This window comes from Ictidomys tridecemlineatus, chromosome 3, assembly GCF_052094955.1.
Source record: "Ictidomys tridecemlineatus isolate mIctTri1 chromosome 3, mIctTri1.hap1, whole genome shotgun sequence".
Taxonomy (NCBI): domain Eukaryota; kingdom Metazoa; phylum Chordata; class Mammalia; order Rodentia; family Sciuridae; genus Ictidomys; species Ictidomys tridecemlineatus.
The window spans coordinates 208,491,976-208,552,923 of record NC_135479.1 but is presented as its reverse complement, the minus strand read 5'-3'; the positions used below and the strand labels follow the sequence as shown (position 1 = coordinate 208,552,923).

Below are 60,948 nucleotides of genomic sequence, written 5' to 3'. Positions count from 1 at the left end.
AGTTCTCTCCTTTATAACCTTTACAAGAAAATAGCTTTGAAACAACCCATCTGTTTCTCATCTGTCCTTGCCTTTCTTAGTTCTTTCTCATCCTGGGCTCAGCTCATTAGAACACTCACTATTTTATGGGATGAGATGTTGCCTCACTCGAGAATTATAAATAAAAGTCAATTTAGATCTTCAAATTTGTTGTAATTTTGCCTTTTGACAGAACCAATAAAAATAGACTCAAATACAGCAAGACAGAATAAAATACAAAAGGAAGTTTGCAGAGCTAGGGAAACAGGATAAATTATGACCCTTCAGAATCAACAAACTAGAAACAGCAAGGAATGGCTTGGAAAATGGCCAAGATGGACTCCTCAGCTCTTAAGACCATTATACCATGGTTTTCAACCTGCTGACCCAAGACAGCTGCAGCAGCAGCATTACTAGGAACTTGTTAGAAATGCAAATTTGGGGCCTACCCTAGGCCTACTGGATCAGAAACTATAGGGTGGGAACAGTGATATGCCTACCAGTTCCCCATGTAATCACGATGCCTGCTAAAATCTGATATGTCCTTTTCTTTCAGGTTACAGATGGCAAAATGGCTCTGCTTCAGGGTCTGGAACGAGACATCTTTCTCCCAGGGAGATTCTAGTGGACATTTCTCCTCAACCACAGAAATAGAATCCGACCACATCTGAATTCACTTGTTCCTTCCACCAACATTTATTAAACATCAAGCCATGAAGCAGACGTTCACCAGTTCTGCACGACTTTGTCACGGACTAGCTGGCCTTGTGGCTCAGTGGCATCTGGAGGCAGGAGGGCCAAATAGACAGGGGTCTCTGCTCCCTCCTCCACCGTCCTGGAGCCTTGGTCTCCGGCCATGTCTGTCTTCACCCATCCAGGACAGCAGGCATTAAGTAGAATCTGGTCGGCTTTTCTCTTTTCATCCAGCCGCCGGGCCAGGATTCTCGATAAGACTGTGACCCCCAACTTGGACACCCCATAAGCCGAATTGGGCCAGCCTTCCCTCTCGTGTACCTCATTTCTTGTATCCTCCACAAACTTTTTCATGAGGTCCACCAGATCCCCCTCGGTAAGTGTGTCACATCGGAACTTTTCCTGCAGATCCTCACTGCAGTTTTCAAGAGCTTTCGAACCCTGTAAACTGCTGATATTCACCACTCTCCCTGGAACAGAGGAATAGAAATGGAAGCCCATCACAAAGCAGCACTGGTCAGCTGAAGACACCCAGCAACAACCGAGGCATGGTGGAGGTTTAATGGCTGAAAAATATCAAAAAGCAACTCTAGAAGGCATAAAATCTGTGTGGGGGCGGGGCAGTGTGTGTGTGTGTGTGTGTGTGGGGGGGGGGGGGGGTTATACATTTATTTGGGCTCCTGTTCTCCCAAAGGGAAGAAAGAACACAGCTCCGTCAAGAATAGGTTTTCCCTTCTGCAGCAATTCTCCATGAAATGGTGGAACTGTCATCTGTAGCAGACTCACTGGACAATTTTATAAAACAGCTTCCTTCGACACATATGCTGCAAGAGCCTGCTTTCTGAGGGATTGTACCTTCATTATGCATCTCAGCTCCCAGTGCCCTCGGCTGGCACATTTCTAGGGCCATGGGCAGTCACTTCTACCCTGGGTACCTAAATCAGGATCAAGTGATGGCAGGGAATACCACTGTCCTTAGTGCCAGGCATGTCCACAAGTGGAGCAGGTTGATTCTTCATCCTGGTCCTGATTTCTGATTAATTGTTAGTCTCTAGTTAATAATAATATGGTATGAGTCATTAAACTAATATGAATTAATATTCATGTTGATTATAATTCACAACTGCTAAAGAGACAGTTGTGTCCATGAAAGCAGATATACAGGCCAGCACCCGTACAATAATCTGAAGCATTGCTGGAAACCCGAAAACCAGCCAACACGAATTTGCACATCTTATCTACCATCCAAATCCACCTATCTTGGAGTGTTCTTTTCTTTATTTATTTTTTATTTTTATTTCTTGGTACCAGGGATTGAACCCAAGGGTGTTTTACCACTGAGCTACTCTCCAGTCCTTTTTATTTTTTGTTTTGAGACAGGGTCTTGCTAAGTTGCTGAAGGTTTCCCTAAATTGCTGAGGCTATTTGTGATCCTCCTGTTTCAGCCTCCCAAATGGCTGGGGATACAGGTATATGTGACCATGCCCAGCTTGGGAGTTATTTTCTTACATGCTCTTCTGAATTCACATTCTCTACATCAGTGGCATCCACCCCAGGTGCACATTTGGGGCGGGGTGGACCCCTTTTTAAGGCCCTGTTTATGGAGATACCCTCAGTCTCTCCTTGAACACCAACATCACACTCATCCTACAGGTATGTGTGATTCTTCAGTCTGTCTTTCATTCTTTCTCTCTCTCATTTTTTATGGTGATACATACTTCTTTCCTAAATTTTGAAAACTAATGAGAAGTTGCAAAATGTTTAGCAAAGCCCATACATACATTTTCACCTAAGTTCACTGATGATTAACATTTTGCTCCATTTTTCTTTCTCCCTCCCTCTTTTTCTCCATGTTGCAGATATTTAAACCCTCTCCTCAAATATTTTAGTGTTTAAGTGAGTCTTATGTTGGTGTGGGATTGGTTCCAGGGCCCGGCAGATACCAAATATACATATGCCCAAGTCCCATCTATAAAATGCATAGTATTTGCAGATAACTTAAGAGATTCTACCATAGGCTTTAAGTGGTCTCTAGCTTATTAATAACCCCCAATACTATGTAAATGCTATGTAAATCATTGTATTATTTGGGAATAATGACAAGGAAAAAAGGTCTGAACAGTTTCAATACGGATACTGTTTTACAAATTGCAAATATTCTCAGTCCATAGTTGTTGAATCCCCACCTATAGAACCAGAGGTACAGAGGCTGACTGTGTGGTAACAGGCCTTTCCCACCAGAAGCACAGCATGATTGTGTTCATACTGTTGTTCAACCCTGTTATCTCCAGTGGATGTTCAAATGTCCCCAGCCATTCCATATAATGCTGCTTTATAGTTTTTGTTTGTTTTAATCCAAGATACAATGTGGGATTTTGGACTGCATGTAGTTGTCATTGCTCTCTCTTAAGTATATTTTTTAGTTGTAGATGAACACAATACCTTTATTTTATTTATTTATTTTTATGTGGTGCTGAAGATCAAATGCAGGGCCTCACACGTGCTAGGCAAGTACTCCACCACTGAGCCCCAGCCCCAGCCCCTGTAGTTGTCATATCTTTTTAATCCATTTTCATCTAGATTAGTCGATAATGACCTTTCTTTTGAAGACTCCAGTTCATTATTTTGTAGTATTTCCCCCAATTTGGATTGGTCTGATTTTCTTATAACTAAATTTATTTCAATATTTTTGGCAAGAATACTACATTGGTGATGAATTCCTCATTGCTTTCTATACAGCTTTGTTCTCTATACTTGGCTGCTCGAGGAATGACATTTACAGAGGAAGGAAGAAAGAGAAGAAACAAACTACTCAGAGCCTTCCAGGAAATGCAAACCCTTCTACAGAAGAGGGGTCCTCTTTGATCTAAGGAAATACCTTTGAGAGAGGCTGGGTGATAATGTAGGAACCTAGTCAACAGATGGGTCTAATTCTGAGGAGAACTGCACCCCACCCTCATCTGAAGTTGACATGACCCTGTTGGTCCTGAAACAGCCTCATTCTAGAAGGAGTGGGCAAGTAGCTCCCTCTAGTGGCTCAAAGGTTGCTTAGCCAATTTACTCAGAATCAAACAAGCAAACCAAAGGCTTCTTAAACTTTTAAATGCATTTTAGAGCTAAACAAAGAGACATTAGGAAGTAGCAATGCTCAATATTTCCCTTCTGGTAAACACCGGGTTTACTAAAAATCACAAATATTAGCATTTTGAAAACTAGAGATTTCCACTTTGGAAACTGACTAAAGATATTCACCTGCTCTGGATTAATTCTCAAACCCCATTTTCCCCCCAAGTCTTTCATTGTCTTTCAAAATCGCTTGGTTTATAATCATTTAACACTCTAATTTCTATTTCACTAGCACAAGTTATCCTAATTTGATTGAGTAGTGAAATAAACAAACTAGGAGACATTTTCCAAATCCATGAATAGGTGTGTGTGTGTGGGTGTGTGTGTGTGTGTGTGTGTGTGTTCAGTTCTTTTGGCTCAAATTCCCCTCTCAGGAAAGTGGAGGTGAAGCAACGAAAGGCTTCATCAGCAATTTTCAGCTCTTAAATTTTATGATGTAAAATTCAGCAGGGAGAAGACTTCCTGATAACTTGGTAAAAGACAGCCCTGCAGTGGAAAAACAGAAAACATTCTGTTCTAATCTGGGAAGAGCCCCAGAGGTGTGAAGTGAACATAAAGCAAGATCATATGGAGTGTGATAGCATGGGTCTGTAGTCCCAGGTATTTGGGAGGCTGAGGCAGGAGGATCACTGAGCCCAGAAGACTAGACCAACCTGGGAAATGTTGCAAGATTAAATCTTAAAAAAAAAAAAAATTAAGGTGGCAAATACTGTGCTAATCTTCACCTTTTGTGTTAAAAAGGGAGTTTTGAAAATATGAATTTTTATTTGCTTAGGTTTATATTTGTAAACTCCATCTCCTGGCCTCTGGGCACTCACCAGCTCCATGCACCTGGACCAGAGGCTTCCTATGAACAGCATCTACAACTCTGACTGCAGGCTTTCTATGATCCCAGTCCATTAAGAAACTGATAAAGAAAATCAACCCCTGTGGAGCTGGGGAGTGAGTGGGTAGGGAGCAGAAGTGTGCCTCTCACCGTATACCTATTTACACTTAAAAATGCTTGCATTCAGAGATAATCCTATTCAAAATCACATTTCCAATAAACCACACAATTCTTCTCAGAATCACAGGTAACTTTGTGTGTGTGTGTGTGGGGGGGGGCGTACTAGGGATTGAACTCAGGGGCACTGGACCACTGAGCTGCATCCCCAGCCCTATTTTGTATTTTATTTAGAGACAGGCTCTCACTGAGTTGCTTAGCATCTCACTGTTGCTGAGGCTGTCTTTGAACTTGCCATTCTCTTGCCTCAGCCTCCTGAGCTGCTGGGATTACAGGCATGTGCCACCACACCTGGCTTTGTATTTACTAATAAAGAAAAATTATTTCAGATTTTCTCAATCAGCTTGTAAAATTGGGAGTAAGAAAGGAACATAGGGAAAGTCACAATGCCAGAGCAGACACCATCCTGCAGGTCCCCCAGACAAGCCAGGTGTGGGCACATCCTTGGGGAGGAGGAGATTCACTGAAAAGCCTTTGGGGACTTGTGACATTTTGTCCATGAGGGTTGAAGATCATGTGATCTGGATCCCAAGAGCATTGTGTCTGTCATATAATTCTTTGAAAGCCGAAATGTTCAAGCAAGGAGCCAGACACTTGAGAAATTAGGACAATCTTCAATCTCCCTTCCCCCATCCCCTTACAAAGAAACAGCAGAGTCTGGGAATGTAGCTCAGTGGTATAGAGCTTGCCAGCATGTGGGAAGCTCTTGGTTCAATTCCCAGCACCACCCCCCCAAAAAAAGGAAGAGAAAAAAAAAAAAAAAAAAAGAAAAGAAACAGCAGCTCTGGGTAATTGCTGGGGGCCAGTCCAGAGGGCTCCTGGCTTATTCCCTCCTAAGGAACACAACCTGACAGTCCATCCCCTGGACTTACCATGAGGCTTCATTATGGGCAGTAATTCAGTGCAGACATTTCTAGTAGCAAAAAAGTTTGTCCTCAGGGTCATCTCTGCTTGAATGTCGAAGGGTGTTGGATCATCCACTTTCAAAAAGACAAAGAAACAAAGAAAAAGTCACCCCCCCCATACACACTCATGAGAACATGGTGTGTATTAGCCTAACAACTAATTAAAAGAGAAGCTAATTTTTAAAATCTCTCGTGGTTGGTTCTCAAACTTCAGTGTGCATGGGAATCCCCTGCAGGGCCTGTGAAAACAGCTTTTGGGGCCACACCCAGGGAGTCTCTCATTGGTAATGCTGCGGCTTCTGGGCTTCCCGCCCCACTTCCAGACCCCTGGCTTTGCTGCTGCTTCTCAAACTTGATAGGCACAGGAGATACCTGGGATTTGTGTTAAAAATGCAGATTTTGATTCAGCAGGTGTGGAGCCTGGGCACCCAGTTTGCGCCCAGGTTTGCGGGTACCGCCCATAAGGGCTATATCTAGACCTCTTGTCTAGGAAGCCGGGTTTTTATTCACCAATCCCTCAGCCAACGGCGGCAGTCTACTACCGAGGCTGTCAATTCCCGGTTCGCAGCTCCCCAAAGCCTAGAGGCTGAGTTGGAGGTGCTGGTGAGAGGAAGACTTGGGTCCGTGGCAGAGCAAGAGTGCGTGCCCAGGGCCAAAGGCAGAGCTACTTCTGCACAATCGGTTCTTTCCCTCTTCCTGTCTCAGGCTTCTCTTCCCCCCTCGGTTGTAAGTGAAGCTGGCCTGTTTCTTTATACTCCTGGATCATGGCAACTCAGTAACTTTCTTCATTGACAAATTGCTGGAATAAATAATTTCCTTGATTTCTTCCCCTAAAGGAAGATGCTTCTTAAAAGCCACATTTGCATTTTTTATAACAAACACTAGCTCCCTGGGGGCGGGAACCAGGCTCGCTTCCCTTTGGCCAGAGCCTATCAAAGCTCTCCATTAAACAAACTATGAAATCCACTAATGTGCAAGTGCGCGTTAATTGTGTCCTAGCGACTCATTTCCTGTCCTGGGCAGATGTCTCCTGGCAACTATGAATGCGCCCTTGTTTCACGGGGAAAGCGAAAGCCAAGTGATTTTGGAGACCCTTAGCAGAGAAAATGGTTCTTGCAGTGGACGGAAAGCTGACGAGTTTAGCAAGGCGTGGCTCCCTCCCCGGAGGCCGGTTTTCCTACAAACAGCCATAGCTGAAAGTTCTGGGCGGCCCCTGGGCGGCGCACCGGCTTGCTCAGGCCGGCGGGCCGGCAGGGCAGGCAGGGCGCGCGAAGTCAGAGCTCCCCAATCCAAGAAAGCGAATAACCGCCCTGCAAGGCGGGAGCTGAGCGCATCCCCAGGGGCTGGCACCGCCCTCCCAGATCACAGTACTGGACAGTGGGGGCGCCTGCGGCTTGCCGCCTGTACCCTTGGAGCGTCGCGGGGAGTTCTCCCCACAAGCCCCGCACTTACTCTTGAAGGCGATGCCCGCGTTGTTGACCAGAACGTTGAGACCCCCGTACTCCTTGCGCAGGAAGTCGCGCAAGGCGCGGATGCTCTGTAGGTCGTCGATGTCCAGCTGGTGGAAGCGCGGGCTCAGGCCCTCGGCCTGCAGCTGCTGTACCGCTGCCCGGCCCCGCGCTTCGTCGCGTGCGGTGAGCACCACGTCCCCCGAGAATTGCCGGCACAGTTCACGGGCGATGGCGAAGCCTATGCCCTTGTTGGCTCCGGTGACCAGGGCCACGCGGCTGCAGGACGACATGGCCGGGTGGGCAGCGCGGGACACCTGTGTGGAGAGCGGATCTGACAGCGGACCACCCCGGGTGTGCGCTGCGGGGCCGGGCCAAGGTCGGAGCAGAGGCGCAGATCTAAGATCTGGGGTCCAGTGCTGCGACTCCTAGAGAACAAGGTCCCCGGAGCCGGTCCCTCCCCTCTGAGGAGGGGTTGTCTGATCCCGAAGGTTTCGTAACGCCCCAGCTTGCGGGTCCGCCTCCTCCCGGCGCTGGGGTTTTGATCCAGGCTCTGAAATGAGAGGCGATCTGCGAGACTGCTCGCTTCTAAGCCACACCGGTCGGCGATGGGTCAGTAGCGAGTTACGGGTTCTTAGCAACTGGACCGAAGCAACTATTTCGGGAGTACTCCAAAGACAGAAAAACAAGTGCTGAGTAATTTTCTTGGGCGTGAGCCCATTATCCATTGCAAAATGCAAATGTTCGCTTTTGCCTAACGCGCAAAGAAAATACTTAGACATAGTAACTGCTTCTGCACACAACGATCCTCTGGCTCGCTCCGGAGAGAATTAGCAAAGAGAAGTTCCATAAGTAGACAGGTGTGGCGGGCTACACCGCTCTGTGAGCCCCTGTGCGCCCCCAAGTGGGAGAGGGTCTTTACTGAGTGCCAGATCCTTTATAGGAATGTTTTATTTAATCCTAACGTGCCTCTGTGGTGTAAAATCTGCCCTTATCTTTGTTCAAGGAGGATATATCTCTATAGAGTCATCTCCATAGAGATCTAGATCCATCTGCGTTTCCCCTCCCAGTCAGATCTGTGCATCCACCAACAAAATCAAAGGCGTGTCAAGGTGTGCGTGCAATTAGAGCTCCACCCATCTTCTTCCGTGTAATCCCAGCCTGTTTGATTGGTGACTTCCAGATGGGGGGATGGCTGTGATCTCATCGTGACTCAACTTTTCCCAAGCCCAGCTGGCCAAACTGCCTGGTGCCTCTGTTACCCTGACTCCACCCTCTCTATAAAGCCAATACCCGAGGTCAGGAAGGTGGGCACCTGCTGGTCTAACTGCCTCAACCCAGTATATCTTTTTTTTTTTCCTTTTGAAGATTAAGAAAGTTTAAGGTTTTCTACCAGTTAGATTGGCTAGTTGGTTGCTGTGAAAGGGGTCTCGCTCTGTTGCCTACTACACTGGTCCCACACTCTGAGGCCCAGATGATCCTCCGGAGTAGCCGACAGGTGCACTCGGCCATACCTGGCCTTTCTTTTTGTCTCTGATCTCTCTGGCTTAAAGTTTAACTTTTTCTCCCCTTCAAGGAACCATCTTTTGGTTTTATTGATCTTTTTTTCTCCATTTTTTTTCCTGACTTTTTTGATTTCTGTTCTGATCTTTCTTTTTATGTGCTCTTCAGTCTCTTACGATGGAAGCTGGAATTATCTTTTTTTTTTTTAAAGAGAGAGAGAGAGGAGAGAGAGAGAATTTTAATATTTATTTTTTTAGTTATCGGCAGACACAGCATCTTTGTTTGTATGTGGTGCTGAGGATCGAACCTGGGCCGCACGCATGCCAGGCGAGCGCGCTACCGCTTGAGCCACATCCCCAGCCCCAGAAGCTGAGATTATCGATTGGAGACATGTCTAATATGAGTATTATGAACTGTTTCCTTTAAAGTACTATTTAGTGGAATCCCACAAATATTGAACCCATTGTTTTCAGTTTTGTTTAGTTCAAAATACTTTCTAATTTACCTTTTGATATCCTCTTTGACCAACAGTATTTAATTTTTTTAAAAAAAATTAAATTTCCAAGTTGTTCAGGATTTACCAGTTATCTTGCTGTTGATGACTTCTAACTTAATTCCACTGTGATCAGAGAACGTACTTTGACTAATTAAATTCTTTTTTAAAGAGTTTCAAAACACCCAGGTGCAGTGACACATGCCTGCAATCCCAGCTGCTCCGGGGAGGCTGAGGCTGAGGCTGAGGCTGAGGCTGAGGCTGAGGCTGAGGCTGAGGCAGGAGACTCACGTCAGCCTAGAAGTTTGGGGCCAGTGCGGGCAGTGAGACTCTCTTAAAAAAGAAAGGAGTTTCAAAAACTGATAGACATATTTTTTCTTCTCATAGACGTATTAAAGCATGTTTTATGTAAAGGCAATAATTTCAGAGAAAGGTGATGTTGGTGAAGGAAAGAGAGTAATTGCAACAATAAACCTTGTGGGAAGATCAAGTGGAGGGACCCAGAACCACGCGGGCGAGGCCGGGTGGCAGGGCAGCTTTCCTCTTGCAGCACAGTGAGTGGGGTGGTTACAGATGTGCCCTGAGGGCATCTGTTAGTTCTTGGAAGATTGAGAAAGTTGAGTCATCACTGAGAAAGATTAGTTTGGGAGATTTAGGAACAGAACAGTCATTTTGCAGAGTAGTAAAGTGATTTATTAGGCAGCGTCCAGACTCTGAATCCAGGACCCATGGGATCTGTGGTCCTAGAGATCAAGAAAGCTGGGTCAGCCTCCTGATCCTCCCACTCTCAAATGTCCAGCTGCTAGTGCAGCGGGGTACAGTGGTTAAATTATAACAGGGGAGGTGTCTGCAAGGAAAGGACTGGAGTGCAGAATCATGGCCACTGGGGGCAGAAGGAATGATGTGATGGCACTGGAGCTTGGTAAGGAAGGGAGGCAGGAAGCCTAAAGGAATGGAGGTCTCCAAAGGAAGGGATCCTGGGGGACAGCTCTGAGACCAGAGCTAAGCCAACTATCTTGGTCCATTTTCTGTTGCTATAACAAAATCTGAGTTGGGAAATGTATAAAGAAAAAAGGTTGATTTTATTCACAGTTCTGGCAGTCCAAGATTGTGGTACTGGTATCCATTCAGCTTCTGATGAGGGCCTTGTTGGGTATCATGATAGACTATTAGAAAGGGGAAGCAGGTGCTACTGGGAGGAGCTTGTGTGTACAGGATAGTGAGGGGAGATTCTGATTTCCATAAAACAGCCTGGTCTGATGATGCTGGCCTCATTCTTGTGAGAGCTACATTAATCCCTGAAGAGGTAGATGCCCCCAACCCCAAATTACCTCTTAAAGGGCCCACCACCTCTCAACACCACTACATTTCAACATGAGTTCGGACAGGGATAAACGTACTCAAGCCACAGCAGGTAGTTTGAGATGATGTAGGGTGTGGCCAGCCCTACTCACATTCATTGTTGAAGGGTTGTGGGGGGTAGTTTGGGAATTCTGTTGATCATAACAATGGTTCCAAAATTTTGCGTATTGCAATCCCTGGAGATTTTTTGAAAATATTAAGTGTTGAACCAGATGCAGTGGCTCACACCTGTAATCCCAGCGGCTCAGGAGGCTGAGGCAGGAGGATCATGAGTTCAAAGCCAGCCTCAGGAACTTAGTGAGGCCCTAAGCAACTTAGTGAGAGCCTGTCTCAAAACAAAAAATAAAAAGGGATAGGGATGTGGCTCAGTATTTAAGCCCCTAGGTTCAATCTCTGGTACACCCCCCCCCCAAAAAAAAAAGTCAGCACTGATACCTGGCACACGTCCTAGGTATTGTGATGTGATTGGTCAGGGGTTTGACAGAAGGACTGGTGAATTCAACATGCAGCAGAGTTTGAGAGCACTGGGTTAAAGGGACAAGGTTACTGGATAAAAATGACATCCTCTTCAAAAGAGCTGGGGCCTTTGAAAGAGAAGAGAAAGGGTTTGGAAATGTCACAGGTTTCTGTGGCAGATAGGAGAGTGCCCTCCTGCAAAACACCTGTCCCCAGGGTGGTGAAAGATGTGACTGAGGCTCCCTGACACGAGGAAGCCCCAGGCTATCCAGGTGGGTCCAGCGTCGTCACAAGTCTCAAAGAGTAGAAGACACGAGACGTGACCAGGGAGGCAAGACCTGCGCTGCCGGCCTCGATGCTTCAGGGAGGGGTTTTGATCCAGAGGATGCAGGTGGCCTGGGGAAGGGTTCCTTTCCCACAGCCTCCAGAGGGAGTGAAGCTGCCTTGACCCTGCACTTTGGGACTCCCAACATCAACCACTGCATTTGCTGTAAGCCACTGATTTGGGGTTAATGTACTGGGGCAGCATCAGGAATGAGCTCAGTTATCAGGGAGGATTCCTGTGTCACACCCAGGGCTGGGGAAGCCATTCCCTTGTCCCAGTGCAGGCTGGACAGATGGTTGGGATTACTAGCTAATATTTCAGAAAGGGAGAAACGCCCGGGTGTTTCTGAGGGATGAGGAAGAATGAAATAAAGGGGAGAAGCTGTCTGACATCTGCTGCTCCCAGCTTTGCTACTTACTCACTGTATGACCTTCCTGGTCTCTCAGTGCCTCCGGTTACTCATCTGTAAAATGGGAATAATTACAGCGCCAACTCTTATGACTGCTGCAAGGATTAAGTGAGTTCATATTACAAAAGTGCTTAGGGCAGTGTTGTCTCATGGTAACTCCCAGTTAATCCCCGTCTTATATTCTTTGCAAAGGAAGACCGTCAACCACCTAAAACCAATATGTTTGTTTGTTCACAGCTACTTATTGATGTCTTCCCAGTTTATAGGACCTGTGCTAGGAAGTCATGACTGGGCCAGTTTTAATTTGCTAGAGGTAGATAACAGGCAGGGGAGGGAGGAGAAGCTGGTCCGCCTCACCTTACAGGAAGCACTGTTGTGTTGTTATAAGACAGCTGGGTTGCTGCAGGCAGGTCTGGGCAGGAATGGGCCCCACTGTTCTTCTGGAAGCAAGATGAAGGTCAGGTTCCTGAGTCAGAAGGAAAGATGGACAGACACCTTGGTAACTCCCCACTTCCCTTCTCCATCCCCTGTCCTTCCCTGCCTATCCTTAGGGCTGGACCATTAGGTGAGTTAGATTCAGGACAAAGGTGCTGAGTGCCATGGAGGGGACAGGGAGAAGCGAGTCCTGGTGCCACCTCCCTGAGCTGTCTCCCGTATGCCCGAGGGCTTCAGTGAGGCCATCCCTGGCCTCAGCAGGACTGAGCAGGCAGGACAAGCAGACGTGGGACTATTCTTGAGGACACTCTGGTGACTATCCCTTTGGTGTCCTGGGTTGGTTTCTGGCCTTTAGGTTTGGAGTGACTCGGGGAAGAGGGAGCTCCTGGTTATAATTACTGCTGTCTTGGAGGAAGATGTTCTCTCTGCCAACGCGACACAAACCCGTTGCAGTGTGCTGTCTGCAAGCCTGGGCTCCGTGCCCAAAGGAAAATTGGCCAAGTCTATGGCAGCCTGGAGAGGGGACCCCAGGAGGCATGGATCCTTAGGACCTAACAGGCTGCGGAAGCCCCTGAGACAGAAAACATGGGTCCAGGGGTCCTTTATCTGTCCCTAGGACACAAGCCACTGATCTTTGCGAAGTCTGCTTTTTTAACCCTTAGCTTGGAAAAGGACTGTCACACCTAAATCTAAACGTCATTCCATACATTTCTGGTGAGTGTAATGTGCTACTTACTACTTCCTTGGAGAGCAATGAGGACCTATCTTTTGAAAATTTAAAAGGTGTATCTTTTGCCAGAAGGTGAATCACTGGGGAATTTATCCTATAGTGACCCTCCTACATGTGAAATGACAAAAGGACAAGAATGTTCTTTAAAAGAAGCTCCCATGGGCTGGGGATGTGGCTCAAGCGGTAGCGCGCTCGCCTGGCATGCGTGCTGCCCAGGTTCGATCCTCAGCACCACATACAAAGATGTTGTGCCCGCCGAAAACTAAAAAAAAAAATAAAAATTAAAAAAATTTCTCTCTCTCACACTCTCTCTTTAAAAAAAAAAAAAAAAAGAAGCTCCAAGCTGGTTATTGCAAAAGCCAACAGTTATTCAGAAAAATAATAATGGTTGTGATAACTGAAGTGATAAATAATAACTTTGACATTCAAAAGATGGCTTTCTCTGTAAACAGGAGTAACTTTGGGGGCCCATTTGTCTAAGTGGGACTTGCTGCCCTCTAGTGGTCTAGTGACGACACTTCATGGATTTCTTACAAGGGGCCCCACGTGGGTGGCTTAAAAGGACAGAAATGTATTCTCTCCTAGTTCTATGCCAGAAGCCCAGACCAAGGTGTCAACAGACCCTTGCTCTCTCTGAAAATTCTGTCAAAGAATCCTTCTTGCCTCTCCTGGCTGCTGCTGGTGGTTGCCAGCAATCCTTGCTGCTCTTGGCCTGTAGCAGCTTCTCCCCAGTTTCAGCCTCCGTCTTCCCACGGCCACCCTTGCTGCGGTGTGCCTGTTGTATCTCCTTTCCTAATCCTCTTTCTCCCATATTTTATTGGTGCATGATTATTATACATAATAGTCGGATTCATTGTGACCTATTTGTATATGCCCATGATAGAGCCATGTCATTGGGTCGCTGGCTCTCTCCCCGGTATCTCTCCTTTCCCTCCCTCCTTCCTCTCTTTGGTCTCCTTCCTCTACTGGTCTTCCATTTTCATAAGTTTCCACCACCTCACTTTGCTTTTTCCTCTCTAGCTTCCACATTGAGAGAAAACATGACCCGTGGCTCTCTGGGTTTGGCTTATTTCTCTTAGGATAATGCTCCCAAGTTCCCTACATTATCCTTCAAATGGCAGAATTCCCTTCATCTTTATGACTGAATAGGACTCCATTGTGTATTTATGTCACAGTTTCTTTGTCCCTCTTGACTCTTCTTATAAGGATACTAGTCATTGGCTTTATGGCTAGCCCTCACCTAGGTAATCACGTTTGCAAAGATCCTGTTAATAAGAGGTCATCCTGAGGTTGCTGGTAGGCATGAATTTTTATTTTGTGGGGGGCACTATTCAACCCACCACAGAATCTTTCTTTAAGATTTAAAAAATTCATTTAAATTAGTGTATTAAGTTACTTAATTTTGATATGCTTGCCATGATTTGTTGTTGTTGTGCTGAGAATGGAACCCAGGGCCTTGCGCATACTAAACACACGTGCTCTACTGCTGAGCTCATCCCAGTCCCTTGTTTATCATGAGTTGTTATTATTATTATTATTATTATTATTATTATTTTGGTACTGGGGATTTAACCCAGGGGCATTCAACCACTGAGCCACAACCTCAGCCTTTTTTTGTATTTTATTTAGAGACAGGGTCTTGCTGAGTTGCTTAGGGCCTTGCTAAGTTGCTGAGTCTAGTTTTGAATTTTCAATCCTCCTGCCTCAGCCTCCAAGCTGCTAGGCTTCTAAGTGTGCGCCATCGTGCCAGGGATGAATTCTTATCTATATATGTCACAGTCCATTTGTGCTGCTATAATAAAAAATACCTGCAACTGGGTAATTCACAAACAATAGAATTATTTCTCTCAGTTCCAGAGACTGGAAAGTCTAAGGTCAAGGTGCGAGCTGGTTGGTGTCTGCTAAAGACCCTGTCTCTGCTTCCCAGATGGCCCCTCTATTACTGTGCCCTCCAGCAGGGTGAACTCTGGGTCCACACATGGCAGGAGGCAGAAAGGAGGGAGGCAGGTCCCTTATACCTCCTGTATGAGATCATGAATCACCTCCCTGGGAGCCCCACCTGATAATACCATCACCTGGGTGATCAGATTTCAGCATATGAATTTTGCAGGAACACATCCATTCAACCTATAGCAGCAACACATATCAAGTTTAGTTTTTTGTTTTGTTTTGTTTTGGATCAGGGATTGAACCTAAGGGCATTTAACCACTGAGCCACTATCCCCAGCCCTTTTTATATTTCATTTAGAGACAGAGTTTTGCTGAGTTGTTTCGGGCCTTGCTAAGTGGCTGACACTGGCTTTGAACTCGTGATCCTCCTGCCTCAGCCTCCCTGGAATAACAGGCGTGCGCCACTGGGCTCATATTTTTTTCTATCAATACAGAGGTCGTATGCATCTCTACTGTTTTTGTTGTTGGGTATGTCTGAGGGGTCTCTAAATAAAATATAGCTGAATTATCACTTTCCTTCTTAGTGGCTTTTTAAGAACTGAGAGCTGCTTGGTTCTTGCTGAAGCCTGGTGCTGCCACTCTGATTGCCTTGTTCCACTGTGACTGGAGGCTCACCATGCTGTGGGCCAACTCTCAGGGAGCCCCTTTGCCAGCAGATGCTAAAGTGTCTGCATAGCCACACTGTTTTTTTTTTTTCCTTTCATACCTGTATTTTTGCTTTCCATTCATCTTTCAGTTCAACCACAGATCTGCACACCCAGTTCTGTAGCTCTCATTTTCCAGTTACAGTCCATAGGAAAGAATCTCTGTGCAGCTATCAGAAACAATAGTTATCCTCTGTCCTTAGTAGCTGTGACCATAATCCCCAACAAGAGCAATTTAGAGAAGGAAGAGTTTATTTTGGCTCATGGTTCCAAGTCTCAGTTCACAGATACTGGACTCATTGCTCTGGGCCCAAGGTGAGGAGAACATCACGGTGGAAGAAAGCTCCTCCATCCATACCAGTTGTGGCCAGGAAGCAGAGCAAGAGAGGAAGAAGGTGGAAGGGGCCAGGGAAGATGCATTCTTCCAGGGCACACCCCTGGTGACCACCTCATCCAGTCTTGCCCCCGCTGCCTACAGTTACCACCCAGTCAGTCCATTCAAACTAGGAGGGACTGATGAGGTTACAGCTCTCAGGATTCCTTTGAACATTCCTGCATTAACAGAAGAGTCTGCTCACATTCAAACCACAGCAGTAACCATGGTTCTTTGAACCTTTTCTTCTTAAAAGCTTCATTGAGATGGAACTGAGGTACTGTACATTTAAGGTAGAGTGTGTTTGCAGAACCGTCCAACCACCACTACATTTTTTGTTATCCTTAAAAGAAACCCTGTCCCGACTGGTAGAGATTGTCTATTTACTTCTGTGCCCCAGCTCTAGACACCAGGACAGACTTTCCACCTCTACCCATCTGCCTGTCCCAGACACTTCTTATACATGGAATCATACGTGGTCCTTTGTGAATGACTTACATTTTGCATAATGTTCAATTATGTTGGAGCATCTTACTAGCTTTTGAAGTTAGTAAGCAAGTCTGAATGTTGGTAGGGTTTGTAATGAATTTTTATTTGATAATTGTTCTGTTGATTTTTCATTGCTGGGACAAATGCCCAAGAAAGACAACCAAAGGAGGAAAGATATATCTCGGCTCATGGTTTCAGAGATTTTTCAGTCCACGGTGAGCTGGCTCCGTTGCTTTGGCCTGAGCTGAGGAAGAGCATCATGGCAGAGGGACCCGGTGGAGCACAGCCGTCAGCTCATGGGCAGCTGGGAAACAGAGAGCCAGCAAAGAAGGGGCTGTGGAAAATCTTCCCTTCCATGGCCCACTCCCAGTGACCTCTTACCCCAACTGGTTCCACCTCCTAGATCTCCCACCACCTCCCACGATGCCACCAGATTACCAGTGTATTAATGGAGTAGTCCACGATGAGGTCAGAGCCTTGGGTTCCCAATCACTGCCCAGAAGCCCCACCCTGAACACTGCTGCACTGGGGACCAAACCCCCCGCACATGCACCTTGGGGGACATTGCAGGTCTGAACCATCACAGATATATTTGTTCTTAAAAATACTAATTGAACATAAAGCTGATACAAAAAAGGCAATAAAGACTTGATGTCTTTAGAAATCAATTTTTTCCTGAACTCATTATGCATAAATATAAATATTGCAAGTTTTCCAGACTTTTAGTTAACTAAAACTAACATTTCAATATTCTTTTTGCCCCTCTAAACTTATTCTAAAAATTGATTTGGTTTCGAGTGTTCTTAAGAAATGACTTACGTAAGACGTATTTTTGGAATAACAAATGTCGTAGTCGGGCCTGGAGGTGGCAGATGGCATCTGATGGCAGGAGCATGAGAGCGGTGCGTCAGGGGCAGAAGGGGCAGTATAGTAGTTTGTAGAGTCATGTGACGAGAGGGGGACCAGTGACCTGAGGAGGCAGACTCGCTTTATGACAGCCTGCTCTAGCAATGACGAATCTGTCCCGGAGAGCGGGAACCCACCCTGTGAGACCTCAGAGAGCACCCGACCCCAGGCTCAAGCTGCCAGTCCATGAACCTCAAGGGGACAAGCCCTGCATTTAAAGCAAAAGTTCAGGGGCTGGGGATGTGGCTCAAGTGGTAGCGCGCTCGCCTAACATGCGTGCGGCCCGGGTTCGATCCTCAGCAGCACCACATACCAACAAAGATGTTGTGTCCGCCGAGAACTAAGAAAAAATAAATAAATGTTAAAATTCTCTCTCTCTCTCTCTCTCTGTCCCCCCTCTCTCTCACTCTCTCTAAAAAAAAAAAAAAAAAAAAAAAAAAGCAAAAGTTCAACCTTGCAAAGATGAATTTCAGAATCGTTCACCAGCAATTACTGGTCAGTATTATAAATTGAGTCCTAAAGAATTAAAAAGTGTGTAGACTAACATCTACACATGTTTGAAGGAAAGGCTTTGGCGTTGTTTATTGATTGACTGATTTTTGGTACCAGAGAGTGAACCCATGGACACCTATCCACCGAGCCACATCCGCGGCCTTTTTATATTTTATTTAGAGTCGGGGTCTCCCTAAGTTGCTCAAGGACTCACTAAGTTGCTGAAGCTGGCTTGGAACTCTGATCCTCCTGCCTCAGCCTCCTGAGCTGCTAGGATGACAGGCATGTGCCACCATGCCAAGAAGCTTCAGTGTTATTTTTAAATAAAATGGCGCTGTCCAATTGCCTGTTGAATGATGGAAATATAGCTAGTCTTGTGTGGCACCCCTTCCTCCACAGAGAATCTTAACTGAACTTCTCCAGAAATCTTCACCACAATTGATGTTAGAACTATCAAAAAAAAGAGTCTCTACAAAAGAGTTCAATGAAGTTAAACTTCCTGTTTACTTGGCCACAGGCTGGAAGAAATCGGCACTCCAGGTGCTGAATGCTCCTTTACTAGTTTTTCACAAACTCTTATGCAGTATAGTAGTTTGTAGAAACATGTTTGCAAATGCAAAATGTGATTAAAAAAAAAAAAGACAAATCCCTTAACAGGGCCTCTAGCCTTGAGCTGGAGCTTCTCAGAGATGTCTACATTTCTAAGATAAGAAAAGTTACCCATGGGACTCCAGGGTAACAGCTGGTAGGGGGAGGAAAGAAAGAAGAGAAGAAGCTGTGCCCTTCTCAGGAGCTGTCCTTGAGGGATTAACTTGCCCAGAACAGTGAAAGAAAAAGCTGCTTTTGTGTGAACTTCTGCAGACTGTGAACTTCTGAGCACCTTCCCTTACATGGTGGTACAAAGTTCTGGAACTGCCTGAACTCGGGGTTCAGGGGGTTGGTGGATTGATTATGGCCTCCTCCAATCTGTTACCGCTGTTTACCAGTGACGAGTCCTTGCTCCCCCAGCATATATAGTAGTACAACACCAGAGAACACGCCGAGGCAAGGTCAGAGTGGAAAGTGGAAGCTTTATTAAGGACAGCAGAAAAGACTTCTCTCTGGAGGAAGAAGGGGACCCAAGAGGTGGAATCCTTGGGTCTTCCCCTTTTAATAGCTAAGGTCTTCTTTCAGCTTTCCCGTATTTCTGTCAGCGTTCTTGTCCTCTGTTCTGTTATTTTGCAGTGACAGAATGTAGGTGGGGAGACCCCAAACATGAGGGGAAGATGGGCCAGAGGAGTAATCTGGGCAGAAAGGGCCTTTTGATTAGCACCTCCCTGTTTGCTGGGAGCTGCCCTGGGCCTTGGGAACATTAACATTTCAATTTCCCCAAGTGCTGCTCTGCTTTCCTGGGCTCCATTCCCAACAGGGCCTTCATTTTCGATTTTACTCGATATTAGATCCCATTTACCTAACTACCTATCTGTAAATCTGGCTTCAGCGAAAGCTGTGTCCTCTGAAACTGGCTACAGCCAAATAAAACTGTTTCCTGTTATCTTCGGTGCCCTACCTCATCTGTCCCCTACAACAGTCTGAATGAGATGTGCCACACACATAAGTTCTCAAGGACTTAGTACAAAAAATTATAAGTCACCTCACAATAGCTTTCATTTTGATTATGTTTTGCAGTGACCATATTTTGGTTGTCAGGTTAAAAATATATTAAAATTAGTTTTACCTGTTTTTCTTTTTTAAATTTTTTTTAGTTGTTGATAAACCTTCATTTTATTTATTTATATGCGGTGCTGAGAATCAAACCCAGTGCCTCACACATGCCAGGCAAGTACTCTACCACTGAGCCACAGCCACAGTCCCTCACCTGTTTTTCTTTAAAATGCAAAATTTGAAATTATGCTTACATTTGTGATTCAAATTTTCCTCTTTTGGATAGTGCTTATTTGAAGTAGAAAAGTTTGATTGGATTTAAAATCCATTTATAGCATCACAGAAAATATTGTGAATTTAAGGAAAAGTTGCTAGAGATAAAGAGATTAGTTCCTCAAGAGATTAATTATCTATGGGCTGGGGTTGTGGCTCAGTGGTAGAGCACTCGACTAGCACATGCGAGGCCCTGGGTTTGATCCTCAGTACCATATAAAAATAATTAAATAAAATAAAGGTATTGTGTCCAACTACAATTGAAAAGTAAATATTTAAAAGAAAAAAGAGAATGAATTATCTACTTTTTTTTTAATATTTATTTTTTAGTTTTTGGCGGACACGACATCTTTGTTGGTATGTGGTGGTGGGGATCGAACCCGGGCTGCACGCATGCCAGGTGAGCGCGCTACCGCTTGAGCCACATCCCCAGCCCCAGAATGAATTACCTAAAATCTGGTTAATGACAAGAACAAAAATGTGTTGGGAAAATAGGGATCAATAGTTTCTACTTACTTATGCAAACAAATTTTCTCATCAGTGGCAATGCTAAAAAAATTGAAGAAAGTCATCTTTAAAAAGTCAGCCTGATCAGGAACTACTTACAGTTGATCCTCAATATCTGTGAATTCCATGGTTTTGAATTCACTAAAATTTTTTTGTTTGTGATTTTTGCAGATACAGTGGCCTGAGGCACAGATAGAGCCGAGGTGCTGTCCAGCTCTGGGAAGCTCCAGGAGCTTGCAGTGTGGCCTAGGAGGTCGGGGTGGGTAAGCCACAGAGGGAGTCAGAGCCGTGCCCCCCCAACCCGGGGGGGGGGGGGCGGCGCAGGGAAGGAGGAGGGAATTCACCCATCTGTCTAGGAGGCTGCTCTGGAAAATGCTGAAATAACATCACTGCATCTGGTGAAGCTCTGGAAAGCAGTGAAATGTGTAGATTCACGAGATGATGACCGATTTAAAAAACATCAGTTAAAGGCATCGTTGTGAGGCTGAAAACCAAAGAATCAGAAGCGTGTTAAAGCCTCCTGGGCTGGTGCGGCCAGCCACCTTGCTTCAGGAAGGTGGTCAGGCATGAAAACTGTGAACTTGCAGGCCAGGCAGATTCTGCAAATCAGCAAACTGGAATGATTTTTAAAAACACCTACTTAGTATTATACAGGGTTATGTGGAAGAACAGGTTTTCAATGGTAATGAAATGGCTTGTTTCACGAGGACATTGGCAAATGAACCTTTGTAGCAAGGGGCATTTCAGTTGACATAAATGTGATCAGAGGCTTGTAGGAACCTTACTCTGTATTTCCTCTATGAGCAATAGGCTAATATTCACTAATTCAGTGTTTATAGGGACTTATAAATAGCAACTTGAATAACAAGAATCAACTGTATTTCAAGCATAAAGCCTGATACTAAAAAAATCAAGTCCTATAAACCACAAAAATTAAAAGTAAAATTAATAGAAAGCAAGGTCTCATTTAAATCATGGAAAAGATGGGGTCCTGGGGGTTTGCTCAGGAATGTTCATTGAGCATGCTCAAGGCCCTGAGCTCAGATTTCTAACCCTGAAAAAAAAAAAGACTCTAGGAGTTTTTATGTAATATCAATACCTAATATTTTACACATTGCTCTCTATTGCTTTCTTATATAATAGAAAATATAGTGGGCTGGGATTGAAGCTCAGTGGTAGAGCACTTGCCTAGCATGTGTGAGGCACTGGGTTACATCCCGAGCACCACATAAAAATAAATAAATAAAATAAGGTATTGTGTCCATCTACAACTAAAAAATAAAAAAAGAGAAAATATAGTAACTTTTTCCAACAAAGCTCAAGGTTGATGATCTCATTTCTTCTACTTCCTTTTTTTAAAATATATTTTTTTTAGTTGTTGGTGGAACGCTCTCCCTCTCCTGTCCTCCCCCTCTAACCCTCCTCCCTCCTCCACCTCCTCTTCCCTCCTCCCCCTACAGTCTTGGGAAGGTGCAACTCTCAGTGGTGCTGAGAATCAAACCCAGTGCGTCATGCATGCTGGGCAAGCCCTCTACCACTGAGCCACAACGCCAGCAGCCCCCTCTTCCACTTCCTGTTAGTTGCTATGTAAACATTAGCATGTCTGTGGACCATGAGATGAGAACAGTCGGAAAGTACAGCATTAGACTTAATTATGACTTATTTACATGAAGCTCAATCAGACAGAAGAATGCTCAAATCATCCTTCAAGAACAGCCAAATAGGGGCTGGGGTTGTGGCTCAGTGGCAAAGTGCTCGCCTAGCATGCGCGAGGCCCTGGGTTCGATCCTCAGAACCACATATAAATAAATAAAATAAAGGTATAGTGTCCAACTACAACTAAAAGATAAAAATATTAAAAAAAAAAAAAAAGAACAGCAAATGCCTGTGCAACGGGAGCCGTACAGCCACTTGAAGGACGGAGACAGCTCTCCAGGCGCAGTGGCACACACCTACAATCCCGTGACTCACAAGTTCAAAGCAATGCAGCAAGACCCTGTGTCAAAATTAAAAAAAAAAAAAAAAAAAAAAAATCCCCGGGGCTGGGGATCTAGCTCTGTTGGGGCATCCCTGAGTTCAATCCCCAGAATTCAACAGCTCCAAGTGCTGCATGGTGAAGGGGAAGAGGCTTGGAGAGGTGTTAATGAGCACAGACCAGCAGGTGGGGTGAATATTCATTTCTTTTTGTAGCTGCCCATAACAAATGATCACAAATGTGGGGTCTCATGACATGTAATCATGGTCTGAAAGTAGGAAGCCCCACACATGTCTCAGGGCCCTGGGTCTTTGTGGAGGCTCTGGGAAAGTCAGCCTTGCCACCCCCACTCCTTGGCTGCCCCCATTTTCAAAGCCCCTGCTCTCCCTCTTCTGTCTTCCCCCTCTAACCCTCCTCCCTCCTCCACTTCCTCTTCCCTCCTCCCCCTACAGTCTTGGAAACGGGCAACTCTTAAGTTTCTCATCACTGCAGTGGCCCCGCCTGACAATCCAGGATAATCTTCCCATCTCAATATCCTTAACTGTGCCAAGGGCTGTGGCTCACGTCTGTAATCCCAATGGCTTGGGAGGCTGAGGCAGGAGGATCTCCCAGCCTCAGCAACAGCGAGGCACTAAGTAACTCAGTGAGACCCTGTCTCTAAATAAAATACAAAATAGGGCTGGGGATGTGGCTCAGTGGTCAAGTGCCCCTGAGTTCAATCCCCAGTACCCATAGCAAAAAAAAAAAAAAAAAAAAAAGGTCCTTAACTGTAATCACATCTGAAAAGCCCCTTTAGCCACATGAAGTCTTCTACTCACAGGTCCCAGGGGTTAGGATGCGGACATGCTGGCAAGGAGACATCATCCTGCTCAGAGCTGCTCCTGTGGTAGAAACTATGGGGCATAGGAAGGCTAACATTTCACTATATGTACCCTTTATTATTTGGTTTTAAATATATGCAAGACTTAATTTAATTGAATAAACTTTAAAGCTCTTAAATTAATTTATCAGTGTTGTTTGTCTTCTTGTGTTTCTTCTTTATTTTTGGCGCTAAGGATAGAACTCAGGGCCTTACTCATGCTAAGCCAGGGCTTTACTAATGAACTATGCCCCCAACCTCGTTTGTATATCTTAAATGCTAAGTAATTAAAAAAAAAAATCTTCTGAGCCAGTTGCAGTGGTACATGCCTGTAATCCCAGCCACTCGGGAGGCTGAGGCAGGAGCATCACAAGTCCGAGGCCAGCCTCAGCAACTAAGTGAGGCCCTAAGCAACTGAGACCCTGTCTCAAAATAAAAATAAATAAAAAGGGATGTGGTTCAGTGGTTAAGTGCCCCATGGGCTTAATCCCTGGTTCAAAAAACCCCCAAACTTCTGGATTACAGCCTCTAAGGCCCACCACGATGGCCACCAGATGGCGCCCTTTTGACACACTGGTGTGTCCTGGTCACAGGGCTTGCTTGCACCTTGGCTGCTGTGTTCCTCATCAGGAACCCAACAGGGATGAGAGGGAGAGGCACACTCCAGAGCCCAGGGCAGCTGCACTCAGTGGTTTCTTTGCGCTGCCATTGCATTTGGAACCTGCTTCCCCCTCTGTTAACTGTCAACTCCTGGCCTCACCCGCGGGCTGAGAATCCACATGAACGGCTCCCGAAGTGGCATACCTGGTAAGCACAGGACACTTGCTGCAGTTGGTGACCACATCCAGCCCCCTGGTTAGTGAATTTCCCCAGCTCTTCTTGTGGCCTATTACAGGGCAACCCCACCCAGCCCTGGGGACTCTTTCCCACCCGTCTCCCAACTTCCTCCCAATCTATAGGTCAGACGCCACCTTCCTTTGCCTCCTTCTGTCTCCACAACTTATCCTTCTTGGATGGAGTCTGCTCTCCTCTTTGGGCCTTCACTCTCTACATGGAGTCAGTCTTTTGTTCAGGCACTGAATCTGGGTGGGGGAGGTGACAAAAAGGCTTTGTTTTGTTTTTCCTTCTCCAATACCGAGGACTTGCTTTGGGGAATGGAACCTGGGTAGAGGTGATAAGAGCAGAGTTTAGAACAGCATTGAGGCTGCTCTTGTGCATGGGAGCTATCCCAGGTGAAGCCTGGGCCAGCCATCTGTCCTGCAGCAGCATGAGATACCCGGGGGTAGAGACCCTCACAGTTAAATTTAGGCTGAGTTGTTACACAGCAGTAGCTCATTTATAGACTTGCTTTTAACTTTTTCTCCTCTACAGATACAGGGAAGCAGTTCAAATGAATTTTAAGAGGCTAGTCTGCTTTCCCTTACTGATTTTCTGAAACGTTTTTATACTATCAAGGACATTAAGTCCTGTGCATGAGGCTATGAATGCTTTCCCCAGGGTTTTGTTTGTACTTTCATTTGTTTGTAAGCCTTTTTTTGGTGACTAGAACTCTCTCTCTCTCCAAACCACTCTTTGGCTTTGTGGATTCTTGTCGGCACTTCCCATTCTGCAGTTCTGACATTGGAATATCCTTTTGCAACCTTGTAACTAAACCCAGTGGGTTGGCCCCCTGGTGACAGCGAAGCCAGTAAACAACCAGGAGATAAAAGAGTCAAGAAAGGTTTTTTACTTGCATCAAGAATGGAGCTGCACTGGAGATACTCTCAACAAGGTCTCCCCAAGGAAGAAAACCAGGGGGCTTCCCCAAGGGTGATTTACCAGTGAGCTAGGCCCCCCCCCTCCTCCTCATTACTGGGGAGCTGGGGATTAAACCCGGAGCTGCTTTACCACTGAGTTACATTTCTAACCCTTTTGGTTTTTTTCAAGGGCCTTTCTAAGTTGCTGAGGCTGGCTTTGAACTTGGGAACCCCCTGCTTTAGCCTCTTGAGTCTCCAGGATTAGGGTCCTGTACCCGGAGCCCCACTGCAAAGGTCTCTTCTGGAGGAAATTTATACATATTTATTTAGGAAAGTCTCCTCTGGTCAAGGTGGCCGCATGCCTGAGCACGCTCAGTTCAAGGTCACACATTTCAAGTTTAAGATTAAATAGCAGATGGAATGCTCTGGGTGGAGAATTGAATGTTGTGTGGAGTTGACTCCAGGTCACCTGAAAAGAGCAAGTCAGAGTGACTAGGTGATTTGGGGCTGGATCCTTGGACGTGATTCTATAAGGAAATAAAGACAAAAGTGCAGCAGCTGTCCCCTCCCTGCAGCAAGCACAAGTGGTTGTGCCTGAAAGCCCCAGAGCCACAGCTAACAACCTGGTGGTATTCCCTTCTCGGAGGGGCTCATTCCCATCCCACTTTCTTTCTTTTTTACCTGGGATCTCAAATTTCTTCAAGGTCAGAGGATTCCCCGCAGGCAGGCTTGGAGTCCACTGAAGGAATACAAGCGAGGGCCACGAGGGCTGGGGAGAAGGACCCAAGTGGGTGCTTTGGGCTGGAAGAGAGTTCTCTGATTAATGGTTCATTTCTTAGCCTCATTAGTATGGAGATTTAAGAAGAGTCTATTATTTTTGCTAGCTCGCTGCCTACACCACTTTCTCTTGAGAATTACGTACCAAATGGACTGGGGACTGGGCAGTCAGGACAGCTGGACACTCCCTTCCTGCCTGCCGCCCAACTGCAGGAAGTGAAGGCCACAGTTTTAGACTTTCACCCTCTTATCAGTTTTTGGCTTGAGACCTTCTCTAGGGGTTGTCTACTTTCTTTGGTGCAACCCTTGTACTGAGATCTTTTAATCAAAGAAAATACTCTTCTAGCCGAGCTGTCTCACAAGTGGCAAGGTCTCTGATTAGGGATTTTTTGAGCCGCACCCTTGTGGTGGTTGGGGTCAGTCTGTGCCATCTCTCCCACACTGTCCCCTTCTGTCACCCTGCCTTCAGCAGTCTTGTTGTAAGTACCTCCCTCGACTCCCTCACCCACACCCCACAGGTTGGTTTTAAAATCAAAGCCATCTTAATTTCTCCATGAACTCCTAAAACACAAGGACTCTTCTTTAAACTACATGATCAGGATGAAACAGGGGCAAGGGACAGAGAGCTGATTACCAAAGAAAAGGCGACAAGGAGATAGGACTCCCTGTTAACCATGGCTAACACTCCAAGATCACACTTTCCAACACAAGCAATTACCCCCTGGATGGCTCTTTCCCTGCCTTTTGGTCTGTAGGCACGAGAGAAAAGGAAACTTCAAATCTATAAAGGGGTAAGACATCCCCACTCCCAGAGGCACCAGCTCCGGGTCCCAGCTCCTTTCCTGAGGAGCCCACCCCACCCCGTCTCTGTCTCTGTTCTATCCCTTGAATAAAACTTGTTTTCTTGCCTGGGTGTTTTATTGGGTGTTTAATTTTTAACACTGGGGGAAACAATGGCCCAATTCTGATTTTTCAAGGTGGGTATCAGATGGGGGCTCATCCATCCAGGATCATCACCCAGGTAAGTTTCCTCCACACCCCACATCTTTCAGGGGTGCACCCTTCTGTGTTTCTTTCTGGGGGACGATAATGGGCACCCATGGGCTAATTAAACGTGGTGAGTGCAAGCTGCCATTCTTCAAGACTCAGGCGAGGGGATTCACGGCCTAGGTGGTGCCTCTTCACCTATCCTGCACGTCAGGCATGTTGGGTGCTGCCAAAGCTCTTCCTCACTGTCCTACCCAGGCTCGGGTGGCATAGCATCTGTGTCCCTAGACAGTGTCCCTAAACCCAGTTTGCCTTTGCATGCCCTGATAGATGAACAGAGAGAGGGGTGACACCATGGGAGATTCTGGCGGGGGCGGGGGCTACTCCCTGGTGAATCTCAAAGGCTTCTCTGCTGACCTCCTCTCCCGACAGCCCTCGTAGGGCAACTTAGGGGGACTGATCAGTCAAGCTGGGCTGAGTGAACCCCCCAGGGACAGGCACCTCCAGAGGAGCTGATCTGCACTCTCCTGTGCTCCCTCTTCCCCAACACCCCCTCCCCTCGAAGACCAGACTCCAGTTGAGAGGGGGACGTTTTACAGGGATTGGTTTAGGAAGTGCCTGGGTTCCCTTTGTTCACACATGAAGCCCTTACAGGGCTGTAGGGAATGTCCCCTCTGTTCTTGCTGTATCTGGAGGTGCTTTCAATTCCTCTTCCATAAACTCCTCCTCCAGGAAAAGGTCCTTAAGCATTCAACGACCGCTATGTGTCCTCATCACCCTCTGGAGATTCCTTTGGCCCACTGCGAGCGCAAACTCTCTATCCCAGCCTTTACCCCGAGTGTTCTTCTGCTGCCAGACATGGCCTCCATACAGACTCTCCGACAGAGAGTCACGACCATCAGGGGTAAATGCAAATTTCAATACCATCCTACAGCTCAGCCTGTTCTATAAAGAGGAAGGAAATAGTCTGAGGTTCCTATGTGCAGGCCAAAGGACTTCTCAGTTCTCGTTTAAAAAACCCAAATGGCACTAAAAGTGTAAATTATATTCAGCTATGATCCTCCATTCTAGTGAGGCCCAAGTCTGCTCCCCCAGAGTTCATTAACTAATGGTAGACTCCACTCAGATCAGGATTCATTACAAGACTTGTAATGATTAACTCCCAGTGTTACACGTCACATGGGGAGGATGGATAATCCAGAGGCTTACATCTTTTCACGGCCACCTGTGAAAAAGCACAGGGGTTGTGACCACACTGGTAAGGCAGCAATTAAAACCAGAGGTCATGCATAGAAGGAGGGGTGGAAGCTGCTGGCTGGAGGCCCCAACATCAGGGTGGACACAATATTTTTATTTTGCTCTTTTATTTTTATGTGGTATTGAGGATGGAACCCAGTGCCTCACACATGCTAGGTAAGTGCTCTACCACTGAGCTACAACCCAAGCCCTTAGCCAACTCTTAACAATAGTTAGGAACAAGGTCAATTTGACCAGCTTGGTCTTAAACACCTGGCAAGAAAGTTATAACCAAAGCACAGCCATACCTGAGCATTTAAAAGGAAGGATGATAAGTATTTTAATTTAACGTAAGATGTATACTGCATCAGTCCCACCAAGAGTGAGACTGGAGGCTATCTATATAAGAAGCATTGTTAGACAGGATTGCTTAATGACTCTCAAAAGAGACTATCAGAGTCAGAAGCTTTTTTAGTTAATTTAAGACCTACAAATCTTCCTAACCTCCTTCATAGGCAGACTTGATCTGTGCTTGCTAATATGATTATCTAGCCCTAAGTGACAGAAATAAAGGGATCTCTGTGACATTATAAAAATTGCATTCTGTGTTTATATTCTTGACAATTCTGAAAATGTAACTAATAGTCTTAAAGATTTACATTCCCAGATACAGGCTATGTCCTCACCGGCTCGTCGTAGGAACAACTTCTTAGTTCTTGGTTCTCTGGTACCTCCTGGTGGACAAATTCCAGTCTTCATTACCATCATCACACTAATTGGCATGTTTGCATGCTGCAGTATTTATTGTTGAATTAATCTATTTCCAGTACTCATGTCTTCTTGTTTCTCTCATAGAAGCATCCATGTCCAGATGACTTTACAACCTGTTCTTTCCAAACCAGACTTTTACCATGGACACCTTAAAGACCTGAAATATTTCTAAAAGGGAAAGCCAAACTGCTTGTCTCACGCTGCCCCCTCTCAGCCTGAAGTAGCTAGAGCGGTCATTACCCATTTCCCCTTGTAGGGGCAAGGGTTCCCTTAATCGGCGGGGGGGGGGGGAATTAGCCAAGAGCAAAAGACAGATACTCAGGGTAGATAATAAAAGATCAGGTCAGAAAGATGGGGGCTAATTATCAAAGAAAAGCAAATGGAATGCTAACACCTCCAGAACACCCCCTCTACCCCAAGGATACCTCCAAGGAATCCCTCCTCAAAACACAAGGAGTTGCTAATGAGTACCTCCAGGACAGCTCTTTTCCTATCCTTTGCTGGTACAGGCAAGATAGGAAGTGGAGGGCGGTGGGAAACTTGAGATCTATAAAGAGACAAGACACACACCCTCCTGCAGATACCAGCTCTGGGTCCCCTTCTCTCCAGAGAAGTCTATTTCTGTTCTTTTCTGTCCCACAGTCCCACATCTAGGAGTGCCATGAACTTTCCTGAGGCACACCGTCAGTCCAAGGCAATCACCTATGCATGGGGGAGGGAGAGCTGCTGTCCCTTCGAGTGACTGTTGACCATCCAGGTTCGTTTTGTGTGTGTTTCAATGAAGACCCTCCAGAGAGGGTGTATTTTTTTATGGTACTGACCTTGCATCTGACTCTCTCCCTTCAGGTGACCTGAAGTAATCTTCGCTCTTCGTGATACTGAGGTCCACTGGTTTTCTGAACACCTGATGAGTGACCCCCGCCCACCTGGGCTGATGGATACTTCCTCTATGATTATGTATGAGAAGCTCCTTGCTCTCTTTGTTGGGGAGATACTGCTTTGACAGTAATCTCCAGTGCACACCCTTCTCGCTCTAATAGTAAACCTTCCTTACTCTTTCACCTCTGGTTGTGATTGCTGGCTCTGCACTCCCCAGGGGGCAAATCCCACCGGGTTCCCTTACGATGTGCTCTCTGGTTCTCTCTCTTCATGATTGTGAAACATCTTAAGTTATACTCTCTGAACCTTAAGTCGAACCAGAGGGCCAGCAATTTTAGCTTCCTTGTAGGTAATAGGTACACACTTGTGTGTACCCTCTCCCAAGCACACAGATACACATCTCACACACACACCACACACAATGTTCTCTTGTGCCTGGAGGGCACCAGAAGGGTCCAAGCAGAGGGAGGGAGGGCCGGGATGGGGTTCCAGCTGAGAGAAAAGGGCCAACAGTCTTGGGTGTGAACCTGTGAACCAGAGGAGATAAGAGCACAGCGGGTTGGAGAAAAAGAGCCCCGTTTGTTCATGTAACCAAAGTAAACTTTTCCTAAAATGTGCTTAAAAGCCAGATAAACAGTAAGTATTGATTAACAGTTGATGGATGCATATTTGGTTTTCTTTCAGCAGGGATTGGTTCTCCCTTCCTCCCTCCCAATAGAGTTCATAAATTTTGGTGGGTAGGGGTTACTGGGCATTGAACTCAGGGGCACTCAACTACTGAGCCTCATCCCCAGTCCTATTTTTTAATTTTATTTAGAAACAGGGTTTCACTGAGTTGTTTAGTGCCTCGCTTTTTGCTGAGGCTGAATTTGAACTCACAACCCTCCTGTCTCAGCCCCCCAAGCCGATGGGATTACAGGCATGTGCCACCTTGCCCAGCTAGCATTCATAATTTTTGAAGGATGACAGACCATCTAGCAGTAGCTAAGGATTGATTTCCTCAAGGGGAAATTCTCTGCAGAATAGGCTGGAGAATATCCTAATACAACAGAAAAGCAAGGCTTGACATGAGGTGGATTCCCTTTGTATTGAACTCACCAGGGAAAGCATCTTGTGGTCAAATAGAGCCAGCTGTGAATCAATACTTTCAGTCCTGAATATGTGCGAGGCCCTGGGTTCCATCCCCAGCACCACCAAACACAAGAAAGGAAAAGAAAAGAAAAGAAAAACACTATTTATTTTCTTAATATAATTATTCTTATTTACTTTAAGATAACTTATCAGTAATATAATGTAATAATGGCTAAATATTTAACACATTTCATTCAATTATCTACACTGAGGTGAATATTATTGCCCGTATCATATCCATGAAAAAAATTAAAAAGCAGATTAGCAACTCACATGTAGCTATTGGCCTTTTTGCTGCTATCATACACCAACTGGTAGAAAAATTTATTTTATTTTTTTTTATGGTGCTGACCTTGCATATGCTAGGAAGGTACTCTACCCCTGAGCTACATCTGCAGCTAGTAGAATATGCTAGATGAAATGTTTTTTATGTTTCAGATACAAATATTTTCTGCTTTGATGGTTCATCTGATTCCATAGAATGATTGCTTTAAATGTTTTTTTTTTTTTAAGATAAAACACACTTTAAAGATAAAGATTAAGATTCCCCACATCTGTAGATAAAGATATACACGTAGACCTAGAAAATAAAAATTCAAGCAGGAATTCCAAACAATTTGACCAAGGGAAGCTGCCCTTGCTGAGATAATTCCCTTGAAGAAAAGATTTATTTATCTTGGGAAGGACTGTGTTTTAACATCCTGATGACCCTCTCCAACGATATTCTACCCTATTCCTTTTCATTATGCAAATTAACTTCTTTTAAAATTTATATTTATTTATTTATGTTGTGCTGGGGATTGAAACCAGGGCTAAGAATACTGAGCACGTGCTCTACAACTGAACTGCACCCCACAGCCAAAACTCACCTCTATTTTAAAACTTTAAACCATGGTGTTTTTTTTTCCTACTGTGTACAAAACCAGAATCAAAGGGAAACATGGGATTCATTACCCATCCATTTATGACCAGTCTGGCTTCATTCATGTCCTTACCCTTTTTGAGTTCCTTCTCATTGGTTTTTCTCTTAAAACCAGTTTTACTGAGATATAATTGACATAATGACTTACTGAGAAATAATTTACACACCATGCAATTCATTCAGATTTTATAATTCAATGGCTTTGTTATCTTTAGATATTCACACAATTTACCATAATCAATCCTAGAGCATTTATATCACTCTAGAAAGAAACTCTATCCAATTGTATTACTCCCTGTTAACCCAAACCCACCGGCCTTGGGCAACCGCTAATCTTCTTTCTGTTTTAATAGATTTGCTTATTTGGGCACTTAATATAAATGACATGGTAATATATGTGGTAAAGTACTGGCTTCTGTCACTCAATATTGTTTCTGTCTAGAGAGCTGGGTTCATTGTCTCCAGTCAGCAAAGAATTGAAGAACAGGACACAGAGATAGCAGCAAGAAGCAGGTTTATTGCAAAAGTGACAGAGATACAGAGAGAGGCTTCTGCAAAGAGAAGGGGCCCCAGAGCTGGGAATCCGGTAGGGGAGTTTGGGCCTTTTCTTTTTATGGTCTCTGGATTTTCCTCCTTTTCTTATCTTCTCCCTGTTCATATGCTCCTCACTACTGAGTCCCCCATTTGTGTCCACAGGCACTTTTGTCAAGCAGGAAGTTGACCTCATCAGAAGACCCTCTTCATGCTCCTTTGTTCCGGCCCTGCCCCGACCTCCACACTTGCCCTCTTGCCCTCTTGCCCTCTTGCTCTGACTGCCTAAGCCTTTCCCTCAGCATCATGTTTTCTAGGTTTTCCATGTTTTAGTAGATGTCATATTTCACTGTTTGTTTTTTACTGCCAAATAATATTCCAACATGAATCCACATTTTATTTATTGAACCGTTGATCGATATTCTGCATTTTGGCAATTATGGATAATGATGCTGAGGACATCTCTACACAAGTTTTGTGTGGACCTATGTTTTGATTCTTCTATCCCTAGAAGTAGAATTATTGGTGCAGGGACCCACCCGTGAAATGTGTGTGTGGACCAGATCAGCACTGAAGTCATTGAATAGGAAGATCTGGTATCTGGTGAGATGGCCCAATACATTGTGAACTCCCACCCAGCTCTGCCAAAGGCCTGTGCAGGGTGTGACCCGTTAAGAACCTTGCAGCCTACTTACCCCTACTTCTACCCTAACTTTCTATAGAATGCTTTTTTTAATCTTTGTTGTATTAATTACTGTTTTATGTGGTGCTGAGGATCAAACCCAGTGCCTCATGCGGGCAAGACAAGTGCTCTACCACTGAGCTTCCCCCAGCCCCCATGGAATCTTTTTGATCTGTGCCAATATAAATAAACCAGGCGTGAGATCCTTTTTTTGTTAGAAGCTGCACCCCTCTGGTCAGCTTGGCCTTGTTGTGGACCCCCCTCTGAAACTATATTTCTGTGTCCTGGGGGTTGGTTTGTAGTATTATTTTCTTAGCTTTTGTTTCTCAGCCAGCCCATCCCTCCAGAAGAGAACCTTTCCCTTGCCCACATAGGATGTGTGTGAGATGTTGTATCAAATAGTACTTCATATTTAACATTTTGGGGAAAATACCCAAGTATTGTACAAGGAAACTGCACCATTTTGTTTATTTTTGCAACTTTTTTTTAAACATTTTTTTAAAGAGAGAGAGTGAGAGAGAGAGGGGGACAGAGAGAGAGAGAATTTTAATATTTATTTATTTTTTCTTAGTTCTCGGCAGACACAACATCTTTGTTTGTATGTGGTGCTGAGGATCGCTAGGCGAGCGCGCTACCGCTTGAGCCACATCCCCAGCCCTGCAACTTTTATTATTTAAAAAAAGTTTGAGACAAGGGTCTCACTAAGTTGCCACAGCAGGCCCCAAGATTGTAATCCTCCTGCTTCAGCTTCCTGAGTAGCTGGGAGTACAGGCGTGTGCCACCAGGCCTGGCCTACCATTTTTGTTTGATTGCTTGTTTTGAGTGGTGCTGGGGATTGAACCTAGGGTTTTGCTCATGCTAGGCAAGCCCTCTTCCACTGAGCTACATACCCAGCTGGCCTATCATTTTACATTTCAATGTATAATTCCAAATTCTTGACATTCTCATGAATACTTATTATTATTTTTTTTATTATGGCCATCATAGTGGGTATGAAGTAGTATCTCATTGGTTTTGATTTGAACTTCCATGCTAGTTACTAACTTTGAGCCCCTTCCTCCCTCTTCTCTCTCTCTCCCTCTCCCTCTCTCTTCTTCTCCATCCCCTTCTTTTTTTTTTTTTAAAGTTTTTTTTTAAGAGAGAGTGAGAGAGGAGAGAGAGAGAGAGAGAATTTTTAATATTTATTTTTTAGTTTTTTAGTTCTCGGTGGACACAACATCTTTGTTGTTATGTGGTGCTGGGGATCGAACCCGGGCCGCACGCATTCCAGGCGAGCGCGCTACCGCTTGAGCCACATCCCCAGCCCTCCATCCCCTTCTTTCTCTCCCTTTCCTTTTTATTTTGGGCTGGGTTTGAACCCAGGGCCTCATACATGCTGAGCATACAGTCTATCAGTGACCTATACCTGCAGCCCCTGGGCATTTTTTTATATGCTTATTATCCATATATAAATATTCTTTTGAGAAACATCTATTTAAATCCTTGGACTATTTAATACAATTTAAAAGCATAAGCATCTGGGCTGGGGCTGGGGCTCAGCTGTAGCGCACTTGCCTGGCATGTGTGAGGCACTGGGTTTGATTCTCAGCACCACGTAAAATAAATAAAGGTCTATCAACAACTAAAAAAAATAATAAAAAAATTAAAAAAATAAAAGCATAAGCATCATATAGGATGCAAGCTAACCTGGGAGACCATGTGGACAGAGGCCCCTAGCTATGGTCCTAAACAAGTGATGGGGTTTCCTTGACTCTCAGTGTTAGCCAAGCTGGACGGAAACTGAAGAATTACCAATATCTGTTGAGAGCCACAGCCGAAGGGGCCCCAGCAAACTTCCAGCTGCCAGCAAACTTCCAGCTGCCAGCAAACTTCTAGCTGCCAGCTGATGATTGGTTCACAGCTGGCCCCAGCAACTTCTAGCTGATTGGCTCCTCTGCGGTGATGCTCATTGGGCTGTTTCCCCGCCCTTTCAGACTATGGAGCTGCTCATTGGGGGACTTTTTTTTGGCTCCGCCCACGCGACCCAGCCAATCGGCCTCAAGAACAGGAGGAGTGGGGGAGGTTGAGAGGCTTGTGGAAGCCGGTGGTGGCAGTTGGGCTCTGAGGGTTTTTCCTGAGGAGCTGTTTTGTTTGGCGTGTGTGGTTCTAAAAATAAAGTTCGTTTCTTTTGACAAGTGGCTCCTGAATTGTGCCCAGCCAGACTGCGGCAAATATCATTGGAAGAATCATGAGAAATACTAAATCACTGTGTTAAGGTGTCTACTTGGGATTTTTTCCTTCCACCGTCCCCTGGAGGACGTAGGTCAGTAGCATCTACAAGCAGGACACAGATAGTAGAGGCTATGCATTACAGCTTGGATCTGGACTGTGTCCAAAGGCTCCCTGGAAGGCTTGGTCCCCAGCTGGTGTCGCTACTGAGAGATGGTGGAAACTTTCGAGTTGGGGGAGGAGGTGAGTCAGAGGGGTGAGACTTCCAAGGGGATATCTTCTTCCCAGCTCCTGGCTCTCTCTGCTTCCCTAACATCACGGGTGAGCAGTTTTTCTCTGCTCTGCAGAATAAATCTTTCCTCCTTCAAGTTGCTCATGTCAGGTATTTTGTCACCATGGTGGGAAGCTGACAAAGGCACCATGACAGAGCCAACTCCAGTCCAGACCTTGGGTGACCGCAAGCCTTGGAGCCTGTCCTGAGTCTCCTTTTGCTTTCTACTATCAGGTGAGACAAATACTGATTTAAATCAACAAGTTTAGAGGGACTTGCTCTTTGCTCTAATTCAGATTCTGGCACTTGGAAGAGGTGCATGGGGTAAGACTTATTAAAGAGCTCGTAGACTGTGGAGGAAAGTGAAGGGAAGCTCTTATTAAGGAAGTCTTCTCCACCCAAGACTCTTGCTTCTAGAAAACCAAAGACCATGTCATTAACTGGAAGGGGTAGGGGCTGCCGAATGCAGAAGCTGACAGGTTGACAGATTTTGTGGGTTTAGAAACATGACCCATAGGTATGTTTTAATATCAGATTTGGGGGACCCCGAAATGTCGGGGACTAGAAGGACATTCTCCTTCAAAGATCAGCCTGACAGCCCCCTGGGAGACATCCTGCCTGGTGGCATCCTGTAGCTACCTATCTCCCTGGAACATCCTGCGGTTATCAGGATCATCAGACATCTTGCAGCTGGCAGTTTTACCCACCCACATCCAGCAATTGCTGATTAGAGACCTTCCCCATCCCCAGCATATAAATACCCCTGTGTGAACAATAAAAGTTTGCAGCTTGATCAGAACTTTTGTCTTGCTGTCACCTTTCGTGTCTCTTGTCCCTTCATTCCTCCCCATCTAGGTTCTCTGGCCACGTTGATGTGTCCTGCCGGATGGGACACCGAAAGACAACCAGGAGCCGAATCCGATGCAAGCATTACAAGAGTCTTTATTGCAAGCTCGAGCCTGGATTCACAACCATTTTTGATGCAGCAGTTCCGAGGAGTGAGTCCCGGTCCTTTGTCCAGTGAGATTTTATAGGTTTTGGGGGGATACTCTATGTGTCACAACATCACACAGCAAATCATTTCATACGGTGGGAAAGTCAAACAACTCTTAACATTAATTAGCACATTCCTTAGCAGGAACAAGTCGGGTAAGGGTGATTGGTTAGTTCAAGAGGTGGATATGTTTGAACTGATTGGTTTAGGCCACAAGGGATTGTAAGGGCTGAGTCAGGGACATCTGGCACCTCAGGCCTTTTCTGTTATTAACAGACAAATAACTCAGCAGGGTAGCCACATGCTTAGGAATGCTCTGTGGGTTTTCCAAGAACAAAGGTCACCTCCCCTTGGACAGGCCCTGCTCTAAGGTAGAGGCTGGTTTTTCCAAAATGGAGTCACATCAGTTTCTCATTCCCCCCTTTGTCTGGACACTTGGGGACCAGTCATGGTTCCCTCAGTTGGAGGTTCATTCGGGCAGGCCCTACATCTTGGTAGGATTCTCCTTCTGGGTCTAGGGCTTGGTAGTGGGGTCGCAGAACCATCATCTGAACTGTGTTCATTCTGTCCCTGACGAAAGCCACTAGCTTGTTAAGAACACATGTGCCAAATGGAGGTGTGGGTGAGTTCAAAGCATGGGCAGGCAAGTTTAGAAAATGCAGTCATTTATAATAAAGTCGAAATTAACTTTTTATGCCTTTATGATGAGGTGGCTCCCAATCTTTTTTTTTTTAATAAAATACCTTTATTTTATTTTTTTTTTATTTTTATGTGGTGCTGAGGATCAAACCCAGGGCCTCACATGTGCCAGGCAAGCACTCTACCGCTGAGCCACAACCCCAGCCGGGCTCCCAATCTTAAGAGGGAATTAGGTTGGGTTTGTCGATGTCTGGGGTAGTCACTGCCACACAGAATTAACCTGGAGCATATCCCCTGGGGCAGGACCCCAGTTCAGTCATTGCAGAAGTTCTCTTGGTGTTTAGTATCTTGTCCACACCAAAGGCATGACTTCTTTCCTACATAAGCTGGTGCCCGTTTGGGAGTCAAGGATACTGGTTTTCACAAACACTAATGGAACCCCGTTTCCTTAGTCTTATGTGACAGTTCACATGGAGTAGACAGAACATCTGGTGGGTGCCCTGAGAAGCACAGCGGGGGCCACTGGAGGCACCAAGTATCCCGGCTGTGGCTGAGTACAAGGAGCCTGGCAGCAGTGATGCTGCACCTGTCCAAACCTGTCTTCACGGCACCTTCTAGCCTTTGATTTTGCCTAGTGTTGCAAGGTGGGTTCCCCCCAATGCAAGACCTGCTACAACTACAGGTAGGAGGCAGAGCAGGTGCAGGTGTCGTTACAGGGGGAGAGTGTGAGGAGGAGCCGAGTGAAGCAATTTACTGCCTGACATAAGAGATGTCCCTTCCAGCAGAGTTGTTGTTGTTTTTCTAGTTGCATTCTGGAAACGCAGGGAGCTGATGAGTCATGCTTTACCTTCCTAACCCAAATATGGGAAGCAGGCCTATGGGTGGTGTCTGGCACTACGGAAGCAGTTTTCAGAACAGGTGTGGCCTTAGGGGGCCATACCTGTTGTGCAAATCAGCAAAGTTCTGAAGGACCTGTATCTTTAGGAAAACCAGGAGCCTCACCAACTTCAGCTGTGGCCGTGGAGGATAACAAGGAACCAAAGAGCTTCTCATGGTGCAGAACTGGAGGTGAGTCAGGAAGCCTGCCTCATTGTCAGGGCAGACCGTCCTCCCAGTGTCTGCCCCAAAGAGTTTTTCTATCACTAGGGCCCCTTGGTGGCTTCTGCACAGTGGCTTTCCTTCTTTCCCACAGGGATTGGCTGTGTCTGTTCTGGTTCCATTATTGCAGCCAGAGTGTGCGGGGCAGGGCTGTACCTTGTGGAATCCCTTATGGGCTCTGAACTGCCAGGAGCTACATGCTGATGTGAAGGCCTGGTGAGTGGGCCTGCCCCAGAGAGTCTGACTCTGAGTTGCTGCTGGCAACTGGCAGGGACTCCTGGTGGCCTCCCTCGGGGAGCAGTGAGCATGGGTTCCTACCTTGTGGAATCCCTTATGGGCTCTGAACTGCCAGGAGCTACATGCTGATGTGAAGGCCTGGTGAGTGGGCCTGCCCCAGAGAGTCTGACTCTGAGTTGCTGCTGGCAACTGGCAGGGACTCCTGGTGGCCTCCCTCGGGGAGCAGTGAGCATGGGTTCCTTCACCCAGAGCCACTGGAGGTTTTGGTGTGTGGGTCTGCCCACTCTGGGTGACATTTCCTAGCCTTCTGTTGTTGGCTATGGTCATGTGATTTGTCTGGAACCAGGGGCATTTGAGTGGTAGTGATGTGAGGTCCCTCTGAACTGCCTCATCTAAGAGAAAGCTGCCTGTGAGGGTGGGCATCCCTCTGTCCTGTTCTGTGGACTGGACAGGACAACACTCGAGGCTACAGCAGTGTGCTCAACCTTGGGGGCTCTGTGTGGAGGGCTCAGAGCTCCCTTGTGCACCCAGAATCCTTGACCACCTGTGTGTAGACCACACACCTGCCTGGGCCAGCACTGCTCAGTCTTTATTTCTCACACTAACCACCTGGGGAATGTGTTAAATGTAGGGGGACTCAGGCCCTGAGAAAGGGCCCGGATTCTGCATTCCTTGTGGGCCCTGGGATATAGCCAGGCACCTGCTGAGTTGGCAGGAGCCTCATTACCTGCCTTCTCTTTAAGCATATGTAAGAATAAACTTTCTAATTAGTCCAAAGTGTTTTGGTCTCTGTTTTGGAGGAGTTTCATTTTTTTTTAAAATTAATACACTTATTAATTTTTTCACATTTTAAAATATTACAAGCAACTCTTACATCTCAATAATAAAAGGAGAGACCAATTTAAACATGGAAAAATGACTTGCATAATTATTTGTCTAAAGAAGATATCTAATGTTTAGTGAAGACCTGAAAAAATGCTTGTCATCATTAGTCATTAGGGGAAAAAAATTGAAATGACAATGAGATATACTTCATAGACCGCGGAAAGACTGTAATCAAAAGGACAAGCCGTGAGCTAGGCCCAGTGCCTCACGCCTGTAATCCCAGCAGCTTGGGAGACTGAGGCAGGAGGATCGAGAGTTCAAAGCCAGCCTCAGCAAAAAACGAGGCTCTAAGCAACTCAGCGAGACCCTGTCTCTAAAAAAAAATACAAATTAGGACTGGGCATGTGGCTCAGTGATTGTGTGCCCCTGAGTTCAATCCCCGGTGACACTCTCCCCCTCCAAGAAAAAAAGAAATGACAGGCCATGACAACCGTGCTGAGAAGATGGATGAACTGGAGAGAGAGGTTCTTTTTTTTTTTTTGAGAGAGAGAGAGAGAGAGAGGGAATTTTTTAATATTTATTTTTTCGGCAGACACAACATCTTTGTTTGTATGTGGTGCTGAGAATCGAACTCGGGCCGCACGCATGCCAGGCAAGTACGCTACCGCCTGAGCCACATCCCCAACCGAGAGAGAGTTTTTACATGATAAAATATTTCTGTAACAATGATAATAGTTACATCACTCTGTTTTACTCCTCTGTACTTAGGAATAGCTTTAACTTTGCAAAATCTTCCCTTGTAAAGTTATTCTTTTCCCACTTGTCCAGCATTGTAACTTCTAAAGAAAAATGCCCTTTAAATGGTAGTGATATTAACTCCTAGAGTGAACTACTCCAGGAAAAGGGGACAAAGAGGTACAGAAATGCTCTTTAGGAGATGATCTGGTGATTTTCCTGATTATCTAGCTTATCATAATAAAACTTGATTTCTTTCCCACCAGCTCACCTCTTCTGAGTAATGGCTTTGGACTATAAGCAGCAAGACCTGGATTCGTAACATTTCCACTCCTAGACATATGTATATCCAAGAGAAATGAAAACATGTTCACACAGGAACTTGTATGCAAATGCCTGTATAATCATGGAAAAAACCACAAATTGCCCTTCTTGCTTTTGGTCGACTTTACAAATTTGGAGGTCCACATGGTTGAATGATCTGTACCTTAAACTCTGGTTCAGATTTCTATAACTCTGCTTTTGGATATGTTAATCATTCAACGAATGTCAATCAGAAACTGTTAGTAACAGATTGACTATCCCGGGGCTGGGGATAGCTCAGTGGTAGAATGCTTACCTAGCACTTATGACGCACTGAGCACAGCCCTCAGCACTACATAAAAGTAAGTAAATTAAATAAAGGTTATTGTATCCATACAGACACACAAAAAGATTGACTATCCCTGAATGTACATAACACCTTTCTTACCCCTTCACAGTTCAAGACACCAGTGAAATAGTAGCTAAGATATTTTGAAGATTTATAGGACATCATGATCAGCAGAGTAACAATTACTTCAGCCAGCACGGCCACTAATTCAGAAATCGGATGAGGGGTGATAGGGGATGAAGAATAGACAAACAGACGCACATGGAGAGGAAAAGGCGGGGCCAGGTGGGACCCTCCTCTCTGATGGAGAAACAGTGACCCAGAGCTAGCTCAGCATGTTTACTATACTGGTTTTATCATCAAAAGTTAACTTGTGGCTAAGTTTTAGCAAAGCAGGCAATCCAAAGGACACAGGCCTGGTAAAACATTAGGGTCATCTTGTTTTGCTCAGAATCCTATCTGTTCCTGGGAGTTGGTGTCTGAACTCAAGGCCTTAACTGATCACTCTGAGCCTTTGCACAGAGTTTCCTCAGGCTGGCTTCACCCCAGCCTCTGAGCCATCTTGACCCGCACCTTCGCATAGGCAGATCCCAGTGCAAACCAGCCACTAGAGAGTCGGACCATGATTCAAATCACTGCTCTCCACAAATGACCACCAGTTGTCACAATGTCCTATTCCAGGCCACTGAACTGGCATTGGAAGTATCTAATCATGAATCATTCCTAACCTTAATCCCCTGCTCTGCCCCTTACCTTGGGATAAAAGGAGCTGGAAACCTAGGCTGGGTTGAGATGGTTTTTGTTGGAGATAGCCATATTCTTTGGTTTTCTGAATTTCCTTTTTTTTTCATTGCCCAACAACCTGTCCTTCAGTAATTGGCCTTTTGGAACAGCAAGTAGATGACTTGAGTTTAGCACCATTATTTATAATAGCCCCAAAGTAGAACAACTCAAATGTTCACCGCAAGATAAACACAATGTGACATACTTATACAAAGAGATATTTAGCAATAAAAAAAGTTCCAATAGGTGGTACAATGTGCTTGCTATATGTGTGTGTTGTGTATAAATAAATGTGAGTATATGTGATTATACATGTATTTGTGTGTTTTTGTACATATTTTTCTTTACTATCTTTTTTGTGGACCAGGGATATAAACCAATGCCATGTGAATGTTAAGAGTATGCTTTGTTACTGAGCTATATGCCAGCACACATTGTGATGTATTAATCACATTTTAATTTTTCTGTATTTTATGACGTTTTGCCTTGCTGTCTGGCTAGACAGTCACCTTGCATAGCTTGCTAATTCTTAGAGATAGCAGACAACTTATCATGAGCACATCCTTGCTATTTTAACCAATCCAGAGCCCATACCCCCACATGTCTCCTTATCAAACTACCACACACCAAGTATGAACAAAGAAACACTAACGTTGTTGGGCAAAGAGGAAAGAAAATCAAAAAGAACATAACCAGCTATTGCAACAAAGACTATCTTAACCCTGCCTTCAGTCACCCAGAGCCAGATACTGGACAACTTGACAACTCTCCTACATCCCACAGCTCACTGAAACTGTGCAAAGCATCAAATCTAAAACTTATTCAAACTTGCATGCCATGCCTCACATATTCCTTCCAGAAGAACTCATGACAAAGGCTCTGGGCCACATTTTGCTTTTTGAGGCTCCAGAATGATCCTGGTACTTCCCTCCCCATGTGGTCCAACATGGTGTGATGTGTCCCTTCTTCTTGGGAATTTTAAGTAATAAACTCGTAACACTGTCTTCATTTCTGTCACTACCATACCTGGTTAGAACGAATCCTGGCTACATTTTAATATGTGTGAAATAACTTAGGGGAAAATTGTTATGTAAAAGAAGCCACACATGAGATTTTGACAAGGAAGGAACAAAGATGGCGGGCAGAGGGAGGCAGCACTCTGTGTCGCTCTGTGACCCAGATCTCACCTAGTTGGAATAGTGCATCTAGACGAGTGATAGAGAACCCCTATACAGCTGATTTCCACAGAAATCACCAGCACTGTGACCCCTTGCAGGGGCCCAAGCCTCAGCATTCCAGCAGGACTCCAGATACCTGGCTCCCGAAACCCAAAGCCCAGTTCTAGCCAACGAGGGCTCGTGAGTGCCGTAGCAGCATCACCTACCAGCATCTCTGCAGAACTCCCAGACTTTGCTCTGCTCCCACACAGGTCATTCAGCTGCTACCTACCCACAACACAACTCCACCGCCCGGCCCCCCAGCCTCACCAGATATCCTGGTGCTGGAAGCAGATCGCCCCCATCTTGGCTCTCCTTCCTCGCCATATTTGGTGGGGGCAGCTCCCAGATCGTATCTCCAGCTGGCTAGGTACCAGGTTTCCAACCTCCCCTTCTCCCCAGTGGTGACAATTCAACACGGTAACTACCAACACAAACAGCTCTCAGGTGGGCAGGTGGGCAGTGCAACCAGAATGCCGCCCACAGGAGCCCTATGTGACAGCTTTCTCAATTGGGAACTACTAAGGGAGAGGGAGACTGGCTAACGTTTGGAGCCTAACAGAGAGACCAGGAACTGGAAAATCTCCAGACAAGATAGGGAGATAGTACCGGATGCTCAAGTCGTTTGAGCGGTCCCCAAAAGAGACCCGTGAGGGATAGTCTCCCTGCAGTCTCCCTGCAGGGACGGCGGGTCCCACTCCTTGCTTCCAGGTGTCCTGCAGCAGGACCAGCCTTCCCTCCTTGGTTACCTCCACCATCCTGAGGGCAGAGTCACCAGCTCACAACAGACAACCTCACCTATTGGATGAGAAGGGAAGCAGAAAAGCTATGGATCTCTAAAACTAGCAACATCCCTGGTTTCTTTCTTTGAGCCTTTTTTCTTCTTTCTCTTTTTCTTCTACCCCTCTATCCTCTGGCCCTCACATCCCCAACATATGTGAAACCAAGACTTTGCAGGAAATAGGATTTTGAGGACTGAGTCATCTGAATAATATAACATAGAGTTGTTGTATATGCCTTTTCTTTCCTTCTCTTTTTTGTTCTTTCATTTTTTCCCCCTCCAAATTTTACTATTTTAACTTCCTGTATTTTTCTAAATACATATGTGTGTTTGTTTTCTCTACTCTACTGTCTTCCCAGGTACTTGTCTACCCTAAATTAGTTCCTCTCTATTCTCTTGCTACTAACCCTCTTCATTAGATTTCTCTTTCACATTTCCTGAGACATATTAACTCTATATCCTCACATCCAACCTCCTCAGCATATCGTCCTATGCCTCATCCCCAGTTTATTGTCCACCATCAGAAACTGTAAACCCTTTTACAAAACTATTGATTGTATTATAGATAATAATTGCATCCAACATTTCTATACATTGAGACTAAACTGTAAACATCTTAATAACAACAAATTGTTCATAGGTGGCATGTTGTTGACATTGGGATCTGTTAACATTGTACTTCCCCACAAAGGAGTGCTGCAAACCTATAGGGTAAAAATGATAACACCCCGGACCCACAGAACTGGAAAGGAAGACACATGAGCAACTTGTAAAGACAAGGGAAGAAAGTGCCACAAACAAATCAAGACAACACATCATTAGAATCATTGGCAACTATAGAAGAAGAAATTACACAGAAAAAGTTCAGGATGTACATGGTTAAAATGTTCTGTGAACTCAAGGAAGATATAAAAGAGCAAATACAGGCAGTGAAATGTCACTTTGACAAGGAGCTACATAAACAAATACAGAAAGCAAAAGATCACCTCAATAAGGAGACAGACGTTCTCAAAAACAAAACAAAACAAAACAAAACAACAACAACAAAACAAAAACAAAAAACCAAACATAAATCCTTGAAATGAAAGAAACAATAAACCAAATTAAAAGCTCAAATGAAAGCATCACCAACAGAGTAGTCTACCTGGAAGATAGGACATCAGACAATGAAGACAAAATATATAATCTTCAAAAGATCGTCGACCAAACATGATAACGTGGGATAGCATAAAATGACCAAATTTAAGAGTTATTGGGATAGAGTAAGGCCTAGAGGTCTGAACCAAAGGAATGAACAATCTAGTCAATGAAATATTATCAGAACATTTTCCAAACATGAAGAATGAATTGTAAATCCAAATTCAAGAAGCCTACAGGACACCGAATGTACAAAACCACAACAGATCCACACCAAGTCACATCATAATAAAAATACCCATCATATAGAATAAGGAGAGAATTTTAAAAGCCATGAGAGAAAGGAATCAGATTACATATAGGGGAAAACCAATTGGGATAACGACAAATTTTTCAACACAGACCCTGAAAGCTAGAAGATCCTGGAACAACATATATCAATTTCTGAAAGAAAATGGGTGCCAACCAAGAATCTTGTATCCAGCAAAATTAAGCCTTAGATTTGACAATGAAATAAAAAACAAAAGTTCCATGAAAAACAAAAGTTAAAAGAATTGATAGCTAGAAAACTGGCACTATAAAACATCCTTGGCAAAATACTCCATGAAGAGGAAACGAAAAACAACAATAAAAATCAGCAGAGGGAGGTAGTACCCTAAAGGAAAAACTAATCAAAGAGAAAAATCAAGTCAAGTTAAATAACAAAAATAAACAAATAAGGCTGGGAATACAAGACATGTCTCGATAATAACCCTGAACGTTCATGGCTTAAATTCACCAAACAAAAGACATAGGCTAGCAGATTATATTTTTTAAAAAAAGACCCAAAAATATGCTGCCTCCAGGAGACTCATCTGATAGCAAAAGACACACACAGATTGAAGGTGAAAGGTTGGGAAAAATCATACCACAAAGATGTTGTGTCCGCCAAATAGTAAAAAATAAATATTAAAATTCTCTGTCTCTCTCCCTCTCTCTCCCTCTCTCTTTAAAAAAATAAAGTTAAATAAAGAAACTATAGATCTCAATAATACAATGAATAACTTTGACTTAATTGAAATATATAGAATATTTCAACCTGCATCAAGCAGATACACTTTCTTCTTGGCAGCACATGGATCCTTCTCTAAAATAGACCATATACTATGACACAAAGCAACTCTTTGAAAATACACAAAGTAGAGATACTACCATGTATTTTATTAGATCATAACATTGCATTTCAAAGCCCTAGAAAAAGAAGAACAAATCAACAGAAAAAGCAGTAGAAGGCAAGAAATAATTAAAATTAGAGCTGAAATCAATGAAATTGAAACAAAATAATTTTGAAAACTTGTACTCCAATAAAATAGAAAATATCAAAGGTATTGACAAATTTCTAGAGTCACATGATTTGTCCAAATTGAATCAGGATGATATACACAATTGAAAAAGATCAATTTCAAGCAACAAAATAGAAGACACCATCAGAAGCCTACCAACCAAGAAAACCCAGGACCAGACGGATACACAGCCAAGTTCTACAAGACCTTCAAAGAAGAACTAATACCAATACTCTTTAATTTATTTCAGAAAATAGAAAAAGAGGCAGCACTTCCAAACTCATTCTGAGGCCAATATCACCCTGATTCCAAAAGCAGGCAAAGACACATCAAAGAAAGAAAACTTCAGACCAATATCTCTAATGAACATAGATGCAAAAATTCTCAATAAAATTCTGACAAATTGAATACAAAAACCTATCAAAAAGATAGTGCACCACAATCAAGTGGGATTCATTCCAGGGATGCAAGTTGGTTCAACATATGGAAATCAATAAATGTAATTCATCACATCAATAGACTCAAAGAATCATACGATCATCTCAATAGACATGGAAAAAGCATTTGACAAAATACTGCACTGCTTCATGTTCAAAACACTAGAAAAATTAGGGATAATAGGAACATATCTCAACATCATAAAGGCTATCTATGCTAAGTCCCAGGCACACATCATTCTAAATGGAGAAAAATTGAAGGCATTCCCTCAAAAAACTGGAAAAAGACAAGGATGCCCTTTTCACCACTTCTATTTAACACAGTTCTTGAAACATTGGCCAGAGCAATTAGATGAAAGAAATTAAAGGGATATGTATAGGAAAAGAAGAACTTAAATTAGCACTATTTGCTGACGATATGATTCTATACCTAGAAGACCCAAAAAAAGCTCCACCAGAAAACTGCTAGAACTAGTAAATGAATTCAGCAAAGTAGCATATAAATATAAATCGACATCCATAAATCAAAGGCATTTCTGTACATCAGTGACAAACCCTTTTAGAGGGAAATGAGGAAAACTACCCCATTTACAATAGCCTCAGGAAAAAAAATACTTGGGAATCAACTTAACAAAAGAGGTGAAAGATCTATACAATGAAAACTACAGAACCCTAAAGAAAGAAATCAAAGAAACCCTTAGAAGATGGAAAGATCTACCTTGTTCTTGGATAGGCAGAATTAATATTATCAAAATGACCATATTACCAAAAGCACTATACAGATTTAATGCAATTCTCATCAAAATCCCAATGGCATTCCTCATAGAAATAGAAAAAGCAATCATGAAATTCATCTGGAAAAATAAGAGACCCAGAATAGCTAAAGCAATCTTTAGCAGGAAGAGTGAAGCAGGTTACATCACTATACTACAGAGCAATGGTAACAAAACACCATGGTATTGGCACCAAAACAGACTGGTAGACCAATGGTACAGAATACACAGGGATTAATCCACAAAATTACAATTATCTTATATTAGATAAAGGAGCCAAAAACATGCATTAGAGAAAAGATAGCTTCTTCAATAAATGGTGCTGGGAGAAATGGAAATCCATATGCAACAAAATGAAATTAAAGCCCCTATCTCTCACCACACAAAAAACTCAACTCAAGATGCTGACGCATGGCATTTTTGCCAGAACAGAGTGGTTGAGAGGTGAGGCCAGAAAGCCATTGAGATGATAATGGTTATATTAAGCTGTGTAGTCAATTGTAATATTAGACCCCTGCTGTCTGCCTCGGCCTGCTACTTTGGAGTTGTCCTGGGGATTCCTGGAGAGTTCCCATTGGTTGGGGAAGTGCCGGAGGAGGGATTTCCGGTTGTTGGTTCCTGGAGGAGCTGCCTGGTGTTCGGGAGAGTTCCCGGGGAGCGTGTGTGGCGTGTGCAAGTGTGGCGTGTGCAAGTGTGGCGTGTGTGGTGAAGTTCAGAAATAAAGTTTGTTCCTGCTTGAGTGGCTCATGATTTGTGCCCAGCCACACTGCAGCATCAAAGTGGATCAGGGACCTAGGAATTAAACCAGAGACTCTGTGTCTAATAGAAGAGAAAGTAGGCCCAATATTCATCATGTCAGATTAGGCCCCAATTTCCTTAATAAGACTCCTATGGTGCAAGAATTAAAACCAACATCAATAAATAGGGTGGATTCAAATTAAAAAGCTTCTTCTCAGCAAAAGAAACAATCAGTGAGCTGAATAGAGAGCCTACACTTCTACATTTTGGGAGCAAATTTTTACCCCTCATACATCAGATAGAGCACTAATCTCTAGGGTATACAAAGAACTCAAAAACTCAAAAAGCTAAACACCAAAAAACAAACAAACAAACAAACAAACAAAAAACAATCAGGCCAAGGACCTGAACATACATTTTTCAGAAGAAGATATACCATCAATCAACAAATATATGAAAAAATGTTCATCATTTCTAGCAATTAGAGAAATACAAATCAAAACTACTCTAAGAAATCATCTCACCCCAGTAAGAATGAAAGCTATTCTGAAGACAAACAACAGTAAGTGTTGGCAAGGATTTGGGGGAAAAGGTACACTCACACACTGCTGGTGGGACTGCAAATTGATGCAGCCAATATGGAAAGCAGAATGGAGATTCCTTGAAAAACTGGGAATGGAACTACCATTTGAACCAGCTATCCCTCTCCTCAGTCTATACCCAAAGGATTTAAAATCAGCACACTACAGGGACACAGCCACATCAATGTTTATAGAGCTCAATTCACAAGAGCTAAACTGTGGAACCAGCCCAAATGCCTTTCAGTAGATGAATGGATAAAAAAAAAAAGTGGCATATATACACAATGGAATTTTACTCAGCAATAAAAGAGAATAAAATAATGACATTAGCAGGTAAATGGGTGGCTTTGGAGAAGATAATGCTAAATGAAGTTAGCCAATCCCAAAAAAACAAACAAACAAAAAAAAACAGATGCCGAATGTTTTCTCTGATATAAGGGGGATGACTCAGAGTGGGGTAGGGAGGGGGACCATGGGCAAATATATAACTCTGATAGGGCATAGGGGTGGTAGGGTTGGGAGGGGCAAGGGGATTAGCAAGGATGGTGGAATGTGATAGACATCATTATCCAAAGTACATGTATGAAGGCACAAATTGGTTTGAACTTACTTATATACAACCAGAGATATGAAAAATGTGTAATAAGAACTGTAATGCATTCTTTTATCATTTATTTAAAAAAATAAGTAAAAGAAGCCAGACACAGCATCACCTATTATAGGATTTCATTTACATAAATGTTAAGAACAGGCAAATATTTAGAGGTAGAAATAGATATGAGACCTCTCGAGCGAGGAGAGGAATAAGGGGAACTGGGAGTGATTGCTGAAGGGTAAAGGGTTTGTTTGTTTTGGAGGATGAATATTTCCTAAAATTAGTTTTTTATGATGGTAATTTTGATCATATTAAAAATTTTTGAATTTTATAAAGGGAAGATTGTATATAGCATGTGAAATATGTTGGCTGTACTTTTGTGAATGAAAAATAAACACTTTTTCTTGCTATCTCTTCCCTCCCAGCTTTGGAAACTGTTTTTGACTCTTTTTTAAATTGCTATGTAGTTGTTTGCATAACATTAATAAAAACGGTGCATTTGTAATGGGATATACTTGGAATTTTGTTATGGCTTCCAAGCCTTGAAAGACTTGAAAAAAACCAAATCTGAGATTCCTTCAGAAGTTCCAGCAAAGAAAATTTAAAGATCAAATGTGGTAGTTACACCTCTATTCTTGCTGCATTATGGAAGGAATAAGGACATGTCTAATGAAGCTGTATTTATTTTGCAAGCAACTTAGCCTGGAGGATGTTTAGAGAAAGGCTACCTGACATGAGACTCTAGCTCTGCTCATTGTGTTTGAGTCTGTTATCTGCCTGTTGACTGGACTGAGTCCTGAATTCTTGAGGTTCATCCAATACAGATTTCTCCCACAGAGTCCCTAAGAAGAAGAGCTTCTCTGTCACAGAAGGCCAAGGAGCTGAGGCTGGCCAATGCAACATGGAGCACAGGGGCACGTCTCACGGTGGGTGTGCGAACCACACAGAGAGCTCCACAAAAACCCTGATGCCACCTTGAGCAGAGTCACTGGACTGCAGACCCCGCTGGAGGCTGACTCCCTGAGGCTGTGCACAGTTCTCCCCAAGACGGCCAGAGAAGACTCCCCTTTGTGAGCCTCTTCATCTCTCCTTGCTTATGCCTACGTCTTTCGCTTGGCAGGAAGATGCTGTCATTAGCTTTTCACTTCAGTGGCTTCTTCGGGTCACTTGACAGAGGGGACCTGGGATGTCAAAAAAGCTTGACATGACGTAAGTGATCTGTTAGTCCAGCTGGTGGCTAGCTTTCACGACAGCCCTTCTGCCACTGTGTTCCAGGGTTGAAGAGGGCCCTTCAATAGACAGCCTCCTAGACGGGTTTGTTCTCTCTCCTTGTTTTAAAGGAACCCAGTGATAGGATCCCAGATAACAGAATTGCTACTTACTGGCCGAGAAGGGAAGAGCCTGGGTAGGTGCTGGGACTCCTTGTGGCACATGGAATAATACCTCTGGGTATTGTGTAGCCTCAGGTGCCAGAAGTTATTGAGCCAGTGACTTGGTTGAAATGCCTTGACCCTCATTGGGCTCATTCTTTGATTTGGCTCAGGGAGACCCTGGCTAATGGCTGGATTTTAAACTCATGGTATGATCCTCTGATAGTCACAGTCGTCTGCCTGGTACACTGTGTCCTCTGAAAAAGTATGAAATATCCACATGGAGCCATGTCCTGACGGGAAGTTGATTTTCTTCAGCGAGAATGATGGAAGCTCTCCAAACCTGTGATCACGCGGACATCAGTGACTTGTTGGGACTGGAAATGCCAAATGATCAGACCAGAATGGAGTTGCTCCACCTCAACTTGTGTGCTTGAAGCAAAAGAAGCTCCTCTGTGCCTGAACCAGAGTAAGAAAACTGGCTTTGAGTGTAGCCTCCCATTCTGTGGTTCTACACAATGCAGAGTTGTGATCCATGTATATGTAATACGTCAAAATACAGTCTCCTGTCGTGTACATCTTAAAAGAACAAAAAGAGAAAAGAGTTTCAAAAGACCAATTCACGCTCCTCAATGCTTTTATTCTTATAAAACCACCCTGCCTTGCTCAGCTCATGGGATCCCTCATTCTTTTTTATGGCATGAAGTGCTGCCTTATTCTATAATCGGAAACAAAAGACAACTAAGGTCTTGTGGGGCTGGGTTGTGGCTCAGAGGTAGAGTACTCACCTACCATGTGTGAGGTACTGGGTTTGTACCACAGTGCCACATATAAATCCTCAGTCCACATGTAGATGAAAATAAAGATATTGTGTCCACCTTTAGCTAAAAAACAAATATTTAAAAAATGTCTTGTAATTTTGTGTGTTTACAGGTAGGACTAACTCCCAGAAAGCTCCCATGAGGGAGGGAATGTTTATGTACCTCTATTACTTTGGGAGACCTGAGAAAAGAAGAGTTATATTGCAGAAAGGGAAACTATGCACAGGGGATTGAGTCAGCACTGGCTAGCAGCTTCAGAGGTCCAGTGGGGTTTGTGATTGTAAATGTCAAGAGCGCCCAGTCAGCCCCTGTGATTCCCTCCTCCCCAGTGTCTTGCTGCCAGTCAGGCTGGGTGTGGTGCTTCCTTTGGAGGGTTGGTGTTTTCTGGGCTTATCAAGAGTGTAGGATAAGGAGGGAAGAGTTGGAGCCCCAGGCGCCCTCTGCCCGCTCTGAGATATGGGGCATGTTAGTAACTGTCTGCAGTGGGGGTGTGTGTGCTGCCAGCGTTGTCTAGCAGATATAATCAGCTTCCTCTCCAGGGTGCCAACCCCAGTTTGGTCTCCTTTTGCAGTTCATCTCAACTTCCCTTATTCCACTTAAATCTGAGCCCCTTTAGCTTTTCAGGTGAGCTGGTTGTAACACCTGCCTGATCCTTCATATCCTATATTCAATATGAGACTCAGTTTCTCTTTCTCTTCTGATTTTCTTTTTCTTTTTCCCTGTGAATGGGTCTTACGAGCTCCCATGTGGTCTTGAACTCTTAGATTCCAGCTTTGAACCTACACAAGCAGTGGCACAACAGGTGTGCACCACCACACACACTTCTCAGAAATGCTATTTTTGTATCTAATTTTACATTTTCTGAAAAATTTATTTTAGCAGCATGTACCTTACCCCTCAGGTTGAAAAACAGATCTTAGCAGTAGGATAGAATGTCCTTTCCCCCACCGCAGAGGTGCCCAGGCACCTGAATATGGGATGATGATTTCTTTAGAGCTCTTGAAGAAGCTGCATGTCATTAAGGTGTTAAGGAGACTTAGCTTTGCATTTCAATGTACATTTCTAAGCCAGCACTTGAATCACTATAGTCTTTTTTTTTTTTTTTTTTTTTTTTAGTGAGAGAGGACGGGGGGGGGGGGGGGGGGGGAGAGAATTTTTTAATATTTATTTATTTTTTTAGTTCTCGGCAGACACAACATCTTTGTTTGTATGTGGTGCTGAGGATCGAACCCGGGCCACACGCATGCCAGGCGAGCGCGCTACCGCTTGAGCCACATCCCCAGCCCCGAATCACTATAGTCTTGACCTAGACATTGTGTATGTTCTGGTGTCAGTTTACAAAAACAAAAAAACTAGGAGGAAATGAACAACCCTGTTGAGGGGTCAAACCTGGAAACCAAACTTTCCTCTTATTTTTTAAGTACTTTTTTTTGGTTGTATATGGACACAATATCTTTATTTTATTTGCTTATTTTTATGTGGTGCTGGGGACAGAACCCAGGGCCTTAAGCATGCGAGGTAAGCGCTCTATCACTGAGCTACAAGCCCAGCCCCCAAACCTCCCTTATAAAAGAAGAGCTGGTTCTCAGGGGTGCTCCCTCTTCAGGTCCCCAGGCATGGCAGCCCCTGGGGCAGAGTGAGAAGTCCTGAGAGTAGAGGCGTGGACAGCATGGAGCCAGGCTGTGGGAGGAAAGGGACAGTGGACACTTCCTGATGCCCTCTGGAGCCAGCTGGGCAATGGGCAGTGAACAAGGGCTCCTCTCCGCCACCAGGGGTGACATTGCTCTGATCCCAGGTGTGACAAAAGCTCATGCCTTGTGGTACACGTGCCAGGCACCGTTTTCAACACTTACACTGATGTGTCATCCCGTGAGAGGTTGACAGTTAAAGAAACCCAGACACAGCAAGGTGTGGCCACTCTGCTTGAGCCACTGCTAAGTAAGGTGCCAGGTCCTGGGCTTTCCTTTTCCATTTCTAATTTTTATTTATTGTCGTGGTACTGAACTGTGGACCTGAACCCACGACTTCACCCATGCTAGGCCAGTTTTCTACCACCGAGCCACACCCTCCCCCTCCTCAAGTTTTCCAAGCTCACAATAAACAAAAAAGTGGAAAAATGGTATCAATGTCTATATATACATCTATGGTCTGCAATTCCAAACATCCTGTTATGCTCTTCTACTTCTTTGTATCTTGGAACACATGGGAATGTTACAGTTGTGGGATACTTCATTCCTACTTCAGAACACTCACATCCAGGTGACTCTATAATACTTCTCTCAGCTCAGTCATAAGTGACCACACACACACAGCACCCTCTCACTCTTCTCAAGCTGCTGGTGGTTTTCACACAATGACCAAGGCTTTGGGAAGCCACCAGGGCAGCTGCCTTTGCCTTGGTGGTAGTGTGTTTTCCTGGGGGAGGGGGAAGCTATAGTCCAGGGGCCACATCCAACTCTGATGCTTGTTTTTCTAAGTGTGTCTGCTCTCCTGTTGGACGAGTAGTTGCAACTGACTGCAGAGCCCACAGAGCAAGGTGTTTAAGGCCTGGCTCCTTCTAGGTCTGACCACGCCTGAGTTCCACTCTCCCTCCCCTTGACCTAGCTTTTACAGTGACCAAGCTCCTGGCATGGAGTTTGCTTCATCATGAAAACAGTCTGCAGAGTGGACGTTTATCAAGAATCCTTTATTCACCTTCTCATTTGCATTAGTTATTTTCAGGAATTTCACTTTTCTCTCCCTGTGTCAGAATCAGAAAAGACCTCAGGGAATTAGTGGTGCCTGAGTGATTTCCCTGCTCCACCTGTGACATGTGACCCCTAAGCACTTGATAAGGATGCCTTGTGGGATTTTTTTTTTTTTTTGGTCTAAGGATAGTTTTGAAAGCATAAATGTCCTTTGGGTCACCTCAGTGCAGGATACCAAGTGGGGACCATGGTGGAGGTGTGAGTTCAGCTCACCACTCACTAACTTGTTTATCCTGAACAAACTGCCCATGAGGCCCCTCTGCCTCTGGGGGCAAAAGGGCCAAGTACACGGGGGTCTCGGCTCCTTCTTCCGGACTCTTGGTGGCCGAGGGTCCTGTCATGTCGGTTCTCACCCACCCTGGGCAGCAGGCATTCAGCAGGATCTTGTCTTCTCTCCGCTGCTCACTGAGTTTCCAGGCTTAGATTCTGGACAGGACTGTGACGCCAATCTTGGACACTCCATAGGCAGAATTGGGCCAGCCTTCTTTTTTCTGCACTCCATTCTTTGTGTCTTCCACAAACTTGTTCATGAGCCCCACCAGCTCCTCCTCTGTGATGGTCTCGCTTTGAAATTTCTGCTGCAGCTCTGGGCTGCAGTTTTTAAGGCTGACCTTACTCATCAAGCTGGAGACATTCACCACTCTCCCTAAAATACATTCCAAACCATCATACATTCATCTGTGTTAACATGTAACATAAAACCTACATGAGAACAGTGAAGACCAAATTTACTGAAATGTTAGAGCAGAAAATTGTCATTTGAAAGAGCGCTACCAGTATGAGCTTTAGGAAAAAGGGACATGGACCATTGGGTGGTTGCATAATGAACTTCCATGAAGAACCTCCTGGGATCACAGGGTGCCTGTGAGCACAGAAGTTGCAAGGAAGCTGTACACTCAAGTGACAACTCTAAGCCACACATCTCGTTGTTGTCAAGGCGGCTGGCTGCTGGTGTATCCTTAATGAGAGGTGGGTCTCCCTGAGTGGAGTTTTCAGTGGAAGACTAGGAGAGTCTGTGGCGTGCACAGCATGAAACACTTTGATGGGGAGATAAAATGAGCCAGGAGGGAGACAGGGGCAAATCACGGGGTCACTGTGAACCATGCTGAGGGCCTGGATGTCTCCTGAAGGAGTCTGGGAGGGCCTGGCACAGCTTCAGCTGAAGCAGACACTGTGCAGAGCCCTGGGAAAGGGCATGACTCAAGAAGGGAGGCCTCTCAGGAGGGTTTGCAGGTGTGTGCATGGTCAGCTCAGGGCCCCTTTAGGGCTGGGATGAGGGATTTGGGTGATTCTCAGTGGGCACAACCTTTTACTTTAAATTTTTTTTATACCATGGATTTATTCTAGAAGTGCTTAAACACTGAGCCACATAACCAGCTCTGGTTTTGAAATTTGAGGCAGGTTCTTCCTATATTGCTTAGAGCCTTGGTAATTTTCTGAGGTGGGCCTTGAACTTGCAATCCTCTTGCCTCAGCTTCGTGAGTTGGTGGGATTGCAGGGGTGTGCCATGATGCCCAGCTCAGTGGGCACAATCTTAGCACATGGGCATTGCTGATGTGGGAGCAGAGCCTCGTGACCACCAGGGTGGCCATGATGGTGGGTGGCCAGGAAGATTTAGAGGAAGGATGGACATCCTCTGAAAGTGTCAGTTTAGATTGGGGGTATCAGGAGTTATGGAGGATCAGGAACATCCATATGTGTGAGTTGGTCTGGGAGTGTTTTGGGCAGGTGACAGGTTTAGTGGGGCTATGTCTTGAGAGGTGGTCCTAGTCCATGAGTCTGAATGAGGGTGAACAGAATGGAATCCTAGAGCCTTTGTCAGTAGGAGGGAAATAAGAAATAAAGAGCTGCTCTGAGGAGACCTTTGAACAGACACTTGAGGATACCAAAGAGCCAGGTGTGGCAAGAACAGTGCACAGAGCAGCAAGCCACTGGAGAAGGGGGTTGGGGAAGTAGAGCTGCACCTGGCAGGTGGAGGCGCAGCAAGGCAGGGGCACAGCTGCAGCAGGAGAGGCCAGGGGCAAGGAGATGAGACTGCAGGAGGGCAGGGCCAGATCACCCACCCCACTCACCTTGTGGTTTTATGAGAGGGAGTAGCTCTGTGCAGACATCCCGGGTACCAAAAAAGTTTGTTTTCATTGTGAGTTCTGCTCGAATGGATGGTGGATGGGTCACTTTTAAGAAAGAAATTAGAGATCACAATAAACCAGTTGCCTTGGGTAGAATTTCTTAGAAATAGTGCACGGGATATCTGATACCCTCCAAGTAAAATCTTCTGTCTTGTGTAGCATGTCCAAAAGTCAGGGCTGGCGCGTGGCTCAGTGGAACAGCACTTGCCTAGTATGTATGAGGCACTGGGTTCTATCCTCAGTACCACATAAATATAAAATAAAGATACTGTGTCCACCTATAACTAAAAAATAAGTATTAAAAAGTCAAATTTCCTTGTTCAATGATGTTCTACCATTTTTATCAGATGAAATAATGAGGGAGACACAGACAAGTATGCACATGCAGAATCTTGGTGTAAGCATTGTTCTTGCATTTTCTATATTAAAAACCAGTTAAGGGCTGGGGATGTGGCTCAAGCGGGTAGCGCGCTCGCCTGGCATGCGTGCGGCCCGGGTTGGATCCTCAGCACCACATACCAACAAAGATATTGTGTCCGCCGAGAACTAAAAAAATAAATATTAAAAATTCTCTCTCTCCTCTCTCACTCTCTCTTAAAAAAAAAAAACAGTTAAAAGTCCATCCTGTGCCCTAATGTCCAATCTTAGAAAAACTGTAAACATCAAAGGAAACAATCAAGAACAGAATTGGAGATAATCTTTGCCACCTGCACCTCAGATAGAGCATTAATACCCAGGATATGTAAAAAAGCTTAAAAAAACTTAACACCCCCCCCAAACCCCCCAAATAACCCAATTAATATATGGGCAAAGGAACTGAATAGGCACCTCACAGAAGAAGCAATAGAAATTGTCATCAAATATATAAAAACTATTTAATGTCATTAGCAATTAGAGAAATGTGAATTAATATTACACTGAAATTCCATATCTGTTTAGAATGGCAATTATCAAGTATACATGTAGCAAATGTTGGTGAGGATGTCGGAGGAAAGGCACACTTATATATTGCTGGTGGGACTACGAATTGGTACAACCACTCTGGAAAGCAGTTTGGAGATTTCTCAGAAAGCTTGAAATGGAACCCCCATTTGACCCAGTTGTCCCACTCCTGGCTATATACCTAAATGACTCAAAATCAGCATACTACAGTGGTGCAGCCAAATCAATGTTTATAGCAGCTCAGTTCACAATAGTTAAGCTATGGAACCAACCTAGGAGCTCTTCAACAGATGAATAGATAAAGAAACCATAGTACATATACACCGTGGAACATTACTCAGGCTTAAAGAAGAATGAAATTATGGCATTTGTAGGTAAATGGATGGAACTGGAGATAATATGCTAAGTGAAATAAGCCAATCCCCCCCAAAACCAACTATTCTCTCTGATATGTGATAGCTAACACACAGTGTGTGTGTTGTGTGTGTGTGTGTAAGACGAGAGAGAGAGAGAGAGAGAGAGAGAGAGAGAGAGAGAGAGAATAAAAGTTCCTTAGATTAGACAAAGGGCAATGAAGGGAAGGGAGGAAGGATGGGAATGAGAAAGACAGTAGAATGAATCAGAGGTAACTTTCCTGGGTTTGTATATGAATACATGACCAGGGTAACTCCGCATCATATACAACCACAGGACTGGGATACTAATTAGAATAAGTTAACTCCAAGGATGTATGTCAAAACACACTTTACGGTCATGTATATATGAAAAGAATAAAAAGAAAAGAAAAACTGTGTAAAGAGAACCTGGGAAAGATCCCCAGGAGTCCCAGCCAGGCAAATGCAATGTCCATTTGGCCTGCACTTTGCCAGCCTCTGCGGGGCTCTGCTTTTCCCTATGGCTCCCAGACTCGGTTGCTTCTTTCTAGGGAGGCTTTTCTGGACCTAGGTGCGGCCTGCCAGGACTCCCCTGTGCGCACCCGCCGCTTACACTCGAGGACAATGCCCGCGTTGTTGACCAGCACATCTAGTCCCCCGTACTCCTTGCGCAGGAAGTCGCGCAGTGCGCGGATGCTCTGCAGGTCGTCGATGTCCAGCTGGTGGAAGAGCGGGCTCAAGCCCTCTGCCTGCAGCTGCTGCACCGCTGCCCGGCCCCGCGCCTCGTCGCGCGCGGTGAGCACCACGTCCCCCGAGAACTGGCGACAGAGGTCGCGCACGATGGCAAAACGCGGCGGGGGAACGACATGACTGGGTGGGCAGCGCGGGACACCTGCGTACAAAGTGGACGCAGCGGCAGCACCTAGATGCGCGCCCCTTTAGAGCTTCTTCCAGTATCAGAAGGCGTGAGGCACACCTACAGGTCGCGGACCTGGCATCCCCCGCCCAGCAGGCAGGCGCAGGCCAACCCCAGCAGGTGGCGGCGCAGGGAGACACTCCAGTTTGGTTTTTATTTTTATTTTTATTTTTTTAAAGAGAGAGTGAGAGAGGAGAGAGAGAGAGAGAGAGAATTTTTAATATTTATTTTTTAGTTCTCGGCGGACACAACATCTTTGTTGGTATGTGGTGCTGAGGATCGAACCCAGGCCGCACGCATGCCAGGCGAGCGCGCTACAGCCTGAGCCACATCCCCAGACCCGGGGAGACACTCCAGTTTGGGCCAAGGACTCTTGGCTGGCTTTGAGTCCGTGCAAAGAGCCAAGCTCTCAGCCACACATTTTGTTTGCAAAAGTCGCTGCTTGTCTTTAGTGGTGTGTACTCAAGGAACGGTGTCACCTGCTGTGCCATTTCTTGGGGGAAGTATCAGAGCAGTTTACGATTAAAAAAAACAAAACAGAGTAGTTTATGATGCGCAGAACAGACAGGCTGGGGGAGTGGAAATGGGCGGAGAGGTAGGCGGGGCAGATCACAGGCACCCCTCAGAACCACGCCGAGGGCTGGCGCTTTCTCCTGAAGGGTTTTGGGGAGTGAAGTCGCCAACAGACTGTGTGCAGAAGGCTGGGAAAGGGAAGACTCAAGAAGACTTTGTGAAACCGGCCAGTGGAAGGCTGAGGAGTTCAACAGCCCTTTCCCATTTGCGATGTGACTGGATCTGTACTGACTCCCCAGCGGCCCTCCTGCCTGTAGAGTTCACTTCGCACCTTCCCAAACTCTCTGATTATTCACAGAGGAAAATATGAAGAAATGGGGGAAAAAATGAAGAAATGTGGCTTCCATGTAGATTTTTCTTTCTTTCTTTCTTTACTAATTTCTAATGTTGCACCCGAAATCTTTGTAACTGGAAGTGTAGAATGAACTGGAAGAAAATTCCAGGACAACAAATTTCTGCTGATATCACCCTTTGTATATGAAAGCAGAGCTACATGCCGGTCCTTTTCAAGAATGGAGGAAAAAAAAAAAAGAATGGAGGGAAATATTTACTAAATCGACAGTTACTTCATCATGTATTTGTAAGAACACCAATTGAGAGCTGCAGTGTACAAGTGCCAGGGCACATCACAGCCCTTCACACACACACAGACACACACACACACAGACACACACACACACACACACACACACGCACACATATCACATGTCAGGATGTACTTTTCTTTCCCCATTTTAAATGAAGGAATGGACTCCTGCTGAGAAAGTTTATAAGTTGGTTCAGTGGTTCGAATGAATTTTCCTCATCCCTTGCTACCCTACAACTAGGGAAGAGGGGACTAGATCAAGTTTCATTTCTGTCCTGTTCCACTAAACACAGTGCCATTTAAATCTAAATTGAGCACAGCCAAGGCAATTAAAAATTCCATTTTTAGTTTCAGTTGCCACATTTGAAGTGCTCAAGATTCACACGCGTGAGTGACCACTGTATGAGCAGTGTACATAGAGGGTACTTGCATCATTGCAAAAAACTCTTTTGCATGGGGCTGCTTTACACAAATTCTAATTTTGTTGCTAATTCAAGGTGATTTTCCTGGCAGTAGCTTAACAAAAAGTCAAAGAATCTTGCTTTTTTCCAGTGGAAATTTTCATTGAGGTAATTATAAAGTCACAAGCACTTGTAAGAAAACAATAGAGACCTTACAAGTCCCCCAGTTTCCCTCAGTCTGCAAACTCGAGTACGATATCACACATATTTTTATAAATTTTTTGTACTTGTGTATGGACAGCAGGCCTTTATTTGATTTGTTTATTTCCATGTGGTGCTGAGGATTGGACCCAGTGCCTCAGACATGGTAGGCAAGTGCTCCTCCAGTGAGCTACAGCCCCAGCCCTCACACATTTATTGACAACAAAAGAATGCACAAGTCTTCTGTTTTGTGTCCTTATTTATGGGTGCTTGTTCGGCATTTCCAGGAGCAGAAGGACCTCTGTAATTGCTGTTGTGTAACCAAACTCTCTGCTCTTGCTCCCAAACCCCAGTCTATCCCCTGTCAATCAGGCATTTGCTCACTCCCCTTTTCTCCAGGTTGTTGTTGGAAACTTGGTACACAGAGGAAGCCTAGGAAATGTAACCCTCTGGGTTGTCTTTTTTACTTGGCTAATGAAGTGGCTTTGTGTGTTTGAGTAGAGTAGGTTTGGTCTGGCCTCTCCACACTGCCAGCTGCCTTCTTCCCTAGGTGTGGTGAGCCAGTGCAGGAGGTTGTGGATTAAGGACGTGGGTTGAGTTAGATTGGGTAGGAGGGCCACTCGCTGATGGCTGGTGGTGCAGGAGCTTGGAACATGAGAGCACCTGCTGATTAAAAAGGCAGTGCCTGAGAGAGGGCTCTGGATCGTGATTTTCAGTCTGGTTTGTTTATGCTTTCAGAACTGGTCCCCACACAAGAGTTGACAGTTCAATGGGGCTAAATGCTCCAGAAAATGCAGTATAGGAACATCAAGTGTTAATAAGAAGTTGCGGGACTAGGGTTGTAGCTCAGTGGAAGAGCGCTTGCCTAGCATGTGTGAGACACTGGATTCAGTCCTCAGCGCTACATATAAATAAACAAATAAAATATATGTCCATTGACAACATTTAAAAAATATTTTTAAAAAGTTTCTGTTACCGCATCAGTCCTGTTTTTCTCATTGCCAGTCACTGAGACAGCTTTGACAAAAGAGAAGGAGCTTGTTTACTTGGCTTTGGTGCACGGGATGACCCAAGTCTGTCGTCCTGCCACCCCCACAGTAGAGTTTGGAGATGTTTATGGGATAAAGAAGAGGGAGGTCTGGCAAATGGGAATATGTGATTGGGGTTGACGTAATCAGTGTTCTGAGTATGCATA

The 60,948-nt window shown here is 44.8% G+C and overlaps 1 protein-coding gene, 3 long non-coding RNA genes and 1 pseudogene across 9 annotated transcripts; 2 read left to right on the top strand and 3 right to left on the bottom strand.

Moving 5' to 3' along the window:
* Window positions 1–690: 690 nt before the first annotated feature.
* Window positions 691–7,869, bottom strand: Cbr3 (carbonyl reductase 3). Its single transcript, XM_005323497.5, has 3 exons — window positions 7,198–7,869; window positions 5,713–5,820; window positions 691–1,181 (listed from the first exon to the last, which is right to left on the bottom strand). Exons 1-3 carry the CDS (start codon window positions 7,484–7,486, stop codon window positions 745–747), a joined length of 834 nt encoding a protein of 277 aa, XP_005323554.2. The 5' UTR covers window positions 7,487–7,869; the 3' UTR covers window positions 691–744.
* An 8,575-nt stretch (window positions 7,870–16,444) lies between these two features.
* LOC144376483 (uncharacterized) lies at window positions 16,445–26,009 on the bottom strand. 2 transcript variants are annotated; one of them, XR_013437017.1, is made up of 3 exons: window positions 25,436–25,736; window positions 17,182–17,332; window positions 16,445–16,666 (listed from the first exon to the last, which is right to left on the bottom strand). It is a non-coding gene; the product is annotated as an uncharacterized LOC144376483 (long non-coding RNA). The 2 variants fall into 2 exon arrangements; XR_013437016.1 differs by lacking the exons at window positions 16,445–16,666; window positions 17,182–17,332 and adding an exon at window positions 25,054–25,223 and having other exon boundaries at window positions 25,436–26,009.
* LOC144376484 (uncharacterized) lies at window positions 17,698–20,963 on the top strand. Its single transcript, XR_013437018.1, has 2 exons — window positions 17,698–18,921; window positions 20,356–20,963. It is a non-coding gene; the product is annotated as an uncharacterized LOC144376484 (long non-coding RNA).
* A 549-nt stretch (window positions 26,010–26,558) lies between the features above and the next one.
* On the top strand, window positions 26,559–41,423 carry LOC144376482 (uncharacterized). Of its 4 annotated transcripts, XR_013437014.1 has the most exons (8): window positions 26,559–27,931; window positions 29,168–29,282; window positions 29,372–35,383; window positions 36,005–36,147; window positions 37,248–37,426; window positions 37,767–37,850; window positions 37,975–38,096; window positions 39,944–41,423. It is a non-coding gene; the product is annotated as an uncharacterized LOC144376482 (long non-coding RNA). The 4 variants fall into 4 exon arrangements; XR_013437012.1 differs by lacking the exon at window positions 37,248–37,426; XR_013437015.1 differs by lacking the exon at window positions 37,975–38,096.
* A 12,132-nt stretch (window positions 41,424–53,555) lies between these two features.
* On the bottom strand, window positions 53,556–58,014 carry LOC144375761 (carbonyl reductase [NADPH] 1-like; annotated as a pseudogene). Its single transcript, XR_013435650.1, has 3 exons — window positions 57,690–58,014; window positions 55,704–55,805; window positions 53,556–54,277 (listed from the first exon to the last, which is right to left on the bottom strand). The product of XR_013435650.1 is annotated as a carbonyl reductase [NADPH] 1-like (transcript).
* Between the last annotated feature and the right edge of the window lie 2,934 nt (window positions 58,015–60,948).

Coding starts and splice junctions, on each gene's coding strand:
- Cbr3 (XM_005323497.5), bottom strand. CDS start 7,486: ATGTCGTCCTGCAGCCGCGTGGCCCTGGTCACCGGAGCCAACAAGGGC. Junction 5,821..7,197: donor CGCGGGCATCGCCTTCAAGA/GTAAGTGCGGGG, acceptor TCTTTTTGAAAG/TGGATGATCCAACACCCTTC. Junction 1,182..5,712: donor GCCCATAATGAAGCCTCATG/GTAAGTCCAGGG, acceptor CCTCTGTTCCAG/GGAGAGTGGTGAATATCAGC.